Below are 64,438 nucleotides of genomic sequence, written 5' to 3' on the forward strand. Positions count from 1 at the left end.
TATGGGTATCTTCTGTGATCATAAAGGAAAGAAATGCGAGAAGAAATGAGAAAAATCTGAACTTTTATGTCGTGTAAAAGAAAAACTGAGTACACGGTGTTTCCTAGAATCTCCATCTTCAGTATTATTAACTCGTGCCATTCCGTTCTGGCTGATTTATCTCGAGATCTAGCTATAAATAAAAACTGACCAACAAACGAAACTCACAATTAGGCGACCATGTTCAGTGTTAAATGTGCGGTGAGAACAGTCCTCGGCAAGTTGGAAACCGTATTCACACTTTTTTTGCGGAGAATATACGATCTCCTACGCGGTTAATATTATTATTACATTTTTGTACTCTCGTTTTGCTTGCAATTTTTAACTGGTAACATATGAAGATCAAATTACATTATGGAATTAATTATAATTAATTAATCTACAGATTTTTTAACTTTAAAGATTTGTTTAAGGATGTATCATACATCTTTCTTAAATATATTATACGTATTTTTTAAATAAAAGAATTATGAAAAAATTAGATTTTTCTATATTGCATTTGTAAGAAAATAATACAAAAAGTTTGGTAGCGATTTAGAATCTAGATAAAAAATTATTTCAATAAGAAGTACACTTATTTATAAAATTATATTGTAAATATATAAATATTCATCTTATTGAACTGTTTTATATGTATATAATATTCATTTTTATACAGAAAGTATTAATTTCTAATTTCAGTCATTTTTTACAGTGATTCACTGTAGATACATCCTTAATAAAAACGAACAAATAACATAACTCTTTTATTTATAATATATTAATTTATTAATGTATTAATCAATTTTATTACAAATTATTCTTGCGATGTGAAGTTTAGTTATATATTTGCAATTTTGAAAGTTAAATAAAATTATTCAAGCAAACATTATTATGCACTCAGATGCGCTTTAACCGAAAATAGGATTGTCTAAATTTGATTTATTATTATGAGAGTCTAAATTTCATTTATAATTTAATAAAAGTTGTGTAATCGAAACTTCTTTGAAGAGATTGACCCTAAAATTTATCAAAAAAAAGAAAAAAAATTCTAGCGTGAAAAAGTGTGGTAATTTTAAGCACACCGTGTAGACAGATTGCACGTGACTCATGAAAATCTTCCTAGATTGATCGACCCGCACTCCCGAGTTCATTGAACCAAGTAGATATTAATTTCAGCCAGCAAGTTGCCATTACGTCTCTTTCAGTGCATCACTATCGTTTAATAAAAAAAACTAGCTGTTCTTTTCTTCGGACCGAAAGTGTCGTTTGCAATTTGTCGCTGATATAATTGTCGGATGTCGACGATTGGTTTATTTGAAATGTCACAACTAATCGACGATCGATGCCGACCTAGAACAGACGCGGACGATGCGGCGGCATCCTGAATTCCCGTTGAAACGTTCGACGGACGCGTGCAATAACATTTTCACTACGTGTCACACGTAGTGCAAATAAACGTCGATATATCATCGGGAATATGAAAGACTTCTTCTCCGCAACTTTCGCGTGATGAATAGCCGTCCGTCATCGTGCTCGACCGCGTGTCGGTGCATTTTATAAACGTGCCTCGACCTTTTCTTTCCTCGAAAGCGCGGCTTAAACGACGTTTTAACACAGAAGAACGATCGGAATCATTATTTTTATCCTTGACGTGCTTCAAACTTCACTTTAAATTTTGTTTTATCGTTAGACAGTAACTAAACGAGACCGACATTGATTTAAAATTCAAATTATTGATTTTCAATAAATACCAATTTCAATGCGTGAGAATGATCTTTACTCCTATGAATAATTTATTAAGATTGATAAATATTTTAACAACTGCACGACTTTTATTGAACAAATTACTACCAAATTATATTTTTAGTAGTTTACAGGATTGGATTGTATAAATTTATAAGGAATTATTTAAGCACTAAGGATCCAATTTGATATTGTTTAGGGTTTTTATTTATGATTTATTGTGTATTCACATCTCACAATCTTAAAAGATACCGTATTAATATTGATTAAATTTTTAATTCTTCATTTTTATTTATTATTTTTTATTTTTACGGTTTCTCACTTATCGTATTACAAATCTCATAGCTTTATGACATAATTGCCGTACGCTCGAATTACTGTACCACCTGTGCACAGGGTGGATCCGCCGCGATCCTGTACAAATCCGTTCACGAGAAGATCTTCACGCTGCCGCGAAATTACCGACTATACCCTGCACACGATTACAACGGTAGAACCGTCACCACCGTGGCCGAGGAGAAAGCCCTTAATCCCAGGCTGTCCAAGTCTCTGGAGGAGTTCGTCCGAATTATGGACAACCTTAACCTACCTTATCCCAAGATGATCGGTAAGTTTAGCAAAGGTATTTAATTTACTTGATGCAGCCAATCCTTTTCTATTACCGTCTTTATGTCAACATTAACATAAAATTTTGAAAAAGAATAATTTTTTCAAAATTTATATTTTCAAAGTTTTTAACAAATATTATTAACGTAAATAAATACAAGTAATTTTATTATAAAACTTTTGTATTAGACATTTGTCGATATCTTGAATAGTTTCTGAGATATTACAAAAAAAGCAAAAATCTTTAACTAAACCTTTAAAGGATGATTTGACCTCTTAATTGTTTTTCCGCACTGATACTTTTTAAATTCATATTTATGTATAAAATCTCCATGTATAAAAAGTTTTATTAAAATTAGAATTGTACAATTTGGGAGATTTCCTTATTGTTAAGCATTGTAGGGACTCAAACGCACAACGCCCTTGATAGCGATCAGGAATAATTAATGTATTGGTGGAACGAGGCTTATCTAGAATGCGTTATTATCGAAATGGTTCTCTCAAAGAAGCTAGGCGGTTGCACGAGTCCCATTGGGATATTCACATTCTATTTTTTGGGGTTGTGCATGCTCCGCTATCAGCTTGATTCGCTGATAAGCTAATAGCCGTCTTTAGGGTGTTACGGCGTCGTTCTCCTATCGGTACAGTCCGGGAAGCAACTGCTGAATCGAGAAGATCACGTCGGTCGAACGTGGTGCTTGATCACGTAGCTTCTTCTTACGAGTAAAAAGTGAAAAAACTCTGGAATTCCGAACAAATTTGCGGAAGTGGCGAAACTTTTTCCGACGCTTGAATCGATTGAATGAGATGTGAAGCGACGCAAAGCACAAGTTAAGCGAAAAATTTCACTGACAGTTATGTGATTGACGTTGAGAAGGAAATGATAAAAAGTGTCCCTTATGGAGCAAATTAAAATAGGATTTTGCACGAATCCATTTCGCGAGGTTTTCAAATTTTCAATATTTGGTATTAAGAATCGATTTCAAGAATGAATTTTCAAGATTGAATTCTTCTTATTCTCACATTCTTTTTTTTGTTTCCATCTCTTTGATTTAATTTTCACGTGATGCGATCTTAAATTAACGAAAAATTGATGATTATGATTTCACGGGAAGGAATATTTGCAGCCACTGTGTCGCCTTCGGGTAACTCTTCTTCGCGGCGCGTCTAAATATTAAATGTGAACAGAGACGCCGTTACATCCTGCTGGTGGAGCGAAAGGAAATCGATGAATTTGCTAGTTTGCATACCGTCGTATGTTGAATAAATGAACCTTTTATCTTACGGACGCATGAGCCAAATTTTGAAAAATGCACGAAGTAATATTAACAAAAAAAAATGAATTATTAAAATTATTTCATGTAATGTGTAAAAAATTGTATATAAGAGCAACGAATTATATGTATAATACGAATCGTTAGTTGAAAAGTTGAAAATATAAAATCGATAGAAAAACATTAGATTATTGTCCGCGTTTGACATGTACCATTTTTGCAACAAAGAGCTTGAAGGTAGTACGACGTTGTTTCAGATAAAGCTGTACCGGCCAACAAAGTTTGCGGTCTATATGAGGTGAAAGAAGAAAAGGATGAACAATGAAAATTATTGACAGCGCTGTAGCCGATGCACTAGCACGCTAGTATTGTAATTTTACACTCTATTAATAATTCATGGTCCCGATAGTTAACGTTCGTATGTCACGAATAGCGCAGGATTATTCCGTATTTTAACGTATATTGTTATCGATATTATTAACATTAAATGAGAAATAATCGCGAATCTTGTCAATTTGCCAACAAAAAGTATTCAAAAGTGATATAAGGCATGCGATATGATAATTTTTAATATATAATTCACGTATACATAGCAATGATATGGATGAATTATTTTCCTCTACTCTGGTTTTGCATGTGCGAGCACGACGTTATTTATTTATGTTTATATCCGCACTATTTTAACGTATTAGAATCTATCTAAAAATTTATGCGTTAAACGGCAAACAACTGCTATCTCTTTTTACATGTTAAAATTTAATTATGGCATTTTGTTTGTATGCTTTTCCGTACGAGCGTTTTATTCATCATAACAGTAACGTAACCGATAACGCGTATCAAATGAGCGCTTTATTTCATGTCCACACTTTAATGGGTTAAAATGCGCGTTTTATGCGTTTATTTCATGTCCTTTGAAGGATACGACATGTATATAAAATGTACGACCGAATGACGGAACGTTGTATAACATTCTTAATGGATGTAATTTTGTTTACGATAGAAATAAAATTATATTACGCAATCGCACATTAACCTTTTGCATCCGACGTATGCGTCATACAGTTGTTAAGAATTTTTGGGACAATTATTTACATTCTCATTTCGAATTTATCGAGAAATTTGCACGATTCCTTTTTTCCGTAGTTTAAACGGTGTCTCAGAATTACGACGTAATATTTTACGGACGATGTCTCCGAGGGCTCTCAAGTAGATTTTTCCTTAATGGAAATTTTTCCACTAGGCTCAATTGCCGGGATATTTCGCTAATTTAATTCCAGGAACTTAAAATGAATAACGAAACTTCTACGATTTTCGGGTGAGTTTTTGTTTTAACGGAAAGCTTTTACTTGTCGGATCTGCCCGCCGAAGGACGTAACGTTGGGAAAACGTAGACGATGGTTACTGGCCAAGTGAAATAATCGATCGAAATATTTTTCACTAAGCTCAGGGCACCCCAGGTTAAAATATTCTATGCATTTAGGATTGTCATCCCTTCGACCGTGTCGCGATGTCGCGACGCTTGCTCAAGAGATCTCTCTTGAACTGCCAAGTACCCCGTAACACCTCAATTTCGCAAATTACAGTCGCTTTGAGTCATCACTTACTTTGTTCTCGACAACGTACTCTGCGGGTATCGTCGTAATGTGCTTTTTTAACACAGTTGTGGTTGAAATTCTTATGTAATACATATGTAATACTTATGTACATCGATAGATTTAATAATAGAACTCTTAAACGCACATAGAATTTACTTCCTATAGGTTGAATGACAACATTCGATAATTCATCCATTTCGAATCGTCAGATTTTTTCAATATTATATAATGATAGAAGCCATTATCTCGTTTAAACTGTATTTACTTTAAATCTTCAAATGATTATCATTGCCACTCTGCACTATCATCGCACACAATCGCAGACCTATCGATAATCTCGACTGAATATTCCAATTATACTCTCATATAGCCGACACTCTCGCACCACGATAATGCAATCCACGTGTAATTAGGAAGATCCGCAAATCCATCATCTACTACGGGGATCGAGAGGCTATTTGCAGTTTGTGGTGCGCTAATAATAACTTTCGGGCCAAGAGGTGCATATGGTTTCGTAAATTGGCGAAACAGAGACGATTGGAACTTGGGACTATCAATAAGAAGAGAGAAAGACAGAGTGAGGGGAGAGAGTAGAGAGAGAAAGAGAGAGAGAAGGCAGAAAAGCGTTCATTGCTGGGTCCTAGGACAAACTCTCGAAGGACAAGAGAGAAAGAGCGGGGGAGGAGAGAGAGACAAGGCCCTTGTAATCGGGTTGTCGAAATCGGCTCCGTGCGCCTCGTCGAAACTCAGGGTGAAGAGACCCCCATGGTGCTGGTGCTGGTTTCCTACTGCATAGCTGAGGGTTGAAATCGATACCGTTTCCAGGGTAACCAGTACGGCTACGGTGCCCGACACACGGGCGAAGGCACACGGGCCAAGGCTACCTACTCATGCATTTTCATGTGCCCGCCGAAAAAGGCCAAAGACAAGAGCGTTGTTGGCTCGCTTGATGTTGATTCGCTCGCGCGGGCGAGTCGCGCGATCGAGTGACGAGGAATTTTCTGATTCTGGTGAAAATTTCAAAAGAATCCAATTTTCCAGAAGCGCGCGCTCTTCTCGCTTATCTAAAATTTCTGTAAAAAATATGATTTGACGTATACGCCTATTAATTTAATTTGTATTATTTAACTACGTTTTTTTCTCTCTTAAATTCTTCCTCTTAAATTTGCCTTTTACTCTTTCATATTACGAGATTGCTCACCGACGATCATAATAAAGTGCGGTTAAACAAAAAATTACTTTCTTTTCCGTTAGATTGTTTTTTTTCTTGTTTGAAATCAGTGAATTCGTTCCACGGTGAATTTTTTAGCCAAATATTGAAGGCTGTATGTATAACTTCGGTATTCGCGGATTTATTTTTTGATTATGTAGACGTGAAAAAAATACGCCTCATAGATCTCTGTCACGTTTTCATTGCCAGGGTTCAATTGCCAGGGAGAAGCTATGTTCTTGTAATAGTGAACTTTTAAACTTTTTCTTATCTTTACTTGACTTTTACGTCTAATCTTGCCTTTTTGTACAGTCTCTGTTATAACATATCCGTTCTTGTTTGACTTTGTGATCTATTGCTTACGATTGAAATGTGTTAGTAAAACTACGTGTCTTAATTAATATCAAGTTTCATAGTATCTAGACCTTCAGCGGATATTAATTTACGTTACTCATTATGTTACTTTTGAGTAGTTTACACACGGAAGAAACAAAAAGGGAATATAGCCGCACAGAAGCTCATCTAGTAAAACTTAACTCTAAGTTTAATAATATATAATATACAGTACATATTTATTCTATAAATTCTTTGAAGTAGAATTTTACTTTAAAGAGTAAAAATTGAGCCAGTCTTGAAAAAGAGTGGTTTAATTTTCAATCTTTAGCAGCAAGATTTCACTCTTCAGAGAGAGATTCACTTTCAAAGTTTTAGAGAGTATGTTCCCCTTTATTATTTTTTTTCCTTTTTCTTCAATCTAGTTAATGATAACTATTAATCTAGCGATATTAATAAATAAGATTTTCATTTCGTAAAATAATCAAGATATCGAGCAAATAAAGTGAATAATAAAAGAAACAAGCAACAATATTTCTTTCACGTCATTCACGATGAGGTCCTCGTTATCTGAGGCGGGTCCGGGCGGCACCTGCCCCATTTGTTCGTGTTAGAAGATACCGCGGTTTGTTCGCCGCATTTTATCGCAAGGACGGCCCTCGCGGTGTTATCACTGAAAAATGGCCGCGCTGTTGCGAGGAGGAGGACGGACCATCCGGTTCGGAACTTAATGCGTTACTTTGCGCAGCAGCGGCGACCCTTTCAACTCTCATTTCGCTATCTTTTTCGCTTTCATCACGAAGTTCGGCTTCAAGAAACCGCAATTTTGAAATACAGCGGTCTTTGAAGATCGTCTTTACGATTCGATAATTATCCTCAAAGAAACAGTATTAGGGCATGTTCCTTTCTCTCTACGAAATACAGCGGTCTTTGAAGACTCATGGCCGTCTTTACGATTCGATAATTATCCTCAAAGAAACAATATTAGGGCATGTTCCTTTCTCTCTCGCTCTCTTTCTCTCCATCATATTTTCCATCAGCATGACATAATGAGGAATGAGGTAGATAGACAAAGAGAGAGAGAGAGAGAGAGAGAGAGAGAGAGAGAGAGAGAGAGAAGGAAAGGGAAAAAAAACGAAAAATAAAAGCATGCCACAATTCGCGAGCTTGTAATTGATTCTGAAACGCGCAGGATTCCCCGCGGCCGCGTTAACGTATTATTTCAGTCCCACGTATCGTGACGTAGCTCCGTGAATGCGATACATCGAATGGCAAAATTACTATTTCGACGTGCGGAGCCAATTATCGTAGCCAACGATGTGTTGTAACGATTGCACGTAGTTACGCACGAGGGGCTCGATTACAAATATCGTTTTTTTTTTCGGTTACGATTTCTGCAAACAACGTTATGTTTATTTAACCGCATTTTATAAAAAATTTAGGACATAACTGGTCGTGCGGTCGAGTAATCGTCATCCGCTTTTCGCACAAATGTGATCATTTAATCAATGATCGTCTCGCACGTAATCGTGGAGAACATAAAAACCGTATAAATGTACGATATAAAGGAAGATGTAAAAAAAGCTATGAAAAGGAATTAAAAATTTACTTTAAATCCGAGCTCTGGATTATCATATATATTTTTCGAGCGGATGTGTATTTTAGTCCGCGAATGTCATTTTTAGCTTATATAAAGCAAGTTGAAAAAATCCGGGGGCTTACATTTAAAAAACTATTCTTTGGCAAAATGCATTTTTAATTAACATTCAAAGTCGACCGACGAAAATTTGCTAAATTATATTTTAATATAAATTAGCGGAAAGAGAGCGTCGCGTTATTGCAATACGCCATTTCCAAGCACTGCTTAGCGACTTGTGTTTCATTTTGCAGCGGATATCTGAATAAAATAATTCTAATTGGCGATACTACACTCGTTCTTTTTTAATTATTGTAATATCAAGTAACAATAAGTTAAACGATTTTTGCTGAATCTAATTCTAAAAACTGTTTGTCAGATTGAATAAGAGTTTCTGAAAAATAAAAATTTCTAAACATTAATTGAAAATATATTATCTTTTTTGTGGTATTTTTTTAACATAATATTTGTGTTACTCACTAATATATTCAACTTGTGTTAAATTAACACAAATTTTGAGTGAATCATCGATTTGGGACATATACGTGAAATATCAAATATATTAAATTTAATACAAATTTGCCAATGGTGTTACAATAAGCTAATCTATAACAGACGCAATTCATAACTGGGGTAAACTGAAAATTCCCATTAAAATTTGTAATAAATTGATTGTTCTCTTTCTTATCCCCCCTCGCACCGAATTAAATCTCGGTAATAATTAAGTCGTAAGGTGATGTTTTACTAACATTCGGAAGAACCAAACGTTTTAATCAAATCTGACCTCCCGCAGCTTAATTCGTTGAAATCCCTGTAATAGTTTTAACTCGAAACCCGTTAACGCACAGTATTTTTACGAAGAGAAATCTCTTTTCGTTATTTTCGTGTACGGAGCGGAGAAAATTCTGTTAAGGTAGCTAGTTGATGATAGCAAACGCGAGCGGCGTGCAAAAAAGCGTGAATTTAAGGAGATGTGACGGGAATCAAGGGATTTTTCGCTGTCGAAGGAACGACTTCCGTTCGACGGTTGCATCGAACAAAACATTTCCTCTTTTTAAAGGCGTATCTTGCGAATGCTCGCGCACACGTGATCCTCGGAGTCTCGGCGGAGGAATATTTGCGCGGGTGCTTCGTCGTTCTTACTCCCCTCGAGTGGTGCTCCATACAGCAGTAACATGATTTCTTTGTTACCTTATTGCAGTTGCGACAGCGGCAGTCGAGAATCCGTATCTACAGGTTGTTGATTTTGCCATGGATGCAGACATTTCAACTTTTGCTCCACTGCAACCCCGCTCTTTCCCGCAATTTTACCCCTTCGTCTTCGTTCATCGTCATCCACTTCGCCCGTTCTGTTCCTCCTTCTAGTTGTTGTTTCCGTCGTCCAATCGTCTCGATTTCTTGCAGAAATTTCTAGGTACAGAATCAATTTATTACAACGAATTCTCGCTTCTTCAGCGATTGCCATTGGCCGGGGTCGGATTCTCTTGGACATTCTCCAGCACAAGGGACAAAGAATTTCTTTAATTGGCAAAAGGAGTCGCTCCTCGCATTTTTACGAATGGGATGAGTCTCGGCGCGTCCTCGTTTTCTCAAATTACTCGGGAAAATCACAGAGTTGCGCTTTCTTTGTCAGGGTGTAAACGAATCGTGCAGCGTTAATCAAAGTATGGGCAAAACGATGCTTTTTTTTTTTTAAAAACAATTAGTATTTATATATGTTCGTAATAAAGTTCCGCGATCAATAGTAAAAGCGTTCTCTTATTTAATAAAATTTAGAAGTAAAATTTAAATAGTGCGTGTAATTTGTTTATGTCGAAACGTACGAATACCGAGTTATTAAAATGCTACTAGACGGAACAGTCACTTCGTTGAATATTCTGTCAAACAAATGCTTTTATTAATTTCTGTAAAGTTTGAAAAGTGGCATGGCGCAGGCAACAACGTTGTTCCCGGAACCGTTTCAATTACGCAGGAAACAAAGTTGGTAATAATTCTATTCGGAAATATTTCGCTGGCATGTGCAGACCTACGAATTCAGAGATTTCCGTAATTCTGACAATAACGTTTGCGGTCTCTTGCGCCTCTATAATTTAGGACCACAAATAAATTCATTAAACGCATCCAACATCGCGCTACTTGACCATCGAATAATTTAAACGATAAACCGGACATCAGTAATGAGTATCAAAGTCCAAATAAATCAAAAGTATCGACGTACGAGCCGGAAAATTGTATATTAAAATTTACGCTTAATCCCGCACGAATGGATTCAACGCCAATTTCCAATATCAATTTTCAATGTTTTCACAATATTACAGTAAAAAAACACGAAACCATATACAGAAGAGAATAATCTGGAAAAATAATTCTATTGGAATAAAGGAGAAAAATGGGAGATTGAAGAATAAAATTGTATAATTAATACTTATACAAAATTTCCCATCTCTCGCATATATCCTTCCACGGAATTGAATTCTTCAATTAAGGACGTTGGCGTTTATTAATTTTATTGAAAAACGATAACAACAATAGCAAGCTGATGTAATTAAGCAGCATCCCGATTGCTCAAAATATACAGAATCGCATTGTATTTCATTACATTACGTCTTTATCGCGCAAAAGTTTTCAATAATTAAAATAACATGTGCTACGTTTATTCTCTTTGTTACATTTTACAGGTATATTTTTTCAAAACAATTTTTCCCAATCTAGAAATCCGGCGAACAAATGCATTTTCTCGTTAGGATCGGAACTATGAATCGGACTAGTCGTCGATTGTATCTAATGTCGAAGAAGAAAAGTGATAATTAATATTAGATGTATATTTGTCACGGAGCGTGTTTATTTAACCGTAAACGTCGGGCGTGCCGGTTAGGCACTGACCGAGTTAATTGAAATCCTCGCGGCGGTCCGCGCGTTAATTGCCTAATCGAATCGTGAAAGTCGCGCGCGGCACGCCGTCGCCGCGCCGGGCTCGCGTCGCATCGCGCCGCGCGCCGCACCGTTTGAACCCGCGGCGTTCCCGCCACATTATCGACTGGTCGCGGTGCGCATGCGAACGCGCCGGCGAGCGGGCGGCCGAGTACATCGCGCTCTCGGTGGTATATCACTACGGTATCGCGCGTGCCGCATATATCGAGATCGCATATACGGATAAGTATAATCGAATTCGAGACCGTTTCGTTTCGCTCTCGGGCTATACGATACGACGAGTTACGTTACGACGCACTCATCGTCGCGTCCGCGGGAAGAGAGGAGGAAGGGAGAAGGGGCGAGAGAAGGATCCTACTGCGGAGAGTTCCATCAGGTATCTTCGGAGCGGAGCACTCTTTACGAGAATCGTGGGATCGTAATAGGTGGTCAGGGAAGAGGAAGAAGAGGATGAAGGGGATGCTGGCGCTAGCCGCGCTGCTCGGCGTCCTGTCGGTCTGCCGGGTGCAGGTAAGAATCCATCGTTACTCCGCGTCTCGCGCATATCTCTCTTTCTCTATCTCTCTCTCTCTCTCTGTCCCTTTCTCTCTTTTTCTTTCTCACGTTCATTTTCGTTCTCCTTTTTTTACTGACATAAGCGGTGAGTTGGAGTTGGACGTATTGGTGACAGAGCGAGGGAGCTCGCTCACGCGACGCTTTCACCCTTGAGCCAGGGAAATGTCAGGCGCAGCAAGGCGCTCTGACCGCGATCGATGTAGTGTACCGCGAACTCCGGCTTTTTCCTTCGCTCCGAAATCAACGTGCCGATACTCCGGCCGCGATTCTCGGCCCACTGCCATGGCGGCTGTCAAACGGTCCGATCAATGACCGTGATGCCGATCGCACCTGCTCTTAAGAAGGAATCCCGGGCCTCGTTCCGTGAAACTACAACGAAAATCGTAACGCGCTGGAATGATACACGCATAAACTCGGCTCCCTTCGCGGTCTTCTAATTATATTTATCAGAAAAGGTTTGACGTGTGAAGGAATTATTGCGACAATATTTATTTAAAAATTAGCTGCGTCCAATGGAAAAAGCTGCTCTACGATTGTTGCAAAATTATAACTAAGAGCAAAACTCGTATTAAAGAATTTTATAATAGTTGCAAAGCTGCTTCTTCTGCTGAACGCAGCAATGTTTAAACAAATATTGTCGCAATAACTTCTTCATGTCATCAAAATAATTTCGGACAACATTTAAAACATTATTGAGTTGTTAAAAAAATTCTAAATCACCTTTAAAAATTGTTTTTATAAATATAGGAATTTATTCAGAAATAACAACAACTGATCGTTTTCTGGGTGATTCAGAATCTTTTTAACAGCCCAGTATTAATTTAATTGTTATTTTAATACATTACTTGAAGCAATCTTCGCAAATAACGTAAAGTATTTTTTAAGAATACTAGAATTAAGGAAAGTCTTTTAATAACATCAGAGATAATGGATTACATCGAGAGCATGACTCCGTATTAATACAAAATTGGAATAACGAGAATAAAGAACTAATGTGATCTTCAAAATGTATCGAGTCATTATTTATGGCTATAACATCGGAAGCGCGATATAAAATGCGAGATACCTGGAACGCAATTTCACGTTCGTAGTTTGACCGAGTCGCTTATTTTCCGTCCACACCTGTCCAGTAGTTTCAGAACCGCAAGTCTCGTAGGTTCTTCAAACCAACAACGTCGGTTCCAATGGCGCAAAGAGGCACACACGACACTCGACGTTCATCGTCCATGGAAATTTTAACACGCCCGCGTTCTCTTCGCGCGTGTGCGTGCATACGTGTGTATGTATGTGTGTGGGCATCCAGTGTGGGTGGCGAGAGACCGTGGGCCGTGTAAAGAAGCGACTAGTCCTCGATACCGATCGATTTGACTCTCCGTGTTGCACGTCTCTTTTTTTATCATTATTTCAAAGCGAATTTATTCGAGGCTGAAAGACGTTGCAGCGAGCTTCCATCACGAATAAAAAATTTTAGTCATCCGTTTTTTGTAGCAATATTGCGCTCCGCAAAAATCGGGTATTACGAAAAAGAGACAGAGATAGAGCGTTTATTACTATTGTTATTATTATTTTACGAGTTATTATTTTATGGGCTATGCCTTACCAGCCAGAACAAACAAATTGAAACAAAATGATATAAAAGAGCAAAGAAAATTTATAAAAATTAAAGGAAATCGATTACAAAGAGAGAGAGAGAGAGAGAGAGAGAGAGAGAGAGAGAGAGAGAGGAGAGAAGCGACCGTAAATCCGCCAGACCCCATTAAAGGAAAGTGGTTTGTTTTCTTCTTGTTGTATATTTGGCTCGTTACATGAAAGCAACACATGCTGCAGTAAAGAATTAATTGGCGTTTCTTTCTGTAAATGCAGTTAAAAGCTGCGAAGAGGATATATATAATTGAATTAGCCTTGCCGTTTTTTGTCGCAGTCGCATGTCAAGGATATTTTTTTTCCACGCGTTCCGCACCGATCTCATTCTGAAATTAGAAGCGATTTGATTCACCGGTGCGAGAATGATTCGCGTCTCTTTTTTATAATCCTCTGTTGCGATCAACTGGCGTAACGTATCTCTATTAATGTCGCCCCATTACCTCCGGGAATAATTAACAGTGTTTCATATAATAATAATGTAGTTTTGAAAGCGGCCACTTCTGTGTAACGCGCGATAAAACATCGTATAAACGACAATATAACAAACAATTTGCGAATCGCGACTGTATCGCTCTTTCCACCAATCGATCCTTTATAATTCGAAAATGATCTGTACCGCGGTCGTCGACCATTATGTCGGGGGGGGGGGACCACGATTTCAAATGCGAGAGAAGTAGTTTTTAACTATACACGAGCAGCATTTATCGCGTACCGCATGCAATCTGACTTCTAATACCGTTGACCAGCTCGTGATTAACTGAGCTTGACAAAAATTTAGAGTTCCACCGTATGTCATTTCCGTGCTTTGTGAAAGTTACATTAGTGTAGTTAATTCACTAAATTTCACGTAACGTTCGTTGCACCGTAAATTAACGGGGGCGTTTCAGAGATGGTTATTAATCGTATTCCTATATTGGAAGTTTAGGGTATCAAGCGATATAGAATTCAATGTGTGGGCGTTTCAATAACGATGATAATATAATAATAGTTAATGTGTATTAATAATAGCGATATTGGACACACGTGAATTTTTAACTATGCATTGATCATTACCGTATATTAATTTCATGTGAGATTACCAATCATAGCGAATATATAGAAATAATACTAAGGTCCATAAAAATTTAGGCTCTGCATTGCGCCGTAAATTAATGAATGGAGGCGTTTCCAAAACTGGGAAATTAATTCGTGCTCGGAAATTTATATAACTCAAACGTGGGCGTTCTGATGACGACATTAGCGATATTAACTCACGAAAATTTAGGGTTGCGGCTTTGTCATTCGAGGCGTGTCTTCCGCGAGCAATAAATAATCTACCCGCGTATACGCAGTCGATACTATCGACTTCCTTTATTTAATTACGAGCATAAAATCCATTCTCTCGGTTTTATTACTCCTGTGCGTAGGGCGACGGTTAATTTTTTCCGATATTCCGTTGCGACGCCATTTAAATCTGCTCCGGCCATTTAAAAGCGTCATTTAAATCAGTCACGAAGCAAAAGTGATCGTCATCGCATTAATATCTCGTTTATGCCTGGAGGTGTCACGCCCGTTTCACGCACGCGGCCATGCGTACATGCAACTTATTATATCGACGCGTATACCGTATCGTTGTAAACAGGCCTTTTGTTGAAAAAAAAAGAGAATACGTTTAAATTAAAAGCACTCGATATCGATTTTCAATCGCTTTTGAGAACATCCGCTATTTGATATTCTTTATTTCCGTATCTCGTTGCATAGTTCTTTATACAGACGCACGATTATAATCTTTTAAAAAGTGTGTCTGTGAGAAATTGTCGTAGAGTTATCAACATTTAATGCGATATATTTAGATCATTTCATTTTATTACACAGGATATCTAAAAATCACCGGATGAATATTTGAGTGAAGCCATTTTTGATATAGAATAAATGTTTTCTCAGTGAAAATGTTTTCAAACCTTTCCATGACTTTTTTACATACATTTCTTAAAAGAAAAAATTTATTTTAAGTTGAACATACGTGAGGATGAAAAATTCTGTGTAACGCCAAGTTATTAACTTGGATTACGAGCAGGAATTATGGTGCAGTTCGCAATGTGTGTACCGAATGACTTATATGTCATGTCATGTAAAAGAGGTTTTTCAAGCAAGTACATAAGAGCGGATAAACCGCCTGTCGCATATGATTAGCATTTTAGTATCACTCACTTCTAGTAATTTTGGAGTAACCGTGCGAAGAAAAGATTTAATGTTACATCACAAAGGTGGCTTCATAAGATGGAGATTATAAAGGATAACATTAATTTTTTTTTATTTCTTACGTAACACGGTTTCACCATTATTGCCTAGTTATTCAATAGCGTCAATTATTGCTGAAAAAAGGAAATAATTTCCATTGAAATACTTTGCTAGTGTATAGTGTGATATTTTTTATATAATTTAAGAATTAAATATTATAATCTGAAGTCAACATTAAATATTAAATATTATTTTTTCGATTCTATAATTTGTATTATTGTGTGATATTTATGTAAAACAGAAATTCACGAATTATATAATTATTGTATATGTATGTTGAATATATCGTATTATGTATCAGGTAATTTTTCCTTTTGCTGGTTGATATTATTGTATAATTTATCCTTATCACGTTTATATTTTATTGTTTTGTGTAATATAATCTACTTTTTTAAACTTAATCGAGTTCCTCTGTTTCCTCTGCGCTCATAAATTAATGCGATATCAAATTTGCTCAGTATTAATGGCGTAACATAACAGAATGCATGCAAAAGCGTCGCAACGATTAATTTATATTATTCTATGTCAGAATTTAATTTAATATTGTACTTGGATTCCTTCATTCTAAATCTATTCTCAACGTTTATCGTCTAATTGCATGTGTAACTCTACTCCACAAAGCTACGTTGTGTCAAAAGAGAAATGTTGAAAGCATTGTTCCTTTGACTTGAATTATAAACATGATAAAACGTCAGATTACTCTCAAGATGATTATTTGCATGAAAATGAGGCTGCGCAGAATGCCGTAAAACTACTCTTTAAAAATGAAGTATAAAAACGGCAAAGAGAGTTCTAAAATATATATATATTTATCAGATAATACACCGGGTGCAATATAAAATGCGCGTACACCATTAAAAAGTTTAACTTAGCGTACAAAATATAAAACATTTTAAAAGTGTGTAACTTATATAAATATGTGAATACGATATTTAAATTTTTATTACTGGATTATTATTTTGCGATAGATACCTAACTTTATAAAACACATTAAATACATTAAAAAATTTTATTTTTATCAGTTATTCTCAAATACTAACCGGAAATTGATTGTCAATGTTATATATATATATATATACATAATATTAAACAGTTATGTAACTCTAGTGCATTATGTATAATTAAAATAAATAATACATGACAAAATTGTTCCGATTTATGACAGATATATTTGATACACAAACAGTCAATTCCACGGAAAAAGACAGTTTCTCGAAAAATGAAAACGACTGGATAATAGTGTGTAGCAGTCTATATTTCAATTTCACTGCACTTTGTAGCGAGAGTAAACAAAAGTAAGTCGTCCGTTTTTATTACAGTTAAGTCAACAAAACAATTCTCACTTAGGAGAATAATTAAACGTGAATATAGTTATACAGTTACATCATATAAAATTACGTTATTAATAAAATGTTATAAAATTACATTGTATAAATTATATAAAATTACATATATATGAATACTACGGTTTCCTGGGACTCGGTGATACTGATTGTTTCGTTCGCCACAATTAATTAAATACTTTCGAAGGAAGCAATTTTGATTGAAGCCGTCAATGTTTGATTTTACCGGCTGTAATACAAAAAGTAATAAAATATTAATATTAATATTTTTAAAAGGCTAAAAAATTAAAAACTGAGTTGTCTTTTATTAAAATTATATTAAAAAACTTTGACCATAAACAAAAATCTAGAGAGAAAGAGAGAGGGAGAAAGAAGCTAATTTTGTGAATTCCATTTTATTTCTACTTAGAAAATGCCAAAGAACATTTACAAAATGAATATTTTATGTTGCATAAACATTTTCACAAACGTGACATTTTTCGTACTGCGAGTTTTACATATATACAACTTTTTCAAGGAAAAATTATTTCCTGCGAATATGTCAGCTACCGTTTTTGTATTCTTTTTATATATATATATATATTTTAAGTAAAATTAACATATAAGTAATTACTAGCGCGTGGAATTAAAGGAAAACCAACGAAGGATTGAATTCGCCAAAATTATCCGTGAGCATGTGCTTTTCAAAGCGACCTCGTAACCAACCGCTTTTGACGGCTTTTCGCTTGCACGCTATATGGAGGACAGGAAAAAAACAATGTGAACTGAACAGCGGGAAAAATTCGCGTAAATCATAAATATGCGACTAAACGCGCGTTTTCTATCGACAAGCGGAAACGAAATGTGAGACGTAAACGTACGGATGATGAATTTTGTATTCGTGAAAAATATGCGCTTAATCTGTCTACAATGCTACGTCGTGTGACAGATAAAGTACATACGCATGTGGCACTCATGGCGTCGATCATGAATCGAACTGTCTCGCCTCAAATTATTTCCAGTTTCAGGAGGGTTCATTTTAATATTTAATATTCATCATGAATGTGACATAAAAAATCAATATTTTTGTAGTAGAAAAAGGGAATCTTTTTTTATAAGAGAAATGACGGTATGGTCAATTTGGCGTGGCTTTTAATTATTCATGCAGATATTTCTTTTCATCGAATACATATAATAATATTCTCTTTTAAATTAAAATTCTCTTTAAATATGTTTTTTTAAATTCATCTTACGGAAAAAAAGCGAGGTGCACGAAACATTAGAGAAAATTACGCGATTCTATGTAGATAAGAAGACGACGTAGTACTTCCTATGTAAAATATTATGTGTAAAAGAGGAAGTCCGGGGTTACAGAGTCAAACTTCATCAAGCCACTTAGGTTGTTCCCAGTAATTTTTCTACTCTCAGCTGGAGGAACGAGATACTCCTCATGCCGTATTCGCGTGATTCTGCACACGTATAATTTATTTCGACTCGGTGCTTTCTGCAGTTGCTGCGCATAATTTATTCCGATATACAATTTCATACCGAAGCTGGAAATTACTGTCGGTGAGCGAAAACTTTAATTTCAAGGAGTTTTTTCATTGTCGAACTTGCGAAATATCCAACGTGAAAAATCTGCAACTGCCCGCGGTCATGAAAGTAATGAGAAACTGTATACATCGAAGAAATACATCGAACAAGGGAATCTGCGTTGATTGCATCATAATTTATTCATCGTTGCAGTGATTGCGCCCGCGATTTATTAATTATTTGCGATGCGTCACGTGTGCTATAGCATTACGTGATTTGTACTGTCACATATTCCCTCGTTAATTGCGCGCGAATCTAATGACAACTAACTCGCATCGGCACGATGAGTCTCCTGAAATCGGGCGAAAAATAGGATCTATTTCGTGCGATCGGTCGACCGGTGAAAGCAGAGTGAAAATCATAATTGCTTAGTCCCTAGCAATCTATTCCGAGATCCAATATCCGCAGCAAATTATATCGTCGTGATATATCTGAAAATTGAAAGTAGACTCATCGAAAAATTTAGAGGATATGATTAAGTGAATACCGTGTAATACAGTCATAAATAAATATATACTATTTGTATATTCTTTATCAGTAATAAATTAAATTGCAAATTATACAGGTAGAGAAGATAAATGATAGATAATTAAATTTCAATAATGAACTGACAAATACTGACAGAAATTAAAGTCGAGTTATACTGCTATTGAAATTCCTTTTAAATTTGTGTCAAGCTAATGTGAATATACTGTAATTTATTAAAAATTCCACAATTTATTGAACTTTACAACATTGACAAAAATTGAAGTAAAATTACTACTGTTATTAAAATTCCTTTATTGTTGAAGCAAAACATAAAAATTTTAAACTTAAGTTTTAAAAGGAATCTTTCGGAAAAATATTATAGATTTACAAAAACAATGTCTCGTTAAAATGTATGAGAATGGACGCCGGCGTGTGTCAGCATTCGATTAATAAATATGTGCTTGTCGCGTACTCGGTCTTTTTATTGTCTCTGCGGTCTATACGGTATGGGGCGGGTATGGGATATATGATTTCACCATCTGCCATCGACGATTTAAATTTCAAAGCTTCGTCCGCGCTGCTCCACATTATTCGAGCCGGCGCGAGAAAGCACAGAACTACTCGTAATCGCGAACGTAATCCGCGATGCAAACGTTTACGGGCTTTCGCACATCCATAGGTGTAACGATGTAATTTCTGCGCGTTACAGTCAAAGGGAGAGCACCAAAGGGAGACGGTAAATTCACGTTAAGCGTGCCGCAACGAGTTCTTGAAATCAACTGAAATAGCTTTTAATACATTTTCTTTGACCGAACTCTTGCGCGTGCAACCGTGATTAATCGGGCCAGGTTGAAGGGGAGAGGGGGGGGGGGCAGAGGAGAAAAACATATTTTGCAGTCAGAAAGAATTATTTATGAAATACTATGAGCGACGCGTCGTTAAACGAGTGGTCTTGCTTTTACAACGTCTTGTAAAAGCCGCGAAGCATCTTCGCCGAACGTGAAATTCACATTACACAGATGTTTACGAGAGCTGAGAAGATTTTCTTCGTAATTCCGACATTTATTTATAGCAAATGTTTATGCGAGATAAGGGAATCAAACAAACTTCGTCGAACAGATAATGACGATGCGTTACTGTTGATAAAAAATAGGTAGAAAAAACAATTTTGCAGTTAGAAAGAATTATTTAATTGCTATAAGCAACGTGTCGTTAAACGAGCAATCTCGCTTTTATAACATCGAACAAAAGCCGCGATTTGATCGAACGCGAAATTGACGAGCGTATTAGATATTTACGAGGTCTGAAAAGATTTTCTTCGCTAATTTCGCCATTTCTTTACAGCAAATCTAACATATTTCGCTGCAGTCGTTTATACGAGATAAGGGAATTACACAAATGACTTCATCGCCCAAACATCGATAATGCTTTTTATCGCTAACAAGAAATAGATTGCGGTAATTTCACGGATGTATGTATACATGTGAAAAATATACAAAAGCATGCATTCTTATCCTATTTTATCGAGAAATTGTTGGATGTTATTACCAACTTTACCGGATATTACCGGAGGATATTTTCAAAACAGATTCTTCAATAAAAGTCAACGCTAATAAAATACATTACATTCTAAACATTTTTCTCAAAAATTTTGCACAGAATCTACTTTAACTATCAAACATCACACTACGGGAATAACACATTGGGTATATCCAATTTGATCGTTTATAAACTATTAACTTTCATAAAAATAAATAATAAATAATAAAAATAAACATTGTAAAAATTTTTTTTAAATCGAAATACTAAACATTAAGGAATATAATGATACTAAGCAAATGTATGTATCTTCATTACTAAAAAAAATTATAAACAATTCAAAAAACATTGGAAAAGCATTAAAGAAGCAAGTTATATTATAGAACAAATGCCAAAAAGGCATTTAATGGTTATATTAAACTGAATCTATGAATTATTTCGAAGATAATCGGTTTCTCCCTTTGATAGGAAAATGGAAATAAAATCGTCGTTAGGAAATGATATTCGAAAAGAAGACCGCGTTTTCAAAGTTCGCGGAAGATATGATTCGCAAATGCGGAAGACGCAAAAGTGCATCGAGGCACAGCGAAAGGAGATGATATATAGAGTCATAACTTCATTCAACGATGATAAACACGATTGGATCGCGGCTGATCCACGATATCCGTCGTGCAACTTCGCTGAAATTTCTGAAAAGCCGGAGATACTTGTGCCTGATCCCGGTGTGCGTACATTTAAGTAGACTTCAAGGTTCATCCACGCGCGCCGCGTAATGCGTCGACGGGTGTGCATCGTCGTTATCCGCTCGACGAAGTTTGCTTAATCCCCTTAACGTTTCTCGTCCGGAGAGATCGTCGTCCTGTCGGCTTAAAGTACCATTCGCGCAGCACAGGTTGCGCAGGCCAGTTAGCCGTCTCTGGCTAATTCTTTAAGGCCATTAACGAAGCTACTCTAATAAATCGTAGGAACTGTCGCGCCGGACGGTGAGCCAATTCTGTAAGTAGAAACGACGGCGTATCATTTATTTAAAAGAGCCGAATCGATACTGCCACCCCGAGCAGAGAGAGCACGGATTGATCAAATCCTGAGACGTGGAAGCCAATTTGGTCCTTTCATTTGTCGCGAAGTACGGAACCTCGAGGGTTCTAAAAAAAGATCTGCCACATGAAGCAGCTGACGAGATGAATTTTGAGAGAAATTCTTTTTTTATTTTCTTTTATATAGTTTTACCTTTATGGGATGAATCCTGAGAAAAGGCTTTTCATTTCCATTTATGTTTCATGTATGTTTTTACGTTAACTTCTTTTTATTCACTTTTGTTAGAATTCAAAAATTTCTGGAAATTAAAGTTTTAGAAAATAAATTTAAATGTTTTAAATTATTAAAATTTTGTAATATACTTTTAATTTTGAAATGCAATTTTGATATGTAACTAATTTTAGAGGAATAAAAGCATGTACATTTAAACTATATAAAGTATGTTTTTTTATGTTTTTCTTTTATATTTCCGTTCTTTTTTTTGCAAGCAACTAAAAAATGAAAATTTTTGAATTATGATGTTGTTGCAAATGAGCCGATATGTGTTTATTTTATCTCTCTTATTCTAAGTATTTCTTAAATAACAATTTTTTAGTTTATCAATATTAGTTTACGTCTTATTTTCGTATTAAGAAAAAATCAATTTCGACTCTCATTGAGAGTCATCGACTTCAACTTCTCAATCATTTTATAGATTGTCCAATTATATGAATATTAGAATAATTAAACATTAGTTAATATGTATAAAAATAGAATATACATGCAATGATACATAAACTATATTCTCAATATCCAATTACACTTTGACTTCAATTATATATAATTTAATTCTTATATTTGAATAATTATACTATAATGTCATTATTAATTCTTTCAATCTGATTTTGCGAAAATGAAAAGTGCTGTTGTGTGCTAATTTCGTTAAACTGCACGAAGTACATAATTTATTCATGAAACTAAATACACCACGCTGTTATAATTACTTTCACCTCCTTTCTGCTGCGTGCTTTCTGCACTTCTTCCTCTAACTTCTTTATATATACGCCTACTTTCTACCTTCGGTATTACCGTTTCAGCATTCTTCTGTCTTTCTTCTTAGTGTTTTCTCTTTTTCTCGTTTGTTATCTCTCCATTTATCGTTTTTTCTTCCTTTTTGAAAGAATTCGCCTTTATGGCTTCCGCTTTGTACTTTCTTGTTTTCTTTCTTTCAACATCTTTTCTACTTTTGTTGATGCTTGCTCCGAAAGTCTATCTCATGTAATGTTGCGTGTATTAGAAGCTCCTTAACTCCTTTGCGGTCAGATTCGCTGTAAATGCATTAAACAAATCCTCTTAAATATAATATCTTACATAAAACGTATAAGCATCTGTTCACGATGTCGCGACCATTGTTCGTCCAAGGAACCTTAATGAGAGTCATTCACCGAATGTAAATCGCGCACGTTAATCCCGCCACTAACGTCGTAAAAAAATAGCGCCATTGTTTGCGTCGCAAACAACAGAGTTGATTTTAAATAACTTTGGTTTTAAATAACCGATTAGTATTTATGGAACCGAAGATTACCTACAGCTTTATGTAGCACAATGTTTCGTGTAATTTTTTTTCAAACCCTGCGTTTGAAAGTTGGAAGCGTTTTCCAGCATTTCGTCGGCACTCTTCTCTTTTCACCTTTTTCGTTAAAGGTCGAACGAGAAAGGAAATTGCAAACTTCCTTCCTGCAGTCAGCGTACTGTAAGTTCAAAGTCACGAAAGAAGAACGGAACTGACAAGGTGACACGCGATTGTCTTTCTTTTTCGCGTCGCATTATTACACCACGAAGACAATATCTTTGTAATTACCGCATACCACACCGTTGTAACTCATTGTAAGACTTTACCAACCTCGATGTGGCGGATTGTGTCTTCGAGAGGAAGATTTCATCGGGTATTTAGATGAAGAATACATCTTTGCCTGTATCTTCGTGTTGCATTCACAATTAAACACAACTCGAAGCTGTCTGAGGCATTTACGTTACGGTAACTTTGAAATTTTCAGTTTCAATACATTGAAACGATAGTATTAGTCTAATAGTAATGTTGTATTATTATGAAAAATATATGAGTTTGAATAATATTTACTGAGTGTATTCTACTACTGAGTAATTTCTGAGTGCAGAGCGAATCGATTCGCGATAGTAATTTTTTTCTAGTAAACGTCCAGCCCTATTTTTCAATTATTTGCAGTCAATGCTGCAGCCAGCAACAGCTATAGTTCCTCTCAACGCATGAAACGGGCATACTATATTTGCTATGATCGATGAATAACTAGAGCAAAACAGAGCACGACAGAGAGATTACGATCGACTGTGTTTCCATAGTTTGTCGATGTAAGTAGGAAACATGTACGCAATCTTTACATTACGTATGTTTCAAAGTTATTATAAGAAATTTCACGTGCATCAAACTTACATCGAGTGACTAAAAATGAATAGATTTACAGAAAAAATTGTTATACAAGGTGTCCCAAAATTTGCGACTCAAAATACAAAATATAACAAGAAAATTTTTGAAGAATTAAGTAAAATGGTTATTCATAAATTTTTATTTTATACAGTAATTTTTGGGATAATAAGAGTTTAAATATGGCCAGTTGCAGGCTACGTTTGGGTGGCCATGAATCGCACGTGTGGTAGTATTAATGAATACACTTCAGCGTGCTCACAAATACAGATATAGAGCTCTAGATGTACCAGAGTAGCGCAATCTTTTTATCTGAGCTGAATGCCGATAACTTTTCTATTGGCTTTTTCGACCGCTATTTTTGATCTAATAATCTATTGCTCGATAAGTAAGTAATTAGTAATAAGTAAGCTTTTTAGTAAATAAGTCAATAAATTAGCCATATTTAACCCTTTTATATTTCAGAAACTATTACTTAAAATAAAAATTTCCACATAATTTTTTTATTTAATTTTTCAAAAATTTTCTTATTATTTTGTATTTTGAATCACAAATTTTGGGACACCCCGTATATCGTAAATCGATTTAGCTCGCAACAAAATAAGTTGTCTACTTTTTCATTCATGTGTTTTTTTTGGTTTGCGTATCAATTATACAAGCGATATAGACGAGTATTGATACTGCAATCAAAAGAAACCAAAAACCAGGAGTTAGTAACGATCTACTCGCGAAACGCAAATAGGTATATCGGTGCAACGCAGAAGTGCAACGGAGGCGTGGTTTGCACGCAGTTGCAACACACATAGTCAGATCTGTGTCACGATCTTTTAACTCGCATCTTTCTCGGAACAATGGTCGCCGCGGTTCTTCGAGGTAGAGCAGAATGATCGTGTCGGTGCCAACTTTTATAACGTCCATTACGTCATGGGAAAAATACGCGCGTGGCAACGCCTGTTAACACGTCATAGGAGTCATCGATGATCGGCACCTACGCCTTTAACTTCGTCAGTAACGTCATATAAACATGGATACGGTATAATAATAGTATCATTGATCTCTCCAGAGATGCTATAGATTGGACAACGTGGTACATCTCAAAGTATTCCGAGGACTTACAGGGAAAGAACGATTTTGCTGAAGTGTCAACAAATTTAGCTAGATACAAATCTGAAAATAATTTTGTTGGATCATCTAAATAATTACTTAATATTCCAGCAATCAGTTTGAGAGTCCTATATAATTATTTTGATGATCCAACAAAATTATTTTCAGATCTGTATATAACAAAATTTTTAGATATTTCAGCAAAATCATCCTTTCCGTGTACATTTTTAGAAGCGTTTGTAATAGTGATAATTATAAATTATAATAGAATAAAATTGCCTATATCTTTTTCTCAAATATACAGGTGCAATTAATTTTTTATTGGGTCGCATTAGTTCTTGTATGGTATTTATTTGACTTTCCTTCACTTGTTTTTTAGCATTTCTGTTTATATTTTTGAGTTTTCGTATTTTGTGTATTCAGATATACGTTCTGAAGTTTTACCTTTATTTTGCTACATATAATTCATCCTCGCAAGCGATTTGTTTGCTTTCGAGAATAATTCCACGACATACTATTTCACATAATTCGAAAGTTCTATTTTTTTATACAACATATTTTATAAATGCCGTGAATATATAACGTGATTCATATTTTACAAGTTACATAAATTTTTCTGAGAAGAAAATTCTCAGAATTTTTCTTTAAAAAAAAAAAATGAATTGTTAAGAGATCGGATAAACAATTCTGAAACAAATATTCCATTCTCTTTTTTTCGTTGACACAGCATAGGGGATAAATACGTACGGATTCGCATGACTAATTGAACTATATTCGATCCCGACGTATATTTCCCGAGAAATATACGTTAAATATTATCACTGTCAGTCTTTGTGAATAAAACGCTTTTTTAGCTCGGTAAAGCAAACGTTTTAATCTTCCAATAGTAGTGTGATTTGAACTGACATAACTACTGATATTACCAACTCTTTTTTTTACATCAATGTTTTCACCACATATAAATCTGTATTTGAACAACGAATTTGAAGAACGAACGAGTTTTTTTTCTCATATTTGAAAGTAGTTTCTTGTTTAAAAAAAGGGCGGTCGTTTTGTAAGACCGCCGACTACCGCAGGGTTAATAACCGCAGTGATTACCGGTCGCGGAAATCGCAAAGTGCACGCGGCGCAGCCACGATGAGGTCAAACACCTCTCCGTGGCGTATTCTTCGACGAAGTGGGTCGCGCGTTTCTTCGTTCTTTCTTCTTATTTTCCTTTTTTTTCCGCCGTGGAAAAATCGAAGCTCGAGATAGAAGTCTCCGTGTCGCGGGCCGCGGAGGAAAGGAACTGTGGAAAAAAGTGCGGCGAGGAAAGCCGCGCGAGCGACCGGAAAGCTGCTGTCGGAGATTTTTCTAACAGTTAAAAAATAGACGGCCGTCCTTTGACCTCAGCTTACATCTGAGCAGGGATTCATCCCGTGCACGATTTGGTCCTGTCTCGTGACACACAGGTATAACGCTATTAGATTATTGTCGCTCCACCTGCATTATTTATGCGGACCCGCGCAAATCCCTCGGTTCTCAACGGTAACCTTATCAGTGGCTCCTGAAAAATGTATTCACATCTCGACTTCAAAGTGAATCAGAATCCGAGTCTCCTCCATGTACAACGCGGCCCGTTTTAGCAGCGACATGTCTAAACGTCCCTGTTGAATTTGGAAAGAGAGGGAAAGGTGAATGTGAATCAGAAAACGATATTGTTCTGAGATTTTAAAATTGTGTTAAGGACCTTTTTATAGAAATATGTATATGTTTTTTATTTAATTGAATTACAAAATTGACTAACAACGTATTTTTTAAGAAAATGAAAAAATTATTAAAAACTTAGATTTTTTAAATTGTGTGTGTGTGTGTATTTGAAAGTAATATAAAAAATTTGGCGGCGATTTAGAACCTGGATAAAAACTTATTCCAATAAAAAGTAAACATGTTCTCTTTCAAAAAATAACTGAGATAAAATGAGAAAATTATCCATCTATCAAATTGTATTGTTAAATATAAATATTGACCTTATTAAATTGTTTCATATATGTATATAACATTCATTTTTCTACGGAAAGTATCCAATTCCAGTCACTTTTTGCAGAAACTCTATACCTGGTATCTTTAAAAAAGATAAATATATAAGTTTAGTGAACGTATTCATTCTCAATCATGGATCTCTATTATTTCTGAAATTACGTGCAGGATAACTTCACAAAATCTGGAGACACGGTAGTATCTCGGCGCTAAGCCAAGCGCAGTAAATCTTACGTGAATGATTATATTTATCCTCTTTTGTCGATCGATGACGCAAGCGAATAAAACTATAAAAGTGTATATGAATAAGTTATAAGAACTGTCGACGAGATATTTTAGACGAAATTGAGGCGAGTCAACAGATCTGTTCTCTCGTTCTGCGACTCAATTTATTAGGCTCCCTCCATATAGTTTTCCATGGGAAGGAGGATTATCGATTTTACGGGCGGGCGATGACCAGTCACAATGGTCGTAGCTTCGGTTGGCACGGAGGGTAAGAAAATTCGTGTTATATCAATTCAGCGGAATCTCTCGTCACCACCGTCGTTGCATTCCGCACACGTTTTTTAATAACCCTAGGCGCGACGACGTCCCTTGTCCTATTCGAGTCGTGAACGAGCGCAGGATCGAAAGGAGCGTCACCGCGGAGGAAGCACGAGACGGTTTTGTCGTGACGTGTCGGGACTAAAAATAAGACGTTATCGATCGACATCGCGATCCTGCGCTACGAACGAGTCGATGAAGCAGTTACACATTGCGGCATTTACGACGGAGACCTCTCCCTGCAATATCGTAGAACATTGGCTGCGTTGCTTGATCGCTTGTCTAGTTGTCTCGTAGTTGCAGGGTCGTGTAACAGGATGGGAGCTAATTCACGAACGTGTTCCACGTAGGTATTGAATTAAAGCAGGTCCGTCCAACGTGGTTCAACACTTTCGAGTTGTGACTATTAGGATTTCTATCTTTTATCATAGGATTTTCTGAACATTTTTTGCACTTTCTCGTTCTCTCTTTCATTTTTCGGTAAAAATATTAGGTTTTCATGATAAAATTATAGAGGATGTTTTATTAATTGTTTAAAAAATTACCGCGAATTATCATAGATGACTAACTTTTTGGAAAATGTAAAAAATATAATTTAAATGGATTGTTTAAAAAATACCAAAATTTTTTTGGTTGTAGAGAAAGAGATAAAAAAAGAATTAAAAATGAGTTTTACTTATGAGTATGTATATATATATAAATTTATGATAAATAATTGATGTGACCTCTCTCGGATTCTGGTATTTTTATTTTCAGAAAAGCCACAATAAAAATACATTCCTGTTTATTCGAGTGAAAATCTTTTTTTACTTTTTCATCAGCAGGGATATTGAGAAAATTGATGTTTTTTAAATATTTAATAACTTTTTATAACATTCGATTTTAATAAATAAGCTTTAATTTAAAATTCCGCGTAGAAATGAAGTTTTCTATATAGAATATCGAATAATCGTTCCATTATTGATTTTTTTCTTTTGAAGCTTATAAATTTCGCGAACAGCTCTTCATTTACAATGGCATATAATTCGAAAATGATTGGAGTGCCTCGGTATTTCGACCAATAAGCATCGTCCGCAGGTTTCATATGAAACAAACGCCGTATGTTTTCCGGCCAATTCCGCGGTACTCGGTATTACAATAAGCGGAATGTAATATTCTGCTTGAGTGTCTCGTATTTCGAAGTAATGAATAAAAAATGAAGCGAATCGATCACATCTTGCACGGCTCGCTCGGTGCGATTCCATTATTTCCTGGCAACGACGTCGAGGATATTGTTGGCGGGATCAAGGTTGCCACGGTTTGTCGGCGATTATTGAGGTACAAAAAATAGGGCGTTATACGGCGGAGGTAGTTCCGTTCGTCGAGGCCCGAGTGGATGATTCGCTTGCAAGTCCATAGAATCGACCGGGGGTTGCGCGACGAGAGGGTTGGTTGATTTAATAACGCGGCCCGCTCGAGCGAGACACCGGCACCGGTCCGTCCAGCAAGCGCCGATAACTACTACCACGCTATGCCACGTGCTAGGCGTATGTATCTTTCTGCGGGAGTGTGTGCGAGGGTGTGCCTCATGCATATCGCCCGCAATGAACAATATCAGCGGTTCCCAAACCATCAGTATGAATATTCTATAAGGAGATTCTTACTTAATTATTATTAGAAGAATTAGTATCTATTATAATAGAACATTGATAATTTATTTTCACAATACCGACTCTTTTTAAAAATGTTAAATTGCTGTCACTAAAAGGTAACAGATTTTATATTGTAAATCGGTAAATTTTGCTACATGATTTATGATACAATCGAAAAATGTATACACGAAAAAAATACTAAATTTTGATATTTGTTTGAATAATAAATATTTATTAAATGTAAATATATATTTATTTGATACAAAAACCATTAATTTGATTTAATTCATTTTTTATTGAGTAAATATTTATTTACTGCAAGTAAATGTTACTCACAAAGTACTATTCAAAGAAATATGTATTAAGATTTAGTAAATCTTTTTTCAAGCGTAAGCTCTTAATATATTGCTAAAATAAAATACATAGAAATTTTTGATAAAAAACTAATATATTTTATCTTGGAAGTATCTTTGCATTTCTTATTTTATTGTTATTGTGGACTGGACTTTTGCTTTGTAGCAATTGATAATCTCGAAGTATCGCAGAGTTTGGGAACCCTTTACAGGGATGACGATCATGAATGATCGTGGAGCGTGCGACGATCATGAACGCACGCCCACGCTTTGCGCCGAGCTCTGCCCTCTTGTCTGTAGTGTCATGGACAGTGAAAAAGTGAACATTATACTTGCATGCACCGAAGAAATCGCCACTAGCTCGTTAAGCGTCCGCGCGCGAGTGTGAGCACGAGATGGATTTTAATTTTAGAAAATTAATTTCACTCAGCTCTTCCAGCGAGGATTGAATTAATCGTTAGGCTATTCCGACTACGTTGCTTCTCGAGACATTATGAGGTCGCCGCCATACGCCGGGGTTATTTAAATTGAAGTATTTTTAGACTACGTAGAGAACGTAGAAAAACTCTCCACGTGAACTCCGGTAATCTCGGTAAATTTCAGCGGTACGTTGGATTAAGTCCGTGGGAAAATTTGGGAATTTTGTTTAAATGGTCAATGTAATTATGAGGAAACCGTAATATAATTACACAAGCGTGTTCAGTGTAATTATAAGAATTATGCAGGTGGAAAATATTTAATAGTACTAAAAACCAACTGTGCGAATTAAATAGAGGAATTTAATCATCTCCATATATTTTAGATTATACCGAACAAAAACTATGATCGATTATTCTTGCGATGTTGGAATATCGAGATTTATGTACGAATCAAAGGGATTTCGAGATATCTTGCTGGTAGCATGTTTGAAGTTTCAAGTCTTTGAATTTTTCGATCCGGAGTTTTCTTAAGCTTTCAGAATTTAAGTTTCTCAACATTCAGTTTTTTCGAGTCTACGAGCGAACAATCCCAACTTTTGAACTTCATGGTTTTTGTACTTTCGGATCTTCAAATCGTACAATCCTTAGATCGCACAATCACATAAACGCTGCAATATGAAAAAAATAATTCATGTAAAATGGCCATAAAATAATAGCCTTAGTTAAAATGTGCTCAGTTCTGTGTAGCTGCGATTAATTTCGAAATTGCACACGGTTCAATCAAGCGCCATTGTTTCACGTGTTTGTTTAACCCAATGCCAAATTCACGCGCAGTAAAATCGACCAAATCGATAAATCCTATTCTGTTTGCTCTCCACGAAACGTATTTATTTTCCGGTGCTGTGGAATTACATCTCCTCGTTAACATAGTGACGTCTAATTTTCATTTACCTGAATATTACGGCGCGGGCGTATTCTGAAAATACGAGATTATCGAAATACTACGAGTTGCTATATAAAACAAGTATATTTCTCATATCACTGAATTACAAATGTATGTTCGTGAACATTAAAATTTATATGCGTAGTTTTAGATTAACTCCTACGTGAAGTCTCTTGTATATAATCGTATAAAGAGAATATATTTTTAGAATATATAAACTAAATTTTGAAAAAAAAGTAAACCAAGATATTAAACGCGGCTTTTAAAGTTTTTCTCTACTTTTTAGAGACAAGCTTGCTTTAAATAAATGGTTTATAGTATCGAATAGTTCCCAGGTAGAACAGCAGTTGGTAAATATTATTTAGAAAGCAAAGAATATTACAAGATTATAAGAAAAAACAGGGCTTTTATGGACATAATATAATTATAATTAAAAATAAACGAAAGATAAACCTCGTTTTAGCAGGCCCTCGAGGCAAATCATGTCGACGTTTATGGCTTCTTTACCGAGAAAAATCTTGCTCCCTTCGAGACCAAAGTTGTTATCTATGTGAAAACTGATACAAATTAAGCTTTCGACTCAGAAAATTATTCAGAGCGAGTTTCAAAGCTGTAAATTCGCTGTGTACTCTCGTTTACGTGAAAATTGCACGGGTTTCGTATCCCTACAAAAACAACGAGTGTAAAACAACGACAACAACAAACGAATTGCGCGATCGGATACATTGACAAAGTGAATCACGTGAGAAGTGAAGCGATTAAGAGCACGTACACTCACGGCTAATTAATGCGCTCGGCGCGGGATGCGCTTAATAAAATAATAAACCACTGAATAGTGCAGCAGCTAATTAGGTGTTCATGCGGCGTGAAAGTTGAATGTCAAATGCTTCGCGCGTGCCCGGAAATTTAGAGTTGCACCGACCAGGCGTTTATTGGCCTTTTAGCGTCCGTTTACATGCATAAGAGAAAAAACAAATCGGCTAACGTGGCGAATATTGCGTAATAGGCTCTGACGGTAAAATCCCTTTCGCGAAAATAAATATTCGCGGAAGAGATTTATTGATCAGTGTTATGAAAGAATTCAAATATCAGAGCTTCATCGTTTTTTGGCTTATTTTGAAAATTGGATATTTAACATTTCAAAATGGTATATCTATAATTTTGTTATAAATGATAGAGTTTATAAGCTCAATTTATTATTTTTTAAATATTAATAGATAATTGGTATTGTATACTTCCTAGAATATTTTACGTAGCGTATTATTACGTAACATATTAATATTTACATTGCATTTTTATTAGTTATGTCAGAAAGTTCAATTTTATATGGAATATTATAAAGATCCACTCGAAAAAATAATCTTCTCGAGCGTAAAGAAAGATGAGTAAACCATGTACTCATCTCGTCCCTCTTATGTCGGTAATTGCACGACTCGACGCACATCGTATACGCGTGCGATATTTTCTCCGTTCCTTTGGCGCGCGGCTTCCTCCTCCTTGTTGAAAAGTGGCTTTCCGACTTTTTGCACTGAGGAAAAATTCGATGCCGGAGATTGGAAGGCGCTTTGTGGAACGACTTGCCGCCGTCGTCTCGCTAATAACCGGGAGATAACAAGGAGATTCTGTTTATTCAGCGGAGTCTCTGTAACGTCGGTGCATGCCTGCTTCTGCGAGGTTGCATGTCAGCGATGAAATCAAACGCTGTTGTTTATGCAACGTGCTTTTCTTCTGAACCGGCCGGAGTTACGAGTTCGCGAGTCATCTCTTCCGTAGAGCTTATATATATATATATATATATATCCCCTTTCCCCAATCTAAAATATGTAAATGCGTACATTTAAAAGTATACGTTAAAGTATATCCCTGCATCTTTTTTCATCTATTAATTTTTAATCCAAATTGACTCGTATTGCTGCAGATATATTTGGATAGTGGCTTTCTGACTTTATACTATTTTATTATTAATTATGTGTTTAAATTTTATTGTTTTATTATTAAAAGTATCGAATTTTAAAAATAAATTTTCGAATGAGTTAAAGAATGATCTATTAAAGTATCCTTACAGTTTAATTTGCTAAATCTTTTCTTTTTAAGTTATTTATAGGTCGCGAAGATCAGATATCTTTTCCAAAGAAAAGCGATCTTAATCTTTGATCAAAAATCACTTCGTTAAAAATATCACCGAATGTCGCGCGTATGTATGTATATTTTCTGTTTCTTTTTTTATATATTATTTCTTATTATTTCATCATATCGGAACTGAGGCATGCAAAAGTTCCGGATGTATACGCAGCTTAATGTGCGCTTCCTCGTGGGAATAGTTAACCCGTATTACAGTTAGTGCAGTGTGCAACGTCGCCAACCTCCTAAATGTGCGGCTCCGAGGTGGTGTTGAGCAAGCCGCGATGCCGACCACACACGTCCCAGGAGATTCCGTCGCTGATATCTCCAAGTAATTTCCGCTAACGAGGAAACCATTCTGAACGGAAAGTCGTGTTTGCGAGAGAGAGAGAGGGGGGGGGGGGGGGGGGGGGAAGGAGGAGGAGAAGGTACGAATATTGATATTCCAGCTAGGCAGCGATGTTATTTTAATTGAATCTTCCATGTCACATGCTGTATATAGACACGTAATGAGTACAGCGATATATCATATTTTACTTTTTACAACTATGATTTTCACTATAGGGAAACGTTCTTCTATCTTAAATCTCTCAAAGTGCACGCTAACTCTTTGAAGAAAAATTTATTATAAAAAATTGTTATCATTATAATAAAAATAATAGTGTATTTTTTTATTATTTGTCGAGAGAACTATCTAATTATCTAACTGTCTTACTGTGTAAAACAAATCAGAATTTTTTTTTTGAAACTTATAAAGAAAAAAATTACGTAACAAGAAAAATTCTAGAACTAGAATTCTTCTAGGGCTAGAAATTTTAGGAACAGACCAGAATACTGTTACGTTAAAATTCACATAATATAGTATAGACCTTAGAAAAGGTGTGCATAAATACCACTGTATAATTAAGAAAAAATCCAAAAAATGGAAAATTCCAATTTATCGGCTCAATCACTTTCACCTGATAACATTAGTTGACAAAAGTTGCTTTCCATTTAAACAAGTGAAACTGAGTCTGAAGTGAGCTGAGTATTGTATACTTACAATCAGGTTAATGACGTCACTACTTGCTCACTTTGGTAAAAAGTTATCATTTGTCAACACAAGTTCATAATCTTACTTTGAAGTGAGTTTACGAAACTCACACTAAAACACACGGTCTCGATCTCTTGTGCAGGTTATAAGTAAAAACTCGGTTGAATCTCACTTGTCAGAATGCAAAAGGGACGCACATTGGTGAGTTATGACGTCACAAGTGAGAATTATCTGAGAATCGATGTAATGGAGAGCAACTAAAAATTTTGTTAAATGAGTCATTTTAGCTGATTTTTATATGTTTTAATATTACTGATTTTAAACATATGGTTAGAATTTATCGTACAAGCTCCAATTTTTTGTAACTGATACATCTCTTTTTATTAACTTATACATTTTGCTAATAATAGTTCGTTAATTTCCCTTTCTTCATTATATTATAAAATGATTTATTTTTGTTTGAAGTCTTTTATAATAAATAAAAAATTGTAGTAAATTCAGTAGCTATTTCTTATAAATCATTTATTTATATCTATATATAAGCAGAAGAAATATTAGTAAAGAAATTTTTTAAATACATGTTATTCAAAAACTTTGGCCTCTTCATAAATTTGTCAAACAGATTCGAAATCAGCGTAAAAAATACTAGATATAAGAAACACATCAGATTAATTTAACTAAGTGAAATTTTGTCAATTTATTGGTAGGGCAATGTGGGATTGCAAAGCATCTTTCAAAAATTGATCTATATACATATAACGATAATGTTTCCGTCAATTATAGTAAGTAATTATGTAATTGTAGTTTATATTTATAAATACGAGAAATTATTTATGTTCGACTCCATCTAGAGTATGAAAGTTGATATATAACAATATAGATAATCGAGTGGTCCGCTTGGCGTGTGGCACATTGTCAACAACACTCTCTCCTTGATTCTTCACTCGCGTTTTCTAACTCGCTCTTTCGTTTGCACGCTCGCGCATACTCTTTTATATTGTTATATCAACTTTCATACTCTAGATGGAGTTAGATATAAGTAATCTCTCGTATTTAAAAATATGAACCGTTTATATATAATTGACGGAAACATTATCATATCTAGCACGCACCATAGGCGAATTGGTATATATGTACAATTTTTGAAAGATAGGGTTTATATAACATTGCCCCATCTATAAATTGAAGCAAACATAAATTACACTTCTTCAAATGCCATACGCTGTCACCAGCGCGTAGGCGCCTCCCTCTCAAAGTATATAGGGATCTACAGTTTAAACGCTGATTCCGAACGGTAATTTTTGGTAGGTAGGTTTCTTGAGCAAGTATATACTACTCGGTGATTTGCCATTGTCTTCCGAGAGGAGCTATAAGCCAAAATTTTCGGTTCCACTGAGGATCTTCATTATAACAGGTCGGTGCTCTATCTGCTACACCATGCTCGGGCTCTATAAATTACACTAATCGACAAAATTTCACTTTTCTTGGTGGATGAACTCTCGAGTTTTCCATTTCTCGATTTTTTTTATTATGCAGTCTTTATTCAGTGGACACTTTCCAGAGTATACATGATTTGTGAATCTCAATGTAATTGATGGTATTCTAGCCTGCTGTAAAGAGTATCTTGTTATACAGTTTTTTCTGATGTGTTTAAAAAAAGAATTCCGGTTTGTTTCATATATGATTCGACTGAGATATTTATCTTGACAAATAATAAAGATGCACCATTTGTTTTAATATAATATCTAAATTGTTATTAGATGAAAATTACTGAGTCGATAAATTTGAGAGTTCCATTTTTCGGGTTTTTTTTCCTAATCATGCAAGTTTGAGGTGCATTGACACTTTTTCGTTCACCTACGCTTATGTGTTTACGTTTTATTATATTTATATTTAATAGTTGCACTCCTTTGATTTTGTTAGCTTTTACATGCCAGTTAAATATGTTTTGTATTTAAAATATATATTGCCAATATGTCAATATAAAATTATTGACATATTTCAAAAAATTATAGGTCTCTCTTTGACTACGTAGTCAAAAAACAAAAACTGAAAAGATGAAAAACAAATATGATTTAAGTTTAAGTATTTGTCACAAGCCACAGCACTTCTATCTTCCAAAAATTAATGCCAAAAAATATGTTTGTTTTTACGTTTTCATCAATTATGAATAATTATTTATAATACTTAAACTTAAATCGTATTTGTTTTTCATCTTTTCAGTTTTTGTTTTTTGATTACGTAGTCAAAGAGAGACCTATAATTTTTTGAAATATGTCAATAATTTTATATTGATTTATTGAATATAGAAATATGATTAACTTCTTTTCAGAGATTCAAAAAAATTCTGTTTACTTAAAAACTTAAAAATAATTTGTGCATGTTCCGGAAGAGATTAGATTAGATTAGAATTTTAGTTATACCTAATAATTTTAGTATCTAATAAGTTCTAATAATAGGGCAGCTTTATATAAAATAATGAAGATCGCTTAATCGAACAGCCTATGCCGCAATTGTTCAAGGTTGCGAGCTTTTCGAATTTCACCTCCTCCCGTGTAAAAGCGAATGTAAACCACAGGATGCGCGTATCACAAGTCCGGAGTACATTGGACATACACCACGTTCGGCTAGTCGATAAGCCGACCACCGCAATCTGTGTGATGATCATGCCGAACTTTGAAAGTGCTTTGCAGCGATCTACCGGAGAAACACAAAGCCACTGCTAATAACTTACGATTAAAATCGTGTATATTCACTAACCGCAGAATACTCCCCGTAAAAAAGATACTATATTAATTCTTTTTAATATCAAATTGAACTTTCGATTTCGTTTTAGTGATTTGTGATATGTGTTTTAGCGATTTGCAATTCTCTGCTTTTTTTTTTTCAAACATATATAGAAATAGCGAATAATTACAATTAGAGAATTATATTTTTATTTAGTTAAAAAAACGTTATATTTTTTATATATAGATACATAAATTTTTTTATGTATGCATGAAATATTTTTAAATTTGATTTATAAAAAATACTTGGTTTTGATTTAAAATAGTGGGGAATTGATAGCTGTATTTTTATATTAATACAAATAATATGTTACATAATATTTAGATGTTATTTTACTTGAGAATAACATTTATATTTTACAAATAGTATCAACTGTAGATAGATAGATAGATAGATAGATAGATAGATAGATAGATAGTAAATTTCAACTGTGGTTGTACAAAACCAATATTCAAGCTTATATTTTCAAAATAATCATCCAAGAGAATCGTAACTCATCTGGGACATACCAATACAAACAAATTTATATTGCTATCGGAAATTGTCTTTTTACACATGTAAAATATTTTCTAATATTTAAAGAGTCCATAAAAAAGTATAAAAAATATAGAATATTTCCTAAGAAATATGTACACGTAGTATAATGAAAGTGAACAAAAATAATTAGATGCATTTAGTTTTGGATGTAGTTTGAAATTCTGGTCCTCGGACATTAGCTTCAAGCTAATAGCTTCAAGTTATAGGAAATTTTCTCTGACATGGGACAAACCTATACCTGAAATTGAACCTGTGCCGGGAGTGGAGAAGCGGATCCCGAATCGCTTCCGTACATAATGGCACGCCATGTCGCGGATCTGTCCCTGACACAGCGACGCGGATCGATGAAATGCAAAGCGTCGACGATGTCGCGACGCCCCGGTCTCCATCGCGAATGGTCGGCCGGCCGGCGTCGCGATTCGCAATTTGCGAACGTAAACGAAATTATCGGTCGAACGGCAAGCGCCGCCCTTTCTGTCCTTTACCGCCACTGTTCGTGAACGAGTAATTGCGTTAGTGCAAATTTTCGAAATGTATCGCTCCATTATAATGATCGTAATGATAGTAACAGTCTGCGTCGCTCGCACATATCTGATGTCACAGTCAATAAGTGCTACACACCTGTCGTCACGACGCAGTCGTCGAATGTCTGTAGTCATCTCTTATATAGTTTTAAAAATATGTTGAAAATATAAAACTTTGTGTTGCTCCGCATTCAGAGAGAAATATAATAGTAGCAGCTATATATATATATATAGACAACTGTACAAGTTTTATATTATGTAGAGTTAATGTACATCGAATGAACTATTGTAGTTGCAATATAACTATATATCTGCTACAACTAACATCTTTTTTCTGAATGTACATTTAGCGCGTAATGTGATAGCCTAATAATCAGTCTGACATGATATGAGATTTTGAAATGAGATGAAAGTAGAACTCAGAATTGAACGACTATATTTAGCGCCAAGCGTAACTTATTACAACGAACTAATCTTCTTCACCTAATATAAAGAGTCAAGGATATACGTTACAATATTTCTTCTCATTCCCAAGAGTTTGAATGTACTCTTTGCACTCACAAAATCACGAAGATGACTCATGCGACTGGAGCCAGTTGTGTGGAGACGGGAAGTGAAAGGATCGTGTAAGAGTGCTATGTGATACTGTGGATGCGTTTAAATCGCAAAACAGGTTCGGGAATATGGGAATTAAAGTACAAACTGGCCAAGCAGTCTCTCGGGGTGTCACTGGAATTGGAACGACAAGATAAAAGGAAAATGTGTTTGATAACATTTTTCATTTACATATTACGGTAAAAATTGATATAGGATGCTTTCGGAACTAAACAGTCAGTCGATTCAAATAAGAGAGGTCTAATAAAAATTTTTTAATATGGTTGAAATATCTCTAAATACAATATTTTGTCTCCCAACAAAATTTATCTTTTTGATCTCTTATAATTACTCTACAGTAATATAATTTTAATGTTATAAAATTTTTTATTTATCTTGAGATATATATACATATTAGTCATACATCTGTAATAATTGATGTTAATTATGTGTGTGTTTTGCTCATATATCTTCTCAAATAATATATAATTAATTTCTCTGTCTCTGTTTAATATAACAATATAAAAGAATATGTGTGTGTGAACGAAAAAGCGAGTTAGTAACGTGAGTGAAGAATTGAGGAGAACGTCGTCGTTGTTAACCCACGCGTCGCGTCGTATTCAGCCGTTGATAAAAAAAATCAGGACTTTTTTTAAACATATTAGGAAAAATTGCATAAATAAACTTTCTTTAGGGACAGGCCAGAATATTATTAATTATAACGAGATTCATAAGTATCATAGAATTCGGAAAAAATGGCCATGCACAGACATTGAACAGATTGCATATATAAGAAAAATCTTGAGAAATGAAAAAGTCGATCATCGAGTAAGAAAAGTGAAATTTTATTCACCAGTGTAATTAATTGTGTTTCGATTTATGATAGGGCAATGTGAAATTGTAAAGCCCTATCTTCCAAAAATTATTATATATGCTATAAAATATTATAATAATAATTATATATACAAAACAATATTATAATAATAATGATAAAATGTTTTCGTTTATTTATATAAGTAATTGTTCATATTTTTGAATACGAGAGATTATTTACGTCCGACTCCCTCTAGAGTATGGAAGTTGATATAACAATATAAAAGAGTGTAAATGAAGGAGTGAGTTAAGGAACGCGAGTGAAGGATCAAGGATAATGTCGTTGATATGCCGCACGATTCGTTCGAACATATTGTTATGTCAACTTTCATACTCTAAATGGTCTGGGACATAAATAATCTTTCGTATTTAAAAATATAAACTAAAATTACATAGGAATATACAATTATACTGATGGAAACATTGCAATATTGAGCAATGATGTTTAAGCAATTTTTGAAAAATAGGGTTCTGTAATCCCACATTGTTCTATAATGAATTGAAACACATAAATGATCATACGATAATGACTGAGCTAATGGACTCGAGTTTTCTATTTTTCAATTTTTTGTTAATTATGTAATTTTGTAGTATCTATGCATGAATACTTTTCCTAAAGTCTAACACGATATTTTGTAAATCTTGTACTTATCTAAAAAAAAAAAATATCCTTTGATAATATCTTCCATATATTTTTTATGTCTCTGGTATACTTTATGGAAAATTGATATTTAACTATTCACGATTTGTCATTTTTGGGTTTGACGTTGCCGGTTATAGTTTCCTCGTACCGTCGTAAATCCACGCAAACCGAACGCGCGATTTTGATTCGAGTGAAGCCGATATTTTCCACAGCGACACGCCAATCCCGAAGCGTGATCTCGCTTATGGTTGCGACATGCGTGGTGCATGCCGGTATTCTCCAGGTGCACTATACCGCATGAGGAGGCGTCGTTGCGATCAAAACAAGTAGATACGTCAATGGTAGATACGATGACGTATTCCTTCGTGTTCGCTCGAGAAATTCGATATCTGCCCGAGATATTCGATACGACTCACACGCGACCTTGTGGATGAAATATATCGGAGCACGTAGGTAATTTTAGTCAGGTTATCATTGCGATTATCACTCATTATCAGCTATGAATCTGGAAAAGACTCCTGAGAAGGATCCTTACAGAGATAATCAAGGAAATTGAAAACGATCAGGAAGTATCGCGGAAGAAATTACTTGTACGAAAAATGAGAACTTTATTGCCGTAGCTGCTGTTGCATATCCGATGTGAAAGTAATCGAACTTTACTACTTGCATAGCAAATTATTTGATATTACAGTGAAACGTGGTTTATATATTGAAAAATCTTGCCGAGTAAATTTGTTCGCAGAATCCGCTACTAAAGCAAATTTAATTTGAACGCTAAAGCGAAATAGGGTCTATCTCTAGCAAATATTGCTGTTTCAACGAAGTAATTTGCTGGTATACGTATACGGCTGCAATGCGCGAGCCTTGAATGATATTGAATTTTTATATGTCGAGGTGTGAAGTTATAGTTCCTTCCGACGTGGTTTTATGGGATCTTATAATAATCATTTCGCTCGAACCACTGCTGGAAACGATATATCGCGACACCGGATATAATGAAATTAATATTCTCTTCGCGGTGGTAAATGAACGGCTAACTGTCCGCGAGTATCGCTGTGCCTCCTTGATGTGTTGATGTATTAACAGAGGATCTCGTCTGTAATTATTGTCGGACATTATCGAGTGATATAATTAGTCACCTGAGTATTATGGAACGATGTAATCATGCTACTGTACTTTTCTGATGACTTTCTGTTTGTTGCCGCGAAGTTGACGTAATTGACGTTGACGCGTCTTATTTTATCCTTAATACGTCCATTTCTACATGTAGATTAACTTTAATCTCTGTTTAATTTATTCTTTATTTTTTTAATTCTTAAGACTAAAAAAAGACAGAAAGTAAGTTAGACTGAGAGTAATTATTAGTAAAAATAGACATGAAACAAATAAACCAGAGATTCACAGTTTTTCAATTGTCAGTGTCTCTTTTTAAATAACGTGTATACGCGAAGGAATCTTTGTTTTATCTCGAATTTAGTAATCGATATACAGTCTACTTTTTTTTTTAATGTGAAATATTCTAAGCAAATAACTTTTTTGGAACAATTAGAAATGGAAACGTTCTAAAAAAGATTGAAGTTATTAAAATGTCTTGAAAATTAATATTGAGATTTAGAGGTATTTTTTATGCATAGCTATAGAAAAATATACTTAAAATGTGGATGATATGTGTCATATTTTTATATACGTAAGCTCTGTATTAAAAGTACTTTTACCTGTTTGGCATGGTGAAGTGAAACGTTCCCATTACGAGGTTTTCGCTGCGAAAATGTTGACATTTAAATGATTGGACGAGATTACAGAGTACTATCGATTGAATGAACCGAGTGGGTTTATGTCGTCATCTTTAGCATGTTTTAACCGAGTCAACATTCATTTTTGTCTTTCAAAATAACATATTTGTCTTCAAAATTGAATTAGTCTTGCGGAAATACCATCATATAAAATTCCGAATAATAAACTATTTGCATTAAATAAATGCGAGATAAAAGTGAAGTATAAAAGTAAATCTGTAAATGTGTCTAAATCTGAAAAAGTTCAATATTATTGTTAATTGGAAAAATTTCAGAACATCCTTATGTGAGTTTTTTTAATTAATAACTTGTTAATCGTTCAAAAACAATTTTTGTTCTTCTGTCTTTTTTCAAAGAAAATAACGTTTTACATTTACGTTTATGAATACGTGACCTATCTTATAAATAAAATATTTACTGTATAATGGTCGATAAGTTCGCTATATTACCTGGCAAGAAAGTTTACGTTTAATAGGAAAGGAAAATATACATTTATTTATATCAAAGGAAAATACATACTTTGTATGTACTCAGTCATGTCGTAGGAATAATGCACTCAGTCGTCTGTTTGCATCTTTTTTATAGCTGCGCTTTCATTCGCTAAATACATTTCCTTTTCGTAAACGAAGCCAAGAATTTTTTTCTTCTAAATCAGGTAGTTCCGTAAAGCGAATAAACTACTTGGCGCATTCTGCCCGTCAAAGATTTAAATTCACGCGAGTAGGTACACGTTTATCGGGGCAGAAAACGTTTTAACCACCCCGTTTCCAATCTTCCTGTCTACATGCAGCCTGATGCAGCCGCTTTCAAATATTCTCTCTCTCACTTTGTGTTGCAGGCGGTGTCGGAGAGGCTTGAATTGGCACCAGCTGGCGGAAGATCAGAGCCTCAGGTGAGTACCATGAGAGACTTCGATCTAGCCTTATTCCTGTTTCGACGAAAACACCGCAAAATTATATGCTTCGCGCAAATTCCTCCTTCGCGACTCCTTGTTACTTTTTGCTCAATCAAAATATCTTCTTATTTAATTAAATTATTGAATATAGATTGTTTTTAATTAAATTTCTTAAATGGGTATTAAAGATTTAGATATAACATTGTTAATATAGAAAATAAATCTCTGTAGAGAACAATTAAAGTTTTTTCATATTGTAAAAAATGTATGCCAGTGAAAAAAATATGCATTTTGGAAATAAAGCATGTCGTCATTTCTGCCAGGCAATTCTTGATCGATAAGAAAAACAAGCAATAAAAGTATATTGGCCATTATGATATGTTTCCGAGAAACAAGAACTGATCTGTTAATTAAGACAACTGGCTTCCTGAAAAGCGAAACACTTTGATGAAGTTGTTAACTGAGCCAAATGTGTTTTCCGCTTGGAGGCTAACGCTTTAATGATTGTATCTTTCCTCAACACGAAGGTCGCTACCTTGTGCGAACCTGGCGAAGTATACCTTGCTCAGCATATGGGAGAGCAGGGTCGATGGGTTTCCTCGACCGACAAGAAGAGCTGTATGACGGACAAGCTGGAGATTCTGGAGTATTGTAAGAAGGTAGGAAAAAAATCTATAAGATCACGCAACCATTAAATTCTTTCACACGTATAATAATGTCGGTGATCGGCGTTAGGCATATATAGTCGATTATAAGAGTTATATATAGACATTAAAAATAGAAGAGAGAGAGAGAGAGAGAGAGAGAGAGAGAGAAGAGAGATCCCTGACATTTTTCTATCACCATCAAACTTTCTAGCTCTCCTCTTTGCATCTTTTCTTCCATCCTGCGAGGAACGCACGTAAATATTTTGTCAACGAGATTGTTCGAAGTTCTTAAAAAAAATATTAACGATATCCACTGTAGTCTCAGTTACATAAGCGTAGAATCAAAACCTGCCGACTTAGAAAATTATTACAGTTGACTTTAATTTTGCAAAAAATCTTATAGTTTCGAAACTAGCAAGGTTCTATTTTTATCTTTCGTCAATGCACTCATTTATTGTTGTTAGACGCATGAGAAATACTTGATCTTGTCGCGTTTTTATCGGATGTTAAACGAGGTAGCTTGTTTGTATTGAAAAAGATTGATAGGAAGAATTAATGACACGTATTATAAATAATTTACGTTCCGAATCTTTAATAGAGCATAGTGAAAGGCAAAACTACCTTATGAATTACTGGATAATAACGTTCTCCATCTTGTTTACATGCGGCACTTTTACGCAATTCACTGTGTGTATGAGACAGAGACAAGTGAGCAGTTTGCATATGCGTACGTGCTCATATTTGCTCATGCACAAGCATAAAAAGACAAGTTTATTCATTAGTGTAATTTGTGTTTGTTTCAATTTATTGGTAGGCAATGTAAAAACGCAAAGCCCTACCTTCCAAAAATTAAGTCTCTTATAGAGACTTCACGAGTTCACATTATTTTCGTCGATTACTTATTATATTTAAGCAACTGTTCAAATTTTTGAATACGAGAGATTATTTACGTCCGACTCTCTCTAGAGTATGGAAGTTGACATAACAATATGTTCGAACGGATCGTGTGGCATATCAACGACACTTTCCTTAATCCTTCATGATTGTGGCGTCTCTATAAGAGACTTAATTTTTGGAAGGTAGGGCTTTGCGTTTTTACATTGCCTACCAATAAATTGAAACAAACACAAATTACACTAATGAATAAACTTGTCTTTTTATGCTTGTGCATGAGCAAATATGAGCACGTACGCATATGCAAACTGCTCACTTGTCTCTGTCTCATACACACAGTGAATTGCGTAAAAGTGCCGCATGTAAACAATTTTTATGTAACAAATTTTTAATGTCTGGGATATAAATAATATCTCGTATTTAAAAATATAAACTAAAATTACATAGGAATATACAATTATATTGATGGAAACATTGCAATATTGAGCAATGATCTTTAAACAATTTTTGAAAAATAGGGCTCTGTAATCCCATATTGTTCTATAATAAATTGAAACACATAAATGATCATATGATAATGACTGAGCTAATGGACTCGAGTTTTCTATTTTTCAATTTTTTGTTAATTATGTAATTTTGTAGTATCTATGCATGAATACTTTTCCCAAAGTCTAACACGATATTTTGTAAATCTTGTACTTATCTAAAAAAAATATATCCTTTAGTAATATTTAGATATTGTTGCCCCGTGCGTTGGGTGCCGATCATAAAAATCTCTGTCCCGCTCTCGTTTGGGAAATATCAAATGTAAATTATTCGAATCGATGTTTAAGTTATTAAACGAAGTCAGGGGATCGAGTCCAAACTCTCTTGAATCTTCCTTCTCGACTCGGCGACTATTTAGAGAGAAAATCGGGCCACCCGCGAACGAATTATTAATTAAGGCTGGGCATGTTATTTAACATCGCGCCCAGCGCGGCGATGCTGCCGTTGCCCTGCAGGCAGGATTAAGTCGTTTATAATCTTCCGGAGCCGCGTAAATCGAATTTTCATCCCTTCGTTGACGCGCTTCAGTCGCGACAAAACACAGAATTACGCGGTTCGTTACCTTTCCCGCCATTCCACCGTGAAAATAACGTTAATCTTCGCCGATGACTTTATTGCGAGATTGCATCGGTCCACAATTGTTGCGTCGCAATTGTACTTTGCTCACATTTCTTCGCGTTAATACGTGAAAGCTCGCTATAAGTACGCGTGCCATCTAATCTTTCCTCGTTGATAACTCGCGAATATCTTCGTTTAATCCTTCATAAAAAGATTAAAAGAGAGGAGTTTCCGAAGATCCAGTTATTTGAATCCCCTTTTAAATTGCTCATTACAAAATAAGTCAAGAGAAATTCTTATAAAGTCTTAAATTTAAATTTAAAGTTTTAAATCAAGATCTTACGATTCTTCAATTTAAATTAAGTTTAGCAAAATTATAATCATCACGGCTTTATTTGTATTTTCTCTATTTTATTATATTTGTTTGTTTTTTATATATAAGAAAAAATTTAATAAGCAACTTTAATAAAGGTAAATTTTTAATGTGCGTGTGTGTGTGTGTGTGTGTGTGTATGTGTTGATTTCGAGATTGGATTATGAAAAATATATTTTACATTGGTTCAATTACCTTATCGTTGTGAAACTATAATGTCACACCACCTGAGTCTCATTAGATTTAGTTCGCACATTACGCGAATATCACGTCGCGAAACGGCTCGTGGAATAAGAACGTGCGTTTTTGCGGCCTCTTAAACGGAGATTAAACAGTCGCTCGTTCCCGATAATAGGTTCGCTAAGTATGCGTGTATACTCGATAATTACTTTTGGGCGCACGATTGCAGGTTGGTCGAACCACCTGCTAATGCGGTACTTATAGCGAGTCCCTAATCTGCGTCTAATTTTTTTCTTCCAGGCTTATCCGAAGAGAGACATCACCAACATCGTCGAGTCATCGCACTACGTCAGGGTGAGCGGATGGTGCAAGCCTGGAAGAACCAAATGCAAGCTCTCCCGATGGGTCAAACCTTACAGATGTTTGGGTGAGTAGTAATTTTTAACTGGCATTTTTGCGCTATATCGAAAATCTGTATCTAATCTTAATCTGGTGATTTTTTGCGAGATTCAGGTATAATAATCGAAATGTACCAGAATATTTTCGCTTGTTTGATTATTAGTAATAGAAACATAGCTAGCCGTTTAATTCATCTTATTCTCACTATACATATTTCTTCTATTATATATCACGTTAAAGTAAGAAATTATTTTTAAACAGTTTCAAATTCGTGCGTATGAAAGAAATCAATAGGTTTAGCATAATAGTTGTACGTACAGATTATCAGAATAAGCTCCATCTCTATCAACATCTACCAACAATAACCTTGATATATGTACCAAACGATCATTAAATCTCCTATTGTACGCCAGTCTTTCGTGAGTCTCTACCGTCAGTGGCAAAAATGCCCCTTTCACGGGCAATTAAATATTTAATCTCTATAATTTTAGTAAGTTAAATTTTCACTGTGTGTAGGCGAGAAAGAAGGTCAGGCCAATTTTCACGTATATCTGTATCGTGATCAATCTCAATTTGGGTCAAAATATAAAACAGTAATCTGTCACGGATATCGTGAGACACGTAAAACCGCGAGCTGTCTGAACGGGATATCGAAATCAATATAATAATGTAACTGTCAACATATATATGTCAATACCATCAATGTGGATTTCTGTTTGTGACAATATAGTATGGATCTCAATCTCAGTATTTGCCGCATCGATTTAGTTGGTGCTGATGACGGGATATCATGCGTTAATATCAGTTAATATTAGCCGTAAAAATTCTTGCGAGACTCGTGGCAACTTCGATTCTTGACTTGAAAATTGCAAAGAGAAGGCCATCGCAGGAGAGCCGGGCGGGTTGATCGATCGATAATACGGCGTCGCGGCCGTGAGAAACGGAGAGATCGATCTCCCGGCGGCGGGGATTTAGTTATAAATTTAGCAGGACGCTCGATCTGCTCCGGATGGAAGAATTCAATTTGTAGAGTCAATACGCTGTGTAACGGATAACGCGATATCTGCTGTCGGATTGTCTGCCCGGCTGCCTTCCTTGATCAACCTTTTTATTGCGCTGAAGAACGAAAAAACTATGACGTCGCGCAGCAGTGAGATTCAAGATCGCACTTACTTTCCTTTTTTTCCCCTCTCCTTCCATCTCCTAGTGTATGAGTACTTGGTTCTTGATGCCAACTGACAAGCATCTCCTCGAAGCGACTGTATCTTTATTGCGACTCGCGAGTTCCCTTCCATGCGATCGAATTCAGTACAAGAAGGGGGATAAAAGTAGATTCGTAATATTTATTAAGTCTATTTTATGTACGACGTTAATTAAAGTGGACCTTATAAATCATACTTACTTCGCGAAACTCTTCCATTTGCGAGGAATACTTAATTGTGGAATATTCTAAATCGAATAACGCCCGCGCGAGAAGTTTGAAGAAATGTAGGAGAAACGTAAGACATTCGTTAAGACGAAGGAAGAATGTATTTATACAAGGAGCATCTTGCTACTACAGAATATAATACTTGGTTTTATTTTAAACGAGTTTTAACATAATTTTAATTAGAGCAGTAAACGCAAATGTGTTTAATTGGAAACCGAGGAGCTACAAGAATAATGATAATAATTTTCTTCTAAAATATTTTTTTTAAATCTATTCCAAATGTTGTCTTACAAATTAAATTCTGATTCGATACACGATGCATTTTATAAATAATATTCAACGTTCACTTCTTTTTTATCTCAAATACCTTTTTATCTACTTTTAAATATCATTAAAATGAATAATTGAACCAAAACGTGAATGGAGTAACATAAAACACATCTGTCGTCAGTAATGTATTCCCTGGAATGAGATCTCATAAGTAGGCGATACGACAGTCATTCTTTCGTGCACATTCAGGACGAGAACTCTGCACCTTTCTTCGTACCATTTGTTTGTCAACGCGCCAAGATCCATGTCTCATTTTCTAATCGTGTTAGATAAATGCTGTTATTCCAGTAAGCTGGTCACGTGTAGATGGTCACGGCCATTCTGAACCTTCGCGTCTTGAGTTGCGTGTTTCACACATCCTACAAAGCTCCATTAACTACTTTCTTATCGAGCGATTTCATAAAAAAAAAAAACCAATCATAAAACGTCATTTTTTTACTATATTTTTATATAATTGTCTCGTTTTAATAACAACAATTGAAACGCTTTTTGAAAAAATATACTTGCATTTGTTTACTTTTCTTTACGTAACTTCTGTCGCTCTCTCATAGAAGAATGATACGCGAATGTACTTGGACAAATCAGTGGTTAATACCCTCAAACAGTCTGCGTGACTAGTTCTATTGATCAGCACTGGTGAATGTACCGATGCGTCATCCGCCAGACGCGTGTCCATTCCGTCTCTTCTCTCTCCCCTTTCTTTCGCGCACTCTCCTATCACGTCCTATCACGAAAGAGTAACAGACATTTGGACAAATATACTACCGAAAAATTGTCACTATTCTTTTTGCACTTTTGAGCTTTGTGCTATTTCCAAATATACGACGTGCGGATTTGCATGTATATTCTTAATTATTTGTGTATGTATACGTGTACATAAAGTGTCTCGCATAAATATTTTAGGAGCAGATTCTCCGATAAATCTTTAGGAAAACTTTTAAGAGAGGCCATTACTATGCTGAAACTTTTTAATATTCAACATTGAGCGACTTGATAATTAAACCTGGAATTAAAATTCTGAGAAAGTGCTCTTGAATTTAAATGAACAATAAAATCTCGTTATTTGCTTATATTTTAAAAGCATAGTTCGAGAAAAATTTTTCATCTTAAATTGTTTATTACATGAAGACTTACTACCTTGACGTTTTAGTTTAGAAAAAATTTCCCTTCTAGATCGTGTAAAAGAATCTGTCGTTAAAATTGCAATTAAACATTTTAAAGGAGTCGAAAGAATTGAAGAATCTAGAAGAGCAATAATGCTAATATCTGCTGATATCTGAAGAGAATCTAGAAGAGCGATAATGTAAAATTAAAATATTGAATGTGCAAGATTTATTTAAGATGAGGATATATGAAGTTCCATGATTGGAGGGAATCCCTTACACGCGGACTCGCTATTGATTTCGGGCACTTCATGTATTTCGAATATATGCGCACAGATATATAAATAGTCATCGGTAGATTCGTGCCTTGACTGCCAATATAATTCGTAGAATTCTTTCTTCGTAGAAAGAGACAGATTGCACACCGTCGGTCGGAAATAGCGAATAAGAATAAATACCGGCGATGCGCGATCTTTACTGGTTTAATCGAGGTTTACTGGTTTAAACCTTTCCTTGAATTCGAGTCACTGCAATATGTACCGTTTCTTACTTTCAGAGGGACCTTTCCAGAGTGACGCACTTCTCGTGCCGGAGGGCTGTCTCTTTGATCATCTTCATAATCAAACAAAATGCTGGGAATCTCACAGGTAACGAACTTATATATGCGCTAATATCGTCTGCGCCAAACGGAATTAATTCTGAGTTTAGATTCACGATGTCGCGTTTCGTGTTTCAAAGCGATCAAGCGATTCGAAAGAATAGCTTAAGCACAGTCCTTTCGTTTCTTCGCGAGAAAACACATTTGATCCAATTACTCCGACATGATACAGCAATCACGTTAAATTTGCTATTAATTATATTATTAACGAGCTTTTATACAAAATAGGTTTTCTTTCGCTTTCGTTTCTTGTTTACACATTGTACGCGCTGTCATAAATTTATTTTATCATATTTATTCACTCCACATTGTTCTGTTCTTCCATCGTACAAAGGGCTATTTAATTACTTTGCTAATGAGTGACGCAATCTACACGTTTATTTTGCACCGACGTAAAATAAACTAACATTGTATTTTACGTCGATGGAGATGGCGGATTGTTATCAGGGCCTATTTATCCGTGTCGTGGTAGATCAGGGACGTGCGTCCTCCTTGAGTACACGTGACTGCATCAAGTGGATTCGTATTTCCAGATGGAACGCCACGGCGGCGGAGACTTGCCGGGAGCGAAACATGAATCTGCGTAGCTTCGCGATGTTACTGCCGTGCGGTATATCTCTGTTCTCCGGCGTAGAGTTTGTATGCTGCCCGAAACACCTGAAAGGTACGTAACGTACGTATACTCTGCCTTATCATCATTCATTCGTGTTCTCATTTCACGCGCGCGCGGAAGACGCGGTGAATTGTGCGGATCTCGCGGATGAGAAGGGATGAAGAAGGGCGGAGAAGCGGGCACGAAGGAAACGAGCGAGCCATCGCGTATTTTCGTATTCGTGAGAACCGCACTGGCACTCACGTTCATCTTCATGCATATTCTATCGATGCGAGCGTTTCGCTGCGTCCGCATCTCCATAGCATGACATCCTTTCCAGACGCGAGCTTGCGAGCTCGGGTGTCTTCTTGGCGCGAGGTCATTTTACCGTAAAGTGGAAATACTTGTGTGACGATCTTATTTCAAGATTTAACTCGTGAGGGAGACTCCCGTCTATTTAGATATGTTGTGCTTTCGATATAACAAAATTAAGTTGTATTTAGTGTATAATTGTTACATAAATTACATATAACAAAATGTAGCATGTAACATGTAACCACACTAAGAGAAAAGTATATCGTATTTGTGACTATAATTGCATGGTAAAATAATGATTAGGAGCATCATTTTTATAGTTATTACTGCTGTAATGTTAGTAACAATAACCTTATATGTCTAGTTACAACATTTTATAGCAGATGTAATTTACTATATGCACAGAGAGAAAAAAATTTGTAACTATAATTATATATTACTATAATTATGATTATTACTACTATAATAATAATAACAGTAACTATATATATAGTTCCAGCAACAAATGTTATAATTGGCAACCTAAAAATATAGTTACAAATACCAAACATTTTTCTCTCTGTGTGCAAATATGATTTATGTGTAAGATAACCATATAATTATAATAGTTGAACGAATACATATTATGATTGTTATGATCATAATTCAGTGTTCAAGTTACTATTAGATACCGCGGAAAGTTCGTGTCGTTTTTTTAGCACAATTTTGAGCTAAAAAAAACGACACGAACTTTCCGCGATACTTGCTATAATTCATATGGTCAAAACAAATATAAATTTATGGTTGTCCTAAAAAATGACTATAAATTATATATAGTTAAATTATGGTTATTCCAACCATTTTTTTTCTCTCAGTGCATGTAAACATATAAATTAAATTACGTGTAATAGTTTATTAACCTGAATGAATTACCTGAAGAATAACGTTCATTTTTTGAAATAAGATCATCATATTGCAACTTTTAATTAATTCCAGGACTGTCTTCCAAAATTGACTGTCAGAAAATGTGTGACTTACATTACGTTACAATAGATTTTTAGTAATACTGACAGTGAGTTTTGGAACACAACCTAATTTATCATATGAGTAAATGAACATTAAACAATCTTGTTGGATGTGAAATTCATCGATTTATAAAATCCATTAATCTTCTCACTTGCGTTTGTCATTTACTTTGATGATACCATCAAACTCCTTTTACGTTTGTATAAAGCTTTTCAACGCTCTACATCAGTCGATTTTTGCTTTAGTGTCACACTGCACTATTATTTCTTCGCCTTTCTGTTATTTTTCATTTTGTTGAGCGGAGCGATTAATAGAACGCGTGTCTATCAAAAAGTATATTGGAAGAGAGAAGATGGTGAAGCATGAATATTTACGACGAATTCGCGGTGTATTTATTGCACGGTGGAAAGACCCGGCATTTACGCTGTTCGTTTCCAATCGACTGTCGCAAAGAACAAAGAGAAAGAGATAGAGAGAGAGAGAGAGAAAGAGAAAGAACGGCCATAGGAGGGTGCAAAGAGTGTATTAAACGAGGGGTACCACCTACTTCGCCTCGTCTCCTTCCTCGTTTCCTTCCAGCACCCCGGATAGCTCGTGCCACCCTTCGCAAGCTCTCTCTTTCTCTCTTTCCCCCTCTCTCTATATACATATATCTCCATCTTTCTCTTCCTCTCATCGCAAGCTCTCTTGTCTTCTCTCTCCCTCGTGCAATCAATAATGTTCGCCGCCAACGTTCCCGACGACTGCGCAACGTAACACGCCGTAGCTTTCGGCGTCGCTGCGCAACTTTTCTTTCCTATACACCACATATATAATGGGCTCGATTAGCACACACGGTGCTATCCGTTTTATCCGCTATGTACCACCCGCTTGAATCCTATACTCCATTATTTTCAGCATAGGTAATGTAACTTCGGGGGATGACGTGTCGTCCGAGGAATGAAAAATGGGCTGCATGGCGTACGTCAAATAAAACCGAGATACATGTTTCGAGTATTACCACTAGTCACGCGGACCAGTTTGGTAATTGATACGCTTGAACAGAACGTGGAATTTTCATTCTTTTGGAAACTTTGCTCAGTAAGCTGTAATTTATTCTTATGATAAAATTGAGTTAATTAAAGACAAGGAATTGAAGATTTAAACAACAATAAGTGACATTAGATCGATGTAAATATATATACAAATTAAGTAAGGAAAAAGCCTTATCAGAGCTGAATTTTAATCCTTAATAATGTTTTGAATATTTATATACATATATAATTTATCTACAAAACGTAAGTTACATTAAAATCCTCTTTTTTGAACGTGCATAATTAGAAACTCTTATTATTTGCACAAGTTCATAATTTGAGCTTTTGATGAAAAATATTGTCCTCTGCGTTTTTAATCTGTTTACAATCAAGCGTCTTCTAGAAGCGCAACTTACAATCAATATTTAATTTGCCAAATATCAACGAGTTTGTTTATTAAAGTGGATGAATCTTGAAAATTAAATATTTACATCTTGAAAAGAGTCTTATGTGTGAATATTTCAGAGAAACATGCAACTTTAAGATTTTATAGAATATCTCATAACTTTCGTTTTGTTGGTACTGATAACATTGAATTTCCATCATCCCTTTCCATTCAGCACTTCTCTGATCGATCCCGGATAAACCGCGTTCTCGTGAGGAATCCATAACTCTCTATGACGAACAATCGTGACATAAGGCATCCCCGGAGAAACTGCCAACGCATGCAGTTATCGCGTATCTACCGTGTGACCTAGATAAAAGGACGACACAGGAGGATATGGTCAGGTGGGGCTTTTGTCTGTCTTTGTAGAAGTCAAGAAGTCGTCTCATCAGAATACCTATTCTCACGAATGAGACACATCTCTCGAGAACTTAGTTAGTCAAGATGCATCCCGCTTCCCCTCCAAGTAACCCGACGAAATTAGAATGTCTAAGCTGGAAAGAGGCAGAATCGGAATGAGAATACGATGCATTTTGCCTAGTTACGACACATACGAATTTCGCGAATGGCAATTCCGATAATTTTCATGCTACTTTAATTTTAAAATGTTATAATTTTATGTCTTTTTCTAAATGAATTCCTCTGTCTTCCTAATTCTTCCTAATTATCTTTTACAGGATAAATATTCGTCCATAGACATCGTTTTGCTGTTTATGTCTCTTTACGTCGGAGGAGTCGAGACTGTCTTCGGTCGTCGTGAACTATGTCCACAAAACTGTCAAATTAAATTATGCTGTCATATCGCTATCCTTTTCCGAGTATATCGATAAATAATCAAGTGATCGGTAACACTGGCAGTGTATCATTGGCGCGCATTGATTTAGATTATGGGCCAGAATTCCGCGGAGCTATCTGTGGCCAGCCCAATCCCGTCCATTTACTATTCAAACAATGGCAGTCGATATACTGGAATGTGCGCGCAGACAGGAATTCCAATAATTGCACCTACCGCGTCACGTACGTATATGTACGTACGCGACGTGTGTATGTACGTCGAATCGTTATCGTTAGAGCGAAAGAAAAGAGAAGGCACTTTCGCATAATCAAGGATGAGTGCAATACCCAACGGTATTAATTAAACGATCTCTATTTTCTTTTTCTTTATGCAGGTTTTTTCGCGTTCTGGTGCAAGTGCATGCTGAAGAGCCTATTTTTAGACCAATCGTCATCGTTACGTGCTTATGTAATGATGAATCATATAGAACGTAAGTGCAGCAAAGAATAACATGCGAAATACTGATCTCTTTGCAGAGAACGTGAAGGTAAAGAAGCCGGTCGATCTGCCCTTACCGAAGAGCGTGGATGATGATCTCGACGAGGACGAAGATGATATCGATGACGAAGATGACTTGGACGGTGACGCTGAGGATGAAGAAAATTCTGACGATCTCGAAGACGTACTTAGCAATCAACCTGAAGAAGACGAAAGCGAGGAGGAGTATGACGACCTCGATGATTACGACACGACTACCAGGTAGTTATAAATAATACAAACGCCTTTGAGTTAAATAGCACAAACATTCTCTCTGCGTCCATTTTAATAAATGTCAATAAAATTTCATTGAATCTTATATGTTTTTCTTTTATTAAAAAGAATTTTTTTAAATTAATTAAAAATCTAAAATGTAATTGAAATTAGTTAATGTAAGATTCAGTGTATATCCTAAACATAGAAGTTAAATATTTGTTGTAAACTTGTTAATCAGTCGACCATCAACAACCATCTCAACAACGGAGAAAGCCAAACAGGATGCAACGGCGATGCCGCTGCCAGTTAGCACGAGTACGCAGCAGCCCTCCCAACCGCAAGGCACTCCAGATCCTTATCTGACGCACTTCGATCCACGATCCGAGCACCAGAGTTACAAACAGGCTCAAATGCGACTTGAAGAAGTACACAAGGAGAAAGTTACGAAAGTAAGTTCGATTAATTGCAATGAAAAAATGGCGAGGTGACGTTCACGCGTATCGTATCGTATATCTTCACCTATTTAGGGTACCGCTGTTCTCACTTATTTGAATATCTTTGCTTAGGAGAAAGCAAAGGTATGACTGTGTTATGTCGAGTTGAAATACTAAAATTTGTATTCGAGACAAAAAAGGTGTGTGTGTTGTGAGAGAAAGCTTTTTTGGAAAACAAGTATTATGGCGCGGGACATTGGTGTCGAAATCTTTGTGCTACAACGCTTTCAGGTGATGAAGGATTGGAGTGACCTTGAGGAGAGATATCAGGATATCAGAGCCCACGATCCTGTCGCCGCGGATGCTTTCAAACGCTGGATGACGGCGCGATTCCAGGAGACGGTTGCCGCGCTTGAGGAAAGCGGCGCGGCGGAAAAGCATCAGTTAAGCGCGATGCACCAGCAGAGAGTGCAGGTACGTGGAAACGCGTGATATGATACGAATCGTCCTTTTTGAATGTCACCCAACTTTGAAACGTTACGAATTCCAACAAAAAGTGGACGTAAATCGGTTTTGATAAAGTTTTTTAAATTGGAGTTTTACATTAAGTTTCTAAATGATTTAAGAAGCATTAAAATAACTTTTGCGCCCCAATAACTGTGAGTGCTTGTATTAATTATCTAATTTTTTTTATTGACAATACGTAGCAATTTGATATTTTTTTCTTTATAACAGAAGACATAATTCATAAAAAGATTTAAAAAATGAGAATTTATCTATGTAGTAATGTCAATAATTTTATTTTTTTTTCGAGTGACGAATAATCCACTATTCATCGAATGAATTATGTTCAATAATAATCTTTCCTTCACAGGAGGCGGTTAAGCAGAGGAACGAGGAAGCTATGTCGTGCTACACTGCTTCTCTTAACGAATCGCCGCCAAATGTTAGTTTCATGTAATATACTTTTACACAATGAATACTTCTTATCTTTCTGCCTAACCATCGATTTATACGTTCTTTAGATGCACCGTATTCAAAAATGTCTACAAAAGCTGCTTAGAGCCCTTCACAAAGATAGGCACCACACAATAGCCCATTACAAGCACCTCCTTGACAGCAGCTTGGAACAGGCGCAGCGAGAGAAACCAGCCACTCTGGAGCATCTTGCGGAAATTGACAGAATTACCAATCAGAGCCTCTTGATGTTAGAACGGTAATGTATATGTCAAATGTACATTTTTATTTTTAATATCCTAAATACGCCATGAGTCACGCGATATGTTGCACACAAAGCGATAACGCTACAACCGCGAAGAGTTAGAAGCTCATTTTTTCTTTTCTTATGTTCAGATATCCAGACTTAAGCGCGAAGATTGGTCGTCTCATGGACGATTACGTTTTGGCCCTCAGGAGTAAAGATGAAACTCCGGGATTGCTGCTGGCGATGACGCGCGAAGCGGAGGCAGCTATTCTAGACAAGTATCAGGCCGATGTCACCAGCAAACAGCAAGGTATGTATAGCAAACTCAAACGTCAAGAAAATGTGCACAAACGAGCGTACATTACCTCATTTTATACTTTACAGAAAAAGAGCATCAAAAACAGCTCGAACGAGCGCGCAAGGAACAACGTAAGGCAGAACGTGGCGAACTACGCACAGAACAAGAGCAACACGAGGAGAACGACTCGGCAATCGATACCAAGGATATTCCTCAGCAGTCAGAGCAACCCGCCGCAGTCGCCGCTATGCATAATGAGGGAGTAGTTAGAGCAGCTCACAGCATGACTCACGATGTCTCTCACTCTGAGCCAGTAAGAAAATTTACCCTAACTATAAAACTTATTTACAAGTCATCATACAAGTCATCAAGATTTTACTATTTTTTTATTATTTAGTATTTATGAAATAAATTTTATTATCAAATTCCTATCACACATTGCGACAAAAATAAAAAAGAAAAATATCTTTATGTATTTATTTAATTTCGCAGGGCTATTCTGTAAGGCGAGAAGTATATCATAGAGAAAGTCGATCCGTTTATTTCACACTCGCGTTCGCTGGCATAGCACTCATGGCGGCTGCAGTTGTTGGCGTCGCAGTATTTAAGAGGCGCAGTGCGAGAAGCCCTCATAGCCAGGTATATTATTATATTGAAAGACGCATCATTAGTATCAAGCAATCTCTGTAATATTATCTGCGATATCATTAATCAGTGGTAATTGTGCAGTGATTGTATGCGATACTTCAATTTGTGATCTAAACGAAAATGCATGTAATTGAAAAAGAGTAATGTGTTATAATAATGCACTAATTGACACTCTAATTAATAACGCAACATGATAAATAGCATTTTCCGTTTCCTCACAGGGCTTCATCGAGGTCGATCAAGCGGCCACGCCCGAGGAACGACACGTCGCAAATATGCAGATCAACGGTTACGAGAATCCTACATACAAATACTTTGAGGTGAAGGAATAATTCGGCCGCTGCCTCGAGAGTTATCACAAATATTTTGATTTCTGAAGCTGGTCGCAACCGCGTATTCGTTCTCGCGTATTTTCTTCAAGAATCTCATAGTATTTTGTTAGAGTAAGATATATATAAATAGTATGTATATCTCTAACCCCCGAGATTCTTCCGAAGATCCGGACTACGTACATCCCGGAAATGCGCAAATTCAGAAAAACGCGTTTCCTAATCGGCAGATCGCACTTGTGACGAGACTATCGCCATACGCATTGCGTCCGCTTGTAGACACCACGGCCACGTGTCGCGGTGTAAATCGATTTTTGCGAAGAATTGACAATATATATGTAAAATACAGTTTGTAGCTGGGACATGCTGGATGGGAAACGAAACGGATTCTATGGGAGATAAAATGACGTAGAATTCAGCATATACCTATGTGCCATACGAACACGAGTGTTACACGCTATCTTCGGAAGTATCTCATACACACATCGTTTTTATTACGTTGTCATAATACATGTCGATATATTATAAAAACGCAGGAAGGAGCGCTCGTGTTATAAAAGTAGAAAACGCCGTTTTTAGACGTACCTCGATGTTCCTCCGCCTCTATACGATATGCACTCGAACCGGAAGCTCCGCGGATCGATTGACGACCAATGTTCGGTGGCTGGTCGCTCTCACTCCTCGGGGACAAACGTTTGAACGATGCTAGAACGCGTTTACATGGACGATGTTCAGTGAATGCGTTATATCGTTGCGCTCTTTGCTGTATTTTTAGGTTCTGATATTTTCGGAGATAATCAATGGCAATAATGCAGCTTAAGTACTAAACACGAAGGAAAAAAAATACGATAGCGATCGTAGTAGCTTGCCACTGGGGGCAGCATATAGAAGTAAATACTTCGATTAATGGCGTAATCGTTAACGTTATGCTAAAATAACCGAGCGCGCGAACGAGCTATGCGGCACTCTTAAAATATCAGAACACATACACACACATACACGCGCCATCTCATCGTTGCACGTTTTCACTCCTCTATATCTTCGTAATGCAGCTGTTTTATTCCCTCCGTCTCCGTTCGATTCCCACTGCCTGGTTTCTCTCGGTAATCTTTTTCAGTACTTAACGTCTAACTCTTAGATGATAAAGAACCTTAAGACGTAAGGAAACTTAAGAATCATTGACGTATCTCGAATTAACGATGACGAGGAAATAAGATGCTCTATCATTCCATACGAAAGTCCATTTTGTCGAGGTGCTGAGAACGCTAGCATGGAAAATGTTCGGCAGCTTCGTTCGATCTGGCCGAAGAATGGCGCACGCGACGTATCGAACAGATCATGTCGATGCTGTCGAACAAGAGGAACAGTTCAACCGGAGATCATTTTCGAGTGGCATTAGTACCTCCGACTGTTACGTCGAGAAAGAAAAAAAAAGGAAAAGAAAGAAGTGATAGATGTGGTATCTGTTGAGATAAAACGTTTCTTTTTTGTTTCCGCGTTTTGCGTTCTCGGGGGAAAAAAGGGAGAAAGATCGTTCATACAATAACTATCTTAGGATATTACTAATTATATACGACGACGATGATGATATAATATATTACACGTTTAATGCTTATATATTTGTATATTGTCAAACGATTAAAAAAAAAGGTAGTAGCCAGCACTTTAGCGCCAGGGTCGCGTGGGGAAGCACAGTTTTTTTCTTATTTATCTTGGAATATACATTACGCGTTTTTGTCAAACTTATTTATATAAATAACCCTCGGTGATGCTCGCGATGCGATGCGAATACGCTGCCGCGGTCCATAGAACCATTTACCGTCCCTACGGCCATCATGGTCGGTGGTAACATTCAACCACTACAAAGATCTTAAAGACATCCCCTCCTCACGTAAAAAAAAAACATTAAAAATCGCGCGACGTCTTTACGACATCTGAAAGATTAGGATATCTGCGGCGTCTTTGCAGGAAAAACATTTTTTAGGTGTCTAAGAGATTTGAACGTTTTTTTAGGTCGTCTTTACGACGTCTATCTATGGCAGCGACATGATAAGAGCATAACCATCGCTATCGTTGGTGCACCGTTAATGCACCATTAATGCACGTTCAGATCGGTTGATCATCGTATCAATACAGCCGGTAATATATGTTTGAAAGAGACGGGATTTTTAGCTCTCGGCGGCGCGCGATGGTTACTATTATAAATTACAATATAATGCTAAAGAGTCGCTGTTCTGTCTCTTGTGTGAAATAACGCTTCACACGGTCCATGCATGAGTACATACATTCCCAATTACGTGCTAAGGTGGTCCCCTTCGATTGCGCTCATTTTACTAGGATTGTATCGCGTGACACGATAATCGCCAGCGAATTAGAGCGATTGAAATAGAAAAAAAAAGAAAGAGAAGATCCTGTTAGGTATTGTATTCCTAAGCGCACGTGAAGCAGCTGCCTTTCCTATCTATCTAGCGCGAATCTTTGTCACACACCGATCGTTTGTCTTCACGCAACTCCGGTGGAAAAGAGTGTGTACAACCGGCGACAACAGGCAACAAACAGGATGCAAGACACAGTCACACACATTAAACAACACATCGCTGAATGTTAAAAATATTATTTTAGATATATTGTAAGACGAGATAGCAATTATACCAGTAAATGTATTATGATTATATGAATAACAGCAGATAGCATCAATGCGTTACAATAATGATATAAAATGTCTATTATATATGTATATGTATGTGTGTATGTTTATGAAGTATGGGGATAATATATAGAGATATATATATACACAAATATATATATACATATATATATATGGATATACACATGCATATACATGTATACATATTAAATTAAATATTATGTACCTATAGCGTATATAGTCGTTAAACAACATGGAGATAACATCGCATAAAAGAAAAAAAAATCTGACCTTGATACGGATTCACAGATGCTGAAGACCTTAAGCGATTGTAAAGGGACTTATTATTTTTCTAAGGCTCACAAAGCTAAAGCTGCTCTCGCAGAAAGATAGTTTGCGATCATTACGATTGGCCTGTATTGAGGATGATTTGTGATCGGCGTGCGTATATATATACATATACATATATCGTTCGTTAAATTTAATCGCGTATTAAGTGCAAAGCAAACAGCGGTTTGGAACTGTATTTCGCGTGTAGAAGCATGCAAGTTGACTCGCCGATTTTTACCCAGAGCGAAATTGACGTGATTGCGCCATACGCAGGCAACAACGGTCCAATGCTCTCTCGATGACTTTTGTAGAAGACATCGGAGAGGTATCAGTATTAGCCAATAGTCGGAGCATATCATGTTTCGGTGATTCGATTGTAGCGGGAAAAGATAGAAGGAGAGAGAGAAAGAGAGGGAGAGAAAAGAAAAAGGTCGGCGTGTGCGCTTCAAGATACTGTGAATTTGCATCGGGCCACCTCCGTACGTATAAGTTTAAGAATTGATTTTTGTAAAGAGGTAATAAGTATATATATATATATATATTATATCGAGATAACTGAAACTTAGCTTAAAAGCCATGTGAGACGTGAAGGAGAAGAAAAAAAAAGAGATATACGTCCTTCAAGTCGCAGTCCAGAGATTAGCGAGTCCAGAGACGGAGAAAGAGTATAATAATGATACTAAAAACTGGACTTTATTTTTACAGTTTTTTCGGTGTCTCCTCGCATCATCCTCTCGTCTTCGGACGGTTTATCGAGCAGCACGATTACGTGTCCTCGCACTATTATCTTCGATTTCTGAAAAACGTCATGTTCTTTGACCTTTGCGCAACGCGATAATTCTGTTATTAATCCGGGCTTGTCCCACGAATCGGAAATCCACAATCTAGAATCCGATTTAACTTCCGTTATCAAAAGATAAGTTAACTGCGAAACGAAATTCATTACGTTCTTCCGTATCATTAATGATACGGCCGTATAAAATAGACATAGACGAAAATAGTGCGTGGCGCAAGGACAACTAACTACATAATTGCCTCCGTTACGTTCTTATCGTAGCGTATTGAAAATTACGAATTCTGACGAAAATATCAGTATGTGCGAAAGGTTTCGCTTTCTCTTTCTGTGAACAATGGCAATCCGTGGAGAAAACGTTTAATTATGTCTAACCCAAATCAGTCAAAAAGACATCTACAAACGATCGTTCTGTGAGAGTATCTGCAGCATATTATTAGAATTTAAATCGTATTATTATGCAGAGAACTTATCTTGCACAAAACATGATTTTGTATTTTAAATATATGAAATAATTGACGCATCGTACATACATTTATAATGAATTATGTGTTCTTCGGTCATGTATTTTGTACGCGTAAAAAATATTAACGTGTATGCAGCGGGCGGATCTTTCGATTTCTGAAGGAATTTTCAGGAGTCGAAAGGTCCAGGAATAAAACGAGGTTCGTAATTTGTTTTTACTTTATTATAGATGTAGTACATTTTCGTATCGCGTTGAAGAGCGTTTCTAAATTCCTGGCTTAATTCGTTCTTGCATCGCAAATTATTCTCGACCTTCGGAATTATTCTCTTTTTTTTTTATTATTGACAAGTGCCGTGGTTTGCTGTTGTTCACGAGAGACACAAGGGCAGTGTCGAAAGACTTAAGAAAAAAGCAAACTCTCCTCGTCCCTCTTTCTCCTTCGCAGGTATTTCTCCTCGCCGCTCACAAGTTTTAACGCATTATTACACCCCGTGAAAAGAACGTATTGTGTTTGTGGATATATATATGTAATTTTACTTATCAATAAATAAATTATAAAGAATCTCCCGACCGTGTGTTTCATTGTAGTTTATCTGATAGATCTAGTGGCTACTGATTTTTTTTATGTTTCTTTTGGAAAGTCTTATACAACGATAATACAGAATGTTAATTAAAAAACGTTTGTTATATGTATAATATATAATTATATTATCTTTATTAGTTTATCAATTGCAATTATTATATATGTATTAAGATATAGTGTATTTATCCAGTAAGCAAAATATTAGCAGATTTGACCAGAATGTGACAAAATGTCATCGATTGCTGTATTAAACTCGTGCCTTGCCAGTAGAACTTATCGATATAATCTGAAATCATTGGCATAAGCAGAAATCGACATAATATAATAGCAAAATTTATCATTTTTTAAGTAATTATTTCAATCATTTATCACATTTAAATAGTAATTATGACCCTTATAAAAATCCCACTTAATACTGTCCAATTTAATACTGAAAGACAATGGTTAGTCGTTTTTAATATTAAAAGCAGTAGTTTAATGCTTAAATAGTCAATTACTACTTTCCAATATTAAATTTCTGTATGGAAAAATTAGATTTTTCTCGTTTTAATCAATTTGACATCATATTTCACCAACAAATTCTATTGTCTTGAATTTTACTGACAATATCTATGGCAGATACTTTGCAAAGTTTTTTCTCAACAGATTTGATTTGACAAATTAAATAATTTAGTGATCTGATATTATTGTGAATATTTTTGGACGGTCTTCCGATACACAGAATAGCAAGCTGATTAATTTTTCAAATCGAAACAGCTTTGTCGAAGCATGCCTGTATAAATACACTACAGAGCAAAACATGGAAGAACTCGTATTCGTTGTCTTTATCGATGCATATTTATGTCGCGATACGAGATAATAAAGCCATGTGCGCGGTAATTATATGCAAGGTGATTCGCTATTCTTATCTCTTTGTCTTCGCTCGAAATGTGCAATGCGTCAGCGATCGACATATGTTTGCATTTTTTACGTCTTTATCTTATACGCGTTCGCTATCTATACTTCCTCGGCTAATTGCGATGATTTTCTAAGGAACGATTTTTTTTCCGCGAAGTGATATCATTGCATGGCACGGCGATAATATTGCGATATAGAAATATGTGTAAGTATACGTACTTAGACCGGAATCCATAGTCCGGTCTTAAATACGGTTCTCTGATTGGTTCATACACTAGCTTAAGACCATTTCAAATCTTGAGCACCGTCTATGGATTCCGCCCATAGTCTCGTGTCAAAACTACGATCGCACGCATCGCGATTGAGCCGCGAAGGAAAAGCACTTCTCGCTTTAGTGACATTTTCCGCTTGTTGTATATTTTTAATCTCTTGACGTGATAATCTTTCTCGACATTCTGGCCACTATCAATGATATATATATATATATATATAACATCCGATACTTTCTTGGGGTTGAAGACTGGCAGCGTTAACAATAAACGTTCAGATTTTTTAATCTACGTGAATTTCACGTGTATCTATATATAATTGCGTGCTTTAGTATTGCGTGTGTAAATTTCCTTTTTACGCACAGGTGAGATAAAAACCGTAACATGATCATGATGCATTTCAGCTACAACAAGGCTGTAATTGAAAAGCAGCAGGTTACTGAACCGAATTTTTTTTAAATCCAGACTGTCGCGTCTCCGAGTGC

The 64,438-nt window shown here is 35.8% G+C and overlaps 2 protein-coding genes across 3 annotated transcripts in view; both read left to right on the plus strand.

Annotated features, from left to right (window-relative positions):
• LOC108720605 (persulfide dioxygenase ETHE1, mitochondrial) overlaps positions 1-4,663 on the plus strand; it is a 16,089-nt gene extending 11,426 nt beyond the window's left edge. The window contains exons 5-6 of the mRNA XM_018444710.1: positions 2,161-2,371; positions 3,902-4,663. Of these exons, the coding sequence (XP_018300212.1) occupies positions 2,161-2,371; positions 3,902-3,969 (279 nt within the window). The 3' untranslated portion in view covers positions 3,970-4,663. The remainder of the gene's footprint in view (positions 1-2,160; positions 2,372-3,901) is intronic.
• Positions 4,664-11,484: 6,821 nt separating this feature from the next.
• Appl (amyloid-beta-like protein) lies at positions 11,485-60,356 on the plus strand. Of its 2 annotated transcripts, none has more exons than XM_018444714.1 (15): positions 11,485-11,859; positions 42,984-43,037; positions 43,568-43,699; positions 46,539-46,665; positions 50,056-50,146; positions 50,691-50,821; positions 54,839-55,061; positions 55,294-55,504; positions 55,781-55,963; positions 56,364-56,435; positions 56,515-56,705; positions 56,843-57,003; positions 57,078-57,304; positions 57,484-57,630; positions 57,861-60,356. In XM_018444714.1, exons 1-15 carry the CDS (start codon positions 11,800-11,802, stop codon positions 57,969-57,971), a joined length of 2,121 nt encoding a protein of 706 aa, XP_018300216.1. In that variant the 5' UTR covers positions 11,485-11,799; the 3' UTR covers positions 57,972-60,356. The 2 variants fall into 2 exon arrangements, with proteins under 2 accessions (XP_018300216.1, XP_018300217.1); XM_018444715.1 differs by having other exon boundaries at positions 55,790-55,963.
• The last annotated feature ends 4,082 nt before the right edge of the window (positions 60,357-64,438 follow it).

The sequence above is a fragment of the Mycetomoellerius zeteki genome, unplaced genomic scaffold (genome assembly GCF_001594055.1).
Source record: "Mycetomoellerius zeteki isolate Tzet28-1 unplaced genomic scaffold, Tzet1.0 scaffold153, whole genome shotgun sequence".
Taxonomy (NCBI): domain Eukaryota; kingdom Metazoa; phylum Arthropoda; class Insecta; order Hymenoptera; family Formicidae; genus Mycetomoellerius; species Mycetomoellerius zeteki.

Bases quoted from the DNA above. Each gene is read 5' to 3' on its own strand.
- Appl (XM_018444714.1), top strand. From the start codon at position 11,800: ATGAAGGGGATGCTGGCGCTAGCCGCGCTGCTCGGCGTCCTGTCGGTC. The intron at 55,964-56,363 runs GTACGTGGAAAC...TTTCCTTCACAG, and splicing joins TGCACCAGCAGAGAGTGCAG to GAGGCGGTTAAGCAGAGGAA. The intron at 57,631-57,860 runs GTATATTATTAT...GTTTCCTCACAG, and splicing joins CGAGAAGCCCTCATAGCCAG to GGCTTCATCGAGGTCGATCA.